This window comes from Miniopterus schreibersii (genome assembly GCF_964146895.1).
Source record: "Miniopterus schreibersii genome assembly, chromosome: 12".
NCBI lineage: Eukaryota > Metazoa > Chordata > Mammalia > Chiroptera > Miniopteridae > Miniopterus > Miniopterus schreibersii.
Window position 1 is genome coordinate 56693511 of NC_138112.1, and position 71084 is coordinate 56764594.

Sequence of the window (71084 nt, forward strand, 5' to 3'; positions counted from 1 at the left end):
GAATAGAATTCTATCTATGTAGCCAATATAAATTCATTGCCATTACTTTTAAGTACACACCTTATTTTAACATACAAGATAAGATGTGAGATGATCTCCATTTTCCTTTCCCTGAAAACAGTTCCTCAGGAATCCAAACCAACAGTAACGGAAACAGAGAAAACAGCAAAAAACACAGGACAATGTTTATATAAAGAACAAAGGTTAACACAGGACTCCAGGTCACTTATTTACTTTGTTGATAGTTTATCTTAGTTAATGAAGAAAATGATTGGTTTGATTCTTTCAACATTTATTTATTCAACAAACCATGGACTCTGGAAATGGATGGACAGGGTCAGAATCCTGGATCTGTCTATTAATAATTGTGTAACCTTGGGCCAGTTATTTATTTAACTTCTCTATGCCTCATTTTCCTAATCTGCAAAATGACAATAATATTAGTATCTATTTTGTAGGATTGTTGGAAGGGTTGACTGAGCAAATGTGCACAAAAAGCTTAGAACAATTCCTGGGACAGAATACCCAATCAATTCTAAGTGTGCAGGAATGCAATACAGAGCAAAATCTAGGGTCTCTGCCCTCACGGAGTTTACACTCTAGTGGCAGTGTGGATGGGGTAGGTAGCAAAAGACATCACACAAATCACAAGCTAATATCTTCACAATTGTAAGTGTGGTGAAAAAAATATAGGGCACAACAGATCAATCTGTAGGCTGCTTTCCCTTTGAACTGCACAGGTTAAAGTTTTATGATTTAGATCAGCGATTTTCAACAGTTGTGCAATTGCACACTGGTGTGCCTCATGAATTTTTAAAATATGTAATACCTGACTAGTCGGGAGCACTGGCCTCTTTTTCCTTAGACTGTCAAATTAAGAAATGACAACCCCCAACACAACAACAGCTGTTTGGTGTGAATCAATCAAAATTATACCTATTTTTTTTTGTCAGACTGGCAAAAAATATTTTTGGTGTGCCTCAGAATTTTAGTAATTAGTCTATGTGTGCTGTGAGATGAAAGAGGTTGAAAATCGCTACTTTGGACACTTGATATCGCACTTTGGTAAAATCAAGAACATCTGAAATTTACAATACCATATATCCACCCATTACATGTAGTATGATGGAAAAAAATCAAACTTAAAAGTTGAGAACTTTTAAAGATGATAGTATATTTATTTATCAAGGTGTTTAAAGATAAATCTTAGCACCTGAGGGGAGAAAAAAAATATTTAAATCCATTGGATTATAATGACAAACGAGTCCATGACTTACTAAATATTTTACTTTTCAACTATATTGTTCTTTAAAGACACAGAATTTTTCAATATTCTTAGAAAGGCAGGATATTATAGTGGTTCAGGTTCCCAGGCTTTGAAATCGGAAGACCAAGGACCCAGGCTCTGACATTTAGTTAGCTTTTAAGCTTTAGGCGATTCCTGCGCCTCTCCTAGGCACCAAATCCTTCATATTTAAAATAGGAATAACAAAGTTTACATCACGAGATTGTTAAAATTGATAGTCTGGCAACCATCTCTCAGCCTCTAGCACGTAGTAGACACTGAAAAAAGGGGAGCTAGCTGCTAATCCAAAGAGGACCCTAAAAGGCTGACCTTTCTCGCTATGGATTTTAGACTATTAAGACCATCAAGAACTTGTCAATGTTTCATTTTTCTGTTTTTCAAAATGGTACGTTTTTCTGCGCATAGTCTGTCTTAAAGAAAAAGTAATGTAGCATTTGAAAGTAAGATTACTAGATGAGCCTTAAACTGCAGAATCAGTTTCGGCATTTATTCCAAATTCCCATCAATCCTTCAATTGCAAATAATGCTAACATTAGGGTAGGTCCAAACCTCCTTGTGCACGGAGGAATTCAACCCAGGATTTCTGACTTTTTAAGAGCTGAGAGCTTATTTACAGAGCTCCACCCAGCAAGGCCTCAGCAGAAGTGGCGAGCCACCCACAGCCGCGTCCCGGGGCAGCCTGCACGGCGCAGATAACCAGAGGCTGAGAGTCAAGTCCCCGCACGCGGGGCCCGCCCAGGGTTTGGAGGTCGGAGGGGCGTGGATCCCCGCCTTTTCACACCGCCCCCCGAGTCTCTCCCAGTCGTGGGGTCGCGCCTCCCTCCAGGAGTCCCCCTTCCTCACCCCTCCACCCCTACTTGGCTTTAATCCCAGCCTGCCTGGCGCTCCAGCGACCAATCAGGAGGCGGTCCTCCCGAGGGGGCGGGGCCAGGGCGGAGCTGACTGGCGTATTCCGCAGTCTCGCAGCTCTGCTCGGGCCGTGTGCGCGGCGGCGTGAGTGAGCAGAGACTATTTGCTTCGTTTTGCTACGCACGTCAGACACCATGGCGGACTCCCGAGACCCAGCCGGCGACCAGATGAAGCATTGGATCCAGCAGCGGGAGGCGCAGGTACATCCTGCGCCCTCCGAGGGCTGGGCGCCCGCGAGTAACGGCCCGGGCTTCCCCAGCGCGGCCTCGTTCGCGGGCTGCACGTCGGGTCGCCGACGGGGCCTGGGGGCGGGGCCGCCTTTGGCTCCCGATGGGGTTAACGATCGCGGGGAGGAGGACAGAGGGGTCCCGCGGGCCTGCGGGGTTTGTCGCGTGTGGTTGGCTGGCTCTGAAGTTTGCACTTTTGCCAGCTGGGACAGAGGTCGCAGTTCCAGGGAGTAATGGAGGCGCCCTGGGAGCTGCAGCTGCAAGAAGGGAAGTGAGGGGAACGGGCTCGGCTTTGACCTTGTTCAGAGAGTTCCTGCCGGCGCTGGCGCTGGCGGCAGCCGTGGGATTAGGGACAGTGTTTTATTATGTCGGTGACTCCAGCGCCGATCATGGCGACTGACTGATAGTACGCACAGCACTGAACGACTAAATAAAAGAATTTTACATCTGTTACTTATTTGGAAGGTCATCGAGCCTAGCATTTTAGAGGCAGAGGCGACTTGAGGGACTAATGAACGCGTTTATTTACGCGAGTCACTTGAGTGCCTGCATGTGCTGGGCAGGCTCCGTGCTGGGAGGAGGCGGCCGAATTCCAGTGAGGCCAGAACTCTGACGTGAGGAGCTCCAAGGCTAGTCTGGTAGACAAGACGAACAGATGAATTACCATGCATTGTGGGAGGGCTCTTCTCTAGGTATCTGGATAAAGGATAAAAGGAGAGATCGGCCTGTGCCCGACCGGCTTCCCAAAGTAGGCGACATCCGAGCGAGGCCTTTAGGATGAGTAGGATTTCAGCCCAGTGGTGCGTGAGGCATTCCTGGCCTGTACCCAGAGTCTTAAGGGGCATCTTTCAGGATGTTGGATTAGATGAGAGCACAACTGGTCTGAGTCATCATTTATCTCGTTGGCCCAGAGAGTCTAAGGGACTTGCCCAGTTCTGGTGGTGGCTGGTTAACGGCAGGGAGAGGACTAGAGTCGAGCTCTTCCTCAACTTGCCTGGTGATCTTTTTCAAAACTGGGTTAATGTTCATGAAATGGGGTATTAATGCTAAGGGCACATAGATTGCTCTACAGTTGGTTCCCCATTTGTGAGAAGCTGCCATTCTTCCCTGAGGGCCTGGAAACTCTCTCATCTTGTCCTTTATTGTATGCTGGTAGGCTAATTCAGTTTTTTATGAGTTTTTAATCCAAGTGAACCACAGAGACTTGGAGTCTTACTCATCAATCACATGCAGCTAGTTGTGGCAGAATAAAAATCAGAACTCAGTTCTCGCCCTGCCGGCGTGGCTCAGTGGTTAAGCGTCGACCCATGAACCTGGAGGTCACAGTTTGATTCCAGGTCAGGGCACATGCCTGGGTTTTGGGCTCAATCCCCAGTAGGGGATGTGCAGGAGGCAGCCCATCATCAATAACTCTCATCATTGATGTTTCTCTCTGTCTCTTCCTCTCTCTGAAATCAATATAAATATATTAAAAAAGAACTCAGCTCTTGGGGACAGGACTTTTTCCGTATCTATTGGTTGCTAAATCTTGGTTCACACAGACGTTTTCATTAGTACTTGGTGAATTGAGAAAAATATGGACCATGTGATGAGTTTTTTGTAAAGCAAAATTTATTCCTTTTTAAAGGACTCCCTTTTATTCTGAGAGTAGCTTGACTCTTTATTGTTTGGGAGAATCACTAACTGTTAAATCATTAAGACCCTGCTGATGGTTTACCCTACATGGCTGCCCTTGTCAGAAGCAGCTGGTCCACAAAGCTGGGGGGACTATATTTGGGGGACTCATGCTTGGAACACTGCTGTCTCCTCTGCCCATGGCATTGTAATGCACTGTGTACATGGTCCTGATTGGCAGTTCCATTAATATCCTATTATTCCTCATGTTTAGCTGCTCTGAGTCAAAACAGCTTAATTTTTTGAAGTGACCTTTCCCCCTAACCCCCAAAAGGAATTTTGCGTATGTCACAAAGCCTGTATAATTTTCCAGTGCTTTATGATAAAAAATTTCTAACATTCAGAAAAGTTGAAAGAATTGTGCAGTGTATCCCCATGTATCCACCATCTAGAGTCTACAATGAACATTTTGCTATATGTTTTATTATATGTATTCTATCTGTCCATCCTTTCATACATTCATTAGCCCATTTTTCGGAGTGCATTTTAGAGTAAGTTGTAAATATCAGTAGACTTTACCCCTAAACACTAAGCATACAAATGAACAGAGTTCAATATTTATGTTTTTAAGATAATAATTATACGCATTGAAATACACAGATATTAAGTGGATCATTCTATGATATACACACGTGTGAATCCTATTCCCTTATCAAGATACAGAAGATTATCACCACCCTAAAAAGTTCCCTCGTGCTGTTTTCCAGTCATTTCCTGCAATTCCTCCCCAGGCAACTAGTGTTGATTTTCTTTTTTAACTATTGATTTATGTACTTTTTGTGTAATGCTCTGTCATTTAGCAAAAAATGCTTGAAAATTAAAAAAAGTTTTCAGATTCATTCATATTGTTGCATGTATCAATTTTTTTTTTAAATATTTTTTTTATTGATTTCAGAGAGAGGAAAGGAGGAGAGAGAGAGATAGAAACATCAATGACGAGAGAGTCACTGATCGGCCGCTTCCTGCATGCCCCCAACTGGGGACCGAGCCTGCAACCCAGGCATGTGCCCTGACCGGGAATTGAATCCCAGTTGCCTGGATCCTAGGTCGTGATGCTCAACCGCTGAGCCACTCCTTGCCGGGCTGTATCAGTCTTTTTATTTATTACCTTTTAAATTTTTTTATTGCTGAATAGCATTGTATTTTTTAAAAAATTTATCTTTATTGTTGAAAGTATTACAGATATCCCTCCTTATTCCCCCCATTGATCCCCTCCACCCTGCATCTACCCCCCCCCCCCAGGTCTTCACCACATATTGTCTGTGTCCATGGGTTATGCATATATGCATATAAGTTCTTTGATTAATCTCTCTCCACCCACTCCCCACCCCCACCCCCCCACTGAGATTCATCAGTCAGTTCCGTGCTTCCATGTCTCCGGACCTATTTTGTTCCTCAGTCTATTTTGTTTATTAGATTCCACATATGAGTGAGATCATGTAAAACTGAATCAGGAAGAATCAGAAAACTTGAATAGGCTAGTAACAACTGATGAAATCCAAGCAGTAATAAAAAAACCTCCCAGCAAACAAAAGCCCTGGTCTGGACAGCTTCACAGGGGGGCTTTCTAATTCTTTAAGTTGTAGGGTTAGTGTTGACTTTTTATCTGGAAGATCTATCCAGTGAAGTCAGTGGGTTGTTAAAGTCCACAACTATGACTGTATTGCTGTTGATCTCTCCCTTAAAGTCCTTCAGGTTATTATTGATAGGTCCTTATTTATTGCCATTTTAATTCTTTATGCCTATGTTTCTCTCTCTATTTCTACTTCTAATTACAGCAGTCCCTTTAACATTTCCTGCAATGCTGGTTTGGTGGTGATAAATTCCTTTAGCCTTTTTTTTTTTTTTGGTCTGGGAAGCTCTTTATTTCACCATCTATTTTGAATGATAGCCTTGCTGGATAGAGTAGTGTTGGTTTCAGGTCCTTGTTTTGCATTACCTTGAATACTTCATGCCATTCCCTTCTGGCCTGTGGACTTTCTGATGAGAAGTCAGCTAACAGCCTTATGGGAGATCCTTTGTAGGTAACATTGCTTTTCTCTTGCTGCCTTTAATATTTTCTCTTTGTCTTGAATTTTTGACATTTTAATTATGATGTGTCTAGGCATGGGCCTCTTTGGATTCTTCTTGCTTGGGACTCACTGTGCCTCCTGAACTTGTGTGACTTTTTCCTTGACCAGGTTAGGGAAGTTTTCTGCCATTATTTCTTCAAACACGTTCTCTAACCCTTGCTTATTTCTGACCTCCTCCTGCATTCCAGTGACGCGAATATTGTTCCATTTCATGTTGTTCCACAGCTCCCTTAGACTGTCCTCCTGTTTTTTAATTGTTTTTTCCTTTTGGATCTCTGATTGAGTAATTTTTTTCTACCCTGTCTTCTAATTCACTGATCCCATCCTCAGCTTCCTCTAACCTGTTTATTCCTTCCAATGTATTCTTTATTTCTGCTATGTCAGTCTTAATTTCCTTCATAGTTTCCATACCTTTTTCATGCTGTTGAGCATCCTTACAATCAGTATTCTGAACTCTATATCTGATAGATTGCTTATCTCCATTTCATTTAGTTCTTTTTCTGGAGACTTCTCTTATTCTTTCTTTTGGGGCTTGTTTTTTGGTCTCCCCATTTTGGCTGCCTCTTTGGGTTTGTTTCTATGTATTAGATAGGCCTGCTAGGACTCTCAGTCTTTTTGGAAGGTCTGTGTTGCAGGCCAATGTCAGACGCTGTTTGTAACCGGCCTTGAGTACCCTCTTTGGAGCTATCAACAGCCCATGGCGTGAGGTCCCCTCTGTTGGGGCTGGGCGTGTTTGGGCATGACCAAGATGCCCACCAAAGTCTGCTTTTCCAAGGCCCGGGTCCAGAAGCAGATCAGGAAGAGACTCAGAGCACTCTGAAGTCTGTCGCTGCCTGCAGGCTGATTAATCTGATTCTCTTAATGAACCTCAGGCTGTAGAAACTCCAAGGGGATTGTGTGAGAGGGTTTCCAGCAGGGTGGGGCAGTTGCTTCCTGCTCAGGCAAAAGCTGCTTGGAAGGTAAATGTCTGCTTCTGTAGTATGGAGGAATGACTCGGCACAGGAGTTGAGAGGGGTGCCCTCTGAGTTCTGTCTTTAGAGCCCACTACCCTAGATTCTCCTCACACAGCTCCAGTCCACTCTGCCCTCTCTCTGCTGGAGCACAAGGTGAATGGCTACACAGGAAACTATGCGTTGGCTCTTTAAGATGGTGCCTGCATTTCCAGTCATCTCTCCTTGGCAGATAGAAATCCGGCTGCTTTTCACAGCCAGAAGTTATGTGGGCACCTTTCTCAGTTCTGGTGTTCTTAGCTGGGAAGCCCAGCCTGGCGTTTAGGCCCCAGAACCCTCAGTGGGAACCCCCACAGCTGAGATCTCCCTCTGGCCCTTCAGCTGCCACCTGTGGGAGTCTAGCCTGGGGTTTAGGCCCCAGAGTCCTCAGTGGGAACCTCCCACAGTTGAGATATCCCTCTGGACCTTCAGCTGCTGCCTGTGGGAGCCCAGCCAGCCCTCTTGTGTCTGTACTTCCTACCAGTCTCTATGCGGTCTCCACTTTTCCTCCTTGGTGATGGTGCTCTCCAGCTCGTCTTCAGTTGCAGTTGATTATTCAGGATTGTTTCTCTGTATTTTAGTTGTAATTCCAGTTTGGTCCTGGGAGGGTGTCAGTGTAGTTTCCACTCAGTCTGCCGCCATCATTTGAATAGTACTCTATTGAATGATATACCACCATTTGTTTATCCTGTTGCTGGATACCTGGGCTATTTCCAGTGTTTGGCTATTATGAATAAAGCTGCTATGAAAAATCATATACAAGTCTTTTTGTGCACATATGCTTTCATTTGTCTAAGGAAATACCTAGGAGTAGAATTGGTGGGTCATAGGGTCTGTGAATGTTTTATGAGAAACTTCTAAGTCTTTTTTCAAAGTGGTTGTATCATCAGTGTATGAGAGTCCTGGTTGCTCTACATCCTGTCAGCTTTTGGTGTTGTCGGTCTTGAATTGGAGCTATTCTGGTGGGTATGAAGTGGTAACTAAATGTGGTTTTAATTTGCATTGCTCTTGATCATCAGTGGTGCTGAGCATCTTTTTATGTGCTTATTGACTTAGCATATGTTCCTTGGAAGTATCTGTTCAAATCTTTTATTCTTTAAAAATTGGGTTTTTTAAAATTATTGATTCATAGTCTATATTTTAAGGTAAATTATGTGCAGGCTAAGTACTGTAATAATAGATCTCAAAATGTATAATGATGTAAACATTTTAGAAATTTCTCTCTTACATGATGAACCAAAGTAGTTTCAGGTTGAAGAGGTGAGTGAGTACTTGCTGCCCACAGTTATTGAGGGCTTCAGGCTGAAGAGTCTCCCCTTCGTCAACACACGACTTTTAAGGTGGCCCTGGGCATCATTGTCTGGCCACAGAAGGTCAAGAGCACAGAGGAGTATGTGTGAGAGGTTTGGGGGCCAGGTTGGAAGTGATGTAGTTAACTTACCTTACGTTGGCTAGAACTCTGTCACATGGCCACAGCTAACCATGAGGGAGGCTGAGAAATGTAGTCTACCTCTGTGTCCAGGTAGCTGACCCTACTGCATTATCCAAACCATACATACATGTTTGGTGAAAATCTATTCAGTCATTTTCTTGTGATAAGGTGAAAGGCAAAAGGACATAATCTCTTTTTAAAGATTATTTCCTATTTACTTTCTGATATTAAAATACTCTTTCTGTTAGAAAATTATGACAGTAGTGGATGATATGTTTTTTAAATTTCTCCTTGCTTGGTAAATGCTTTTATATAAGTAGGCAGCTCTGTATCAGTCTCCTCCCTCTTAATCCCCAAGTTGTTTTTACTTTTACTGAGCTGTGCAAGCTTTGTGTTTCGGAACTACTGTCGGAGGGCACCAGGTCGTCTCCTCTTCCAAGGTGCAGGTGCCAACGCAGAATACCAAGCTGGGTGTATTCTCCTTTGGAGCCAGGTGTCAGCCAATGTGAAGGCAGTTTACTGGGTGTCTTTCCTCGTGGTCAGATTTTGTTGCTGTCCAGTGACCTGGGAGTTTTGTAAACTTTAATAAGTGAGCATTGAATCAAATATGTTCATAGGTATGACTTGAATCTTCTTAAAGATCTTTTTTTCTCTTTCTCTCAAAATACACTGAGGGAAGGGAGGCGATTCTCCAGGTAGTCCCAGTCACTTTGGATGGATTTTAAATGGGAACTTTGTTGCTCGCTGCTTAGAATGCCATGGGCTCTTCCATTGGGGTACTTAGACTTAATTAGTGGCCTCTGCTCCCTTAAAAATTGGAGACTTTGTATATTTCAGGCCTTACCTTTTTAAACAGTTTCATTTTTACCTGGGAGAGAGGTTGGATCTTAGTTCATCCTTTCCTGTCAACGAGCCATAAGATAGTGCCTGGCAGGGACTATGTATTTTTTTTTTTTTTTTTAGGGTAACCGCGTTGATGTAATACTGCCAACATTTGGGATGGAGAAAGGGTGACTGATAATTTAATTCACTGTACACATACGCTTTCATTTCTCTTGGGAACTACCAAGGAATGGAATTTCTAGGTCATAGTGCATATGTGTGTGTGTGGGAGAGAGAGAAAAAACATGGGAGGGAGGCAGGCAGGCAGGCAGGCAGGCAGACACATTATGAATATGGAATAAAAATTTTTAATCTTCTATTTCTGTTTGCCGATATCTAGAACACTTCATATTTTTCTCCAGGTAAGAAAAGAGGCTAATTGCAAAATATAAAACAAGCGCATATTTATTTTTGTTTCTTTTCTCTTCATTTTTGTTCTTTATTTTCTTTCTGAGTATTGTGACTACTGTAGTTTCTGTTACAAGGAGTAAAGGAATATTTTACATTTGTGGATCAGTTGTCCTTCATTTTTTGAGCTTCTCTTTCTTCCTTCCTCTTATTGCCTGCTTTTTTTTTTTTTTTTTTTAAATTGAAGGACCATGCCAGTTCTCAGTGCTCCTAGACTTATTTAATAAGGACAGTTTCAACACAGAGAAAAACTTCTTTTGTGATAGCTATTCTGTGCATTTCAAAGATTTTATTTTTCGTAGGATTATTTTAAATGTTTGCTAATTATTGAAAACCACTAGTAATGTTTTGATCATTTTTTGTTGGCAACTCACCAAGAACAGAGGAAAAAAATATGAGGAACTATAGCAGTTCCCCCTTATCTGCAGGGCATGTTTTCAGATCCACAGTGGATGCCTGAAACCGCAGGTGGTACTGAACCCTATATATACTCTGTTTTTTCTTGTACATGCAAGCATATGATAAAGTTTAATTTATAAATTAGGCACAGTAAGAGATTTACAACAATAATAATAACATAGAACAATTATAGTGTATACTGTAATAAAAGTTATGTGAATGGGGTCTCTCTCAAAATAACAGGAATTTTCCAATTGATATTTTCAGTCTGCAGTTGACTGCTAGTACCTGAAATCACGGAAAGGGAAACTGCGGATAAGGGGTGACTCCTGTATTTGCAAGGTTGGCTCTTGGCTGGCTCTGTAACTTGGATTTTGGAAGGATTCCTACGGCCCTGACTGATAAGAATGGTTTGCTATGCCTAAGCTGTTTGTGCAAACAGTGCAGTTTATTTAATTTGCTTCTGGGAGTCAGAACTTGCCTTCATGATCATTCCCCAGTGCAAACCGTGGGCACTGGGTCTTTAATGGGCTTCCCTGCTAGAGAAAATTTTAGAGATGTTGCTACAACTTGTTGTTGGGGGAATTAAGAGTGTCCTCTGTCATTCTATTGGGAGAGGACTCTTGGAAGCTTGTGCTGGTTTCCTCTGGACTTCACTCCATGTGCCTTTTCTCCTTGGTGATTTTGCTTTGTATAAAAATGCTGTGATAGCCCAGCTGGCGTGGCTCAGTGGATGAGCATCGACCTATGATCCAAGAGATTGAAGTTCAATTCTCGGTCAGGGCACATGCCCGGGTTGTGGGCTTGATCCCCAGCAGAGGGTGTGCAGGAGGCAGCTGATCAATGACTCTCATCATTGATGTTTCTCTCTCTCTCTCCCTCTCCCTTCCTCTCTCTCTGAAATCAGTAAAAATGTATTTTAAAAAAATGCTGTGATAGACATCAGCATTACTACTAAACTACAGAACAACCATTATCCAGAACTGCCTGAAATTAAGCTGAATGGAAGTCCTACAACTAGAGAGTTAAAAAAGAAAAGACATTTAGACTGGTAGGAGGGGCAGAGACCTGGATCAAACTGGTCCCACACCCATGTGTGGGATAAAAATAGGGAGGGATATCTCCACTGCGGAGGTCCCCCTTGAGGAACAAGGGGTTCTAGCCCCACACCAGGGCTCCCAGCCCAGGGTTCCAGTGTTGGGAAGAGAAGTCCCCATAACTCCTGGCTGTAAAAACCAAAGGTTTTGAGGCTGAGGGAGACGGAGGCTTCATTACATTAGCTCTCCATCTCAACAAATATATTGCTTCCTTCTTCTCACCTCCTAATAAATATGTCTTATCTCTAGTCCAGGTCAGCATGCCATATCTAATTTTGCCTTAAACATCTCTGAAGTCGGGGATCTTTTCCTTTCTAGTTTTTGCCCACTGGCCTCCCTTTTGTGTCGCTGATTCTGTTGAATGAAGCTTTTCCTGACCCACTTAATTTTGAAGGCAAATTGCATAAACATTAGTTTGTGTGAGGAAAACTGCTAAAAATTAGGACAATTGATCTATTAGAGCTTGCCAATCCTGCTAAGAAATGAAACGTGGGTTTGTAAGTTACAAGTGGAGCTTTGAGTGTCATTAGGCGAGACCATCTCATGCTTTAGTTGATTGATAGATCAATTGATCAAACTACTCTGCATCTGCCTCTTTTGGACATGGTTTTTATTATTGACCTTAGCACCTTGACCTGGTTGTGAGGAAGGGACATGCGATGTCATCTCACCTTTTTTAGCAGAAGCTCTTTCCCGCATGGGAGATGCAGGGATGTGAGTGACACTGATCTATTTACCTTGCCATGTACTGAGCTTCTTGGTAGCCTCTCTCACACTCTTCCTTTATTGGAATGTCTCCTCTATCTTTTTTAGGTTTACTTTAGCCCTTTGTTTATATGTTGAAAAGAGCACATAAAGAGTGGACAGATGTAGTTTGCTCAGACTCTCTAACTGTGGGTCATCCAGAAGCTTTAGGTCAGTGGTTCTTACTCCCGGCTTCCTTTAGGAATCACCTAGGGGGTTAAACATCTTTATTCCCAGGCGTCACCCAGACTGGTTATGTCACTTATCTCTAAGGGGATGACCCAGGCATCAGTGCACTGTAAAAGCTCCCCAGGTGATTCCAGTGACAGCCAAGGTGGAAAAATTAAGGTTTAGGTTTAAACTAAAGGTGAAATTGTATAATTTCACTCCTTTTCCTCATTCATTTTCCACTTTAAACTTTAAATGGAAGTATACAGTGTCACGTGTATTAGCACACGTGTATCTTCAAGAGAGAGTGGTAGGATTGGTGGTAACTGTTGACTTGACCCTTAAACTTTTGTGTAGTTGGGAGGGTTTGCTGCTGGATGGGGAGGGGGTAGGATGAGAGAGTCTGGATGGATGCCTACACATCTGTCATGGTTTCTAGAAAATAAAACCTAAAATGCTGATCAGGTCAGTTTCTCACAGCCAGTAAAGTGGTAGCCAGTAAAGTTGTAGCATATATGTGCTTAAGTGTGCGGCCTGCATTTTGCATACATGTAGCTCTTTTAATCCATGTTCTGGGAGACAGTAATGTTTTGTCCATTCTGCAGATGAAAAATTGCACTAAAAAATAATAAGTAACCTGCTAGAAGCTACTCATCTGGTAAGTGGCAGAGCTAGAGGTAGGAGCCAGGCTGTGTGAGGCCAGACTCAGGATTTCTCCATGGCGCCACGCTGACCTCTTCCCATTTCCGTGTGAACAGACCAGTGGCTAAGGGAATTACATCAGGGTGTGTGAGAGTCTTTATTAATTTTTCAAATTCCAAGGTTTCTTTTATTCAGTGCATTTCCCCAAACTCATGGTACTTTTATAGTTACTTTTAAGTGACTTCTTCCTATTTTCCCTTCTAGAGAAGAGGCAGGTATTAACTGTATTTTAATATTCAGGACAGATGTGCACTGAGAGTAAAAGTTATATGCTCCACTCCAGGTTGTGGAAGTTCTGAGCATAATGCTTTTAGGGGCACGTGAAGTTGGTACCACTGACTTTCATCAGTAGACATTTTTGAGCTGTCCTCACAGGGTAGAGCTGTTTCAGCTTTGCTTCACCCACATATCTCCCCTGACCTCCCAGTGATGGGGAAGACATTGGAGAGGCAGTCGTCCGGGGTCAGAAGTAGAGCGTGTGATGATGGAACAAGATGAAGCTAAGGGTTGCCCAGGATCACCTGGGGCTTAGAAAATGCTGCTCCCACCCTAGAGAAGGGACAGCCGAAAGGCTTCTGATGTAACTGGAGTTGGAGAATTGAGTGGATTAAAATGAATGCTTTATTACAGTAAAATAACCTATTTCAGAGACATTTTACATTTTTAGAAAGGTAATACTATTATCCATGTTACCAGTAACAGTTTATTTTCAGTGACAATAAAAGCCACTGACTTCTTCTATTTGGGGAATGGAGAAGAAATGTTGCAGGTAGCTGGCATACACTGCTGGAGAGAAATGACTGGGATGGCCCACTTTAACATCTAGAGGGTAAAGCATGTGTGAGTTCTCAGTACCATGCTAGCTAGCACAGCTTCTCCAGAGACCGCCTTCTCACCATTAGTTTGACTGTTCAGTGTTAAGCACATATGATCCCTCTTTGGAGATCCCTGTCTGAGGCAGGAGCCCGATGGTTGTATCTGGAGCAGGAGCTGAGAAGGTTGGCAGGCTATTTATCTTTCTGCTCTTCAGAGCTGATAGATATCTTAGCAGATTGCTGTTGAAATTTATCAAGGATTTCTGAGACCTGATTATAAATTTCAGGTAATGGCATATCTTGTATTTTAGTATTTTGGACACTAAAAATTTAAAGTGTTTGGGTAGAAAGTATGAAAATTGCAAAATGATGTTCCTATAACAGTATAAATTAATGTTTTTGTCATTGTTGTTGTTTGTACTGACTCTCCTGCACTCTTTCCTTTTCATGTTCACTTAGAAACCTGATGTCCTCACCACTGGGGCCGGTAATCCAGTAGGAGACAAACTTAATATTATGACAGTAGGGCCTCAGGGGCCCCTTGTGGTTCAGGATGTGGTTTTCACCGATGAAATGGCTCACTTCGACCGGGAGAGAATTCCTGAGAGAGTTGTGCATGCTAAAGGAGCAGGTGAGCGCCATGCCCATTTGTTGTCAGAGGATTGTTTCAGAACGTCTGGGTTAAAAATGATTTCTCAAGGGGTTGGTGCTCCTGTAATAGAAGTGCCAAACCTCCATTCCTCGGAGAAAGGAAACAATGTCCGTCAAAATAGGAATTAGTTATTAAATGATGCTTATTTCCCTGGATCGAACATTACATATAAAATACTTTATTTTACTGAAAATAAAAGTAATCTTTCTTTTCTTCCATTATGCAGTGTAGTGAAGAAATAAAAATACAGATATACAGACACAGACACACTGTAACTGTAACGAGATTTAGATGGTGTGCTAACTGAATAAATAATGGAATGAACTGTGCAGAATTGAGAATAGTTGTGTTAGGGTGGTGATTTTTCCTTTTTATCTGAAACTTCTATAAAACTTTTACCATGCTTTTATTACAGAAGCAAAAGATGAAGGTGGTGTTTAAAAGAAAGCTAAAAATCCAATAGGAAAAAGAAAGCTTGATAGAAAGGAAGCAGAAGTCTTTCTCTTAGCTGCTTACTTGGGCTCCCAGTTAGGGCTTCCTGATTTCTTTATTTCCTCTTCTTCCATTTCCTTTAGTTTTTTTTTTTTTTTTTTGCATGGCTTTTCCATGGTGACTTTGATGTGCTATTCAGTTTGTTGTTTGGCTCTGTGGTGTCCTTCCTAAGTGCTTATTCTTCCTTCCCCTGTGTTTTCTTTTCCTCCCCTCCCTGTTCTTCTCTCGTAGGTCCTACCTGTACTTCAAGGCCCTCTCAGGCCCTGTGTCCTTGGGGCAACCTCAACCAGTTACTGCCAGCCCTGCTCATCCCCTCCTCCTCTTGGCTCCAGCTGTGTAGCACTCAATCTAGCACTATGACAACAGGGCTTTGAATTTTACTCTCATCTTTCTGTGTTTGGACACCTCCATATTCCCTATCATATTGGAAGCTCCCAGAAGGCCAGTGCTAATCCATCAGTTTCTCTTGTCACCCAGATGTCTGTTGAGGTCTGATAGTCTGAGTGATGGTCTCATGAGAATGTCTGTGTCTTTCTTGTTAGGGGCTTTTGGCTACTTTCAAGTCACGCATGACATTACCAAATACTCCAAGGCAAAAGTGTTCGAGCACATTGGAAAGACGACTCCCATCGCAGTTCGATTCTCCACTGTGGGTAAGTCGGTCTTTTTGCATGACTGGTGTTCCTGTACCTTATTTGGGGTATTTATAACTTAATTTCAAGAAAACCTTATTAGAAGATAGAAAACAAGCACTTCTCCAAATAATAGCCACGTGTTACAGTAGAAAACATATTTTAAAACATGTAGGAGGTTACTTATAATTCTGTTTGTTGCTGTTTTAGGAAATTACACTTATGCAGAGGCTACCTCTGCAATTCTGTGACATTTGGGAAGAACTTGACTACAACTGGTTGCCTCAAAGGGAAGCATGGAATTGGTGCTCTTGTTTAATAATCACAATAACAGCTGCCCATTATTGAGAATTAATTCTATTCCATGCATGTTTTATAGACATTAGCTGTAATCTAATCTGTAGGTTTACTTTGCAGAGTTGCATTATTTCTTTTTCAGAGAGGTTAAGTGATTTTTCTCATGCAACAGAGCTAGTAAGAATTAGATCCATCATGCTCCGTCTTAACACACCACAATGTCGTGATCCTGGTTCTGTTTCAGTCTGTGTTTGTGCATTTTAAAAATTCTTTGGAATGCAAAAATAAATTAACAATAAGAATCTCTATTTTAACTCATTTTCTTAATATTAACCTCGTAATTTTGATAACTCTTTTTTTCTCTTTGTTCACTGCCTTATCTTTGTAATTATTCTTTTCCCTTATTTAAATTTAAATTTCCTGTTTGAACAAAGCTTTTTCATTATGTTAAATGGATAATCTTTTCAGATGTTATTACATATACTGGCATACCTTGGGATATTGTGCTTTCGGTTCCAGACCACCATAGTAAAGCAATTATCACAATAAAGCCAGTCATAATCTTTTTGCTGGTAGAGGGTCTTGCCTTCAATTTATAAAAGATGAAACATCTGTGATATAAAGTGCACTAAAGCAAAGCGCAAAAAAAGGAGGAATGCCTGTATTCTCTTAGTACTTTCAGTTAGTTCTTTTGTTTAATTTGTAGATCAACTTAGCTGATGGGTGGTAGAAATAATAACCTAGGCCCTTAAATATCTAATTTACTTCTAAGAAATGACTTGGAAAGGCCAGATACCAGTGTTTCTTTGTGACTTTAGGCTTCTTGGATGCAAAGTACTCTGCTAATGCTTCATTTCCCCGATTTGAATCTTCTAGCTGGAGAATCAGGCTCCGCTGACACAGTTCGTGACCCTCGTGGGTTTGCAGTGAAATTTTACACAGAGGACGGTAATTGGGATCTTGTTGGGAATAACACCCCCATTTTCTTCATCAGGGATGCCATATTGGTAGGTGATACAGTATTTTGCACTCTACAAATGCTTGTTGATTTAAATTGATTTCAAATACTCTGTATAGATTGGTATTTGAGGGAAAGTCCTGAGGAAGGCAGAAAGAAGAGAATTTGTGTGTTTAATATCTCTTTATAAGATGAAATTGCAATTATCATTGGTTTTGGATTTGGCATTTTAGGATTCACTGACTTAAGGGGAATAGTCCAGTTTTCCTTGTAGTGTGGAATAAAAATAGGCACTTTGCCCTAGAAATAGGGAGAGGGCAAATCTCATTTTAGGGTTTGGCAGTTTAGAATTCTAGGATGATGTTCAGAATTATAAGCCATAAACTTGGTAATAGGCATTGTATAATAGAAGGAAGACACCGTAATTCCTGCACATTTAGTTTTTTTTCCTCTCTTTTTCTCCATTTAGTTTCCCTCCTTCATCCACAGCCAAAAGAGAAACCCTCAAACGCACCTGAAGGACCCAGACATGGTCTGGGACTTCTGGAGCCTGCGTCCTGAGTCTCTGCATCAGGTGGGAAAGCTGCTTTTCCTTAGGTTACAGTATGTCGCTGGGATGGAACTGTAACGATGCCTCTTAATGTGTTTCTTTCTCCATTTCTGACTGTTTTATTGGAATTGGTTTATGACTTTCTTTTTGGGAGACTTCCTCAGATTTCTTGATCTTGAAGAACTTTATAATGACTGATTTTATTAATCTTCCCCCATTCATAGACCTTAAGTGATGCTAGAAAAATTAGCATTTGATATTTTGCAATATTAAGGATTAAAGTCTCTAGTATGAAGTATTAGGGAAATAAGAGGAAAGTAGTACTAAACAAATTTACTATTAAAATAAAATTTGAATAATAAGGTGGGCTAGTTTTCAGATTTACTTTAGCTTTTCTTTATAGAATTTTGAGCCATGAGGTTAATGATTTATCTGTCATTCTGTTTTGAAATTCTTCTTTTTTTGGAATGATAACCCTTCCTGTGGGTACTTGGCTAGTATGTTCCATACTAGGGACTTTCTTAAAAATCTAGGATGTTTTGATTTAAACTGAGAAATTTTAGGCTTTATTTTTCTGTTCCTTAGGTTTCCTTTTTGTTCAGCGATCGGGGGATTCCAGATGGCCACAGGCACATGAATGGATATGGGTCGCATACTTTCAAGCTGGTTAATGCGAAAGGAGAGGCAGTTTATTGCAAATTCCATTATAAGGTACATGTTGCCTTTGGGACAAGGGGTAAAAGGGTCCCACCACCCCCATCTCCTTACTTCTCCTGGGAATTGGGCAAAGATCAAAAAGATCAAGGCCTCTCCAACCTTTCCCTTACTTCCACCCCCAAGGACGAGAAGCATTGATCTATTTGATTAGCACCATGAGTATTTTGTACCACCTGGTCACTTTGCCCAATTACAAGAACTGTGTGTGGTATCCTTTTGGTCTCTCCTTTTCATGTGGCCAGAGGGTAAGACTACGTAGCTGCTGTCCATAGTCAAGCTTTCTTCTCCTTGTGGACCCTGGGAACTCTGCCATACATAGTTGGGAAAATGTTCCTCTTGTGCTCACTTTCTGGTTTAATGTTTCTGATGGTGGCAGGTGCACGTTGAAATTCTTTTCTCCCTGGAGAGGGAAGATCTAAGGTTTTGATTTGAGCTCAAATGTAAGGAGGTAGTATAGACCTAGGTCAAAGGAGATATCTCTGGGGTTTAGCCTCACACTGTAGAGTTCTCTGTTGGAGTTTAGAGTCAAGCCTTAGCAAAGAGTAAAGTATTATGCTCTGCCTTTCCTAGCCCTGAGTCATTGTTCTGAACTTAGATATCTTTTGGCGTCCAGGAGGGGACTATGGCAGAATTGGGGCATTCTGTCAGCAATACCTATCTCACCATTCCTTCCAAAATCTGATGCTATCTTACCAGATACATTTCTCCTAACATTTTAATTCATCCATCCACTTATTTAGCATTTATTGAGGGTATATTTTGAAAGAGGAAAATAAGTAGAATCAATTACAAATGTCAGAAAACAAAAATTCTATTTTTAAAATTTAGTTTTGTACAATCAGATCAAGTCAGTTACCTTTGGGGAAGCTTTTGAGAACCATTTAATTAATTGAAGTGTTCTAAAGGTTCTCTCTTAGTATGGTCTTGGCATTTGTTAGAATAAGCAGTATTCCAAGAGAACTCTAGAAGGTTGTTAGAAAACCTCTGATTGTCTAAGAGCTTGTTTCTAAATACTAATGCTAAAACAAGAGGAGACAGAAGTGGGCTCATGACAAATATAGTCTCTCTTACTGATACCACTAAGACCTGTTTTCTTCTGTCCTGTCTTATTTTTCTGAACAACTTCTGTAGGCATATCAAACAGGAAAACTGTCACCCCTCTTTGTACTTGTGACTTGGATCTATAATCTTTGGCAAAGAATACATTGGCTTGTAACTAGCCCATTGGCTTGTAATTGCCAAAAAGAAGTGTTAGAGCAGGACTCAGTGATTGTATCTGGACGGCTCGCATGGTTGGTGGCTTTGCAATTAGATCAATCTGAACTCAGATCTTCCTTCTAGATAACTGTGTTTTGAGTATGTTATTAAAAGTTCTCTGAGCTCCAGTTTTGTCTATGTAAAATTGGGATAATAATACCAGCTGTCCATGGTCTTGGCAAGAGTGGATTGCTTGTGGGTCTGTTCAGCGGAGGGCTCTGAGGTACCCTGAGATCTGCATAGATTCATGAGTCTGGACTATGCTCACCTAAGAGTATTCTTTTCTAAGCCCACGGGATTTAATTAAAATCAGAAACGCATCACAATATTATGATATAATTTAATGTACTAGCTCCCTGGGTGATCTGCAGATGGTAACCTCCATTTTTTAGTCCTGGCTTTATTTCTGGTCTTACAGTAAGAGGGTTCAGATCTTGCTACTGGCCAGAGAGAGTTGGAATTTCCATGGTTGTAATGGACCAGCCTTTCAGAGTTGGCTTTTGCTAAGGAAGCCTTTCCATGGAGCTTGGCTTGATGGGGATCTTTTAGAATAAGATATAGGTGGGAAAGTTATTGAAGGTAGTATGGTATGAGATAATAGGACCACTTGTGAAAAGGGACTTAACTTCTTTGGGACTTAATAGGTTGTTTGGAAAGTCAGAATACTAATGTCAGAATACTCTGCTCATAGTCAGAGAACTCTTTCGGAGCGGCTGTACTGAATGAAGTTCTTTTCAGTTCTGTTAACTGTGATTCTGTAATTTCTTTTTTTAAAAATAGGAAGGATATGGGGGTGCAGGGATACTAGCTGAGTACAATCTCAATAATTGATTTGAGCTATTATGAAATGAAATTTAAAAATTGCTTCATGCAAAAAAGAAAGTTCTTTAATTATTTGCTCATGTAAAAAATATATTTTGATTATTTTTTCTGATTTGAAAAGTAATATGAGTATAAAAAGTCAAATAGTAACTACTCTGGAAAACAGTTTTGAAGTTCCTCAAGAAATTAAATGTAGAATTACCAGATGATCCAAAACTCCATTTTAAGATATATACTCAGAAATCCACTGAATTAGACACTTTAAAGTGGTTACAATGATAAATTTTTTGCCAAATTGTTTTTTGGCTTGTCTGAAGACATCAGTGTAGCATTCTTTATATGAGAGAAAAATTGAAAATAAATTATATGTCAACAATTTAAAAAAATTCACATAATATAGAATACAAAAAAGGAAAGATAGGACTAATTTTAGATATGAATTGCAGAGATGGATTCTCTAGACATTTAAAAGAACCGGGATAATTAAGTAGAACTTCTTGATGATAAATTCGTAGTTGTGTCAGATTTGAACAGTGGGTTTATTGTTAGAAGGAAAATCCAGTCTTTGAGTAGTGTTACCCATAATCCTGCCAAGAATTACTACTTAGAGTCTGCTAACCATGCCAGTAAGTTTCAGTGTGAACTTGTTTCTTTCATTCTGTAGACTGACCAGGGCATCAAAAACCTTTCGGTTGAAGATGCAGCAAAACTTGCCCAAGAAGATCCTGACTATGGCCTTCGGGATCTTTTTAATGCCATTGCCACAAGCAGCTATCCCTCCTGGACTTTTTACATCCAGGTCATGACATTCAGTCAGGCAGAAACTTGTCCATTTAATCCATTTGATGTTACCAAGGTAAGTCAGTTAACAACTAAATTGTTTTCTTTTTTAAGTCTCTTTGTACCTAATTTTAACAAATTTCCAGTCAAGCATTCATCATGGCAGAGAAGTCATGTACAAAATGCAGTGGGACCACTTCAGAGTTTCCTGGCCTATGAGTGCTCACCAGCATCTCACATCCAGTTCCTGTGTGATAAGGTCATTGGGTTCACCCAGGTGGCTCAATATATTGTTTTTAGCAGGGAACAAATTTTGAAAAGCTGATGTACTTTTTCCCGGGGCAAGTGTCAATATTTTCTTTTCACTATTGTGAAAGACTTAACCAATGCACTTATCTTAAGTTCTTGTCATTTCATTCGATTAATCATTGTTATTTTTACTTACTGTCATTGGCTTCATTATATTTGAAAGCTGGCATTTTTGTGGGTACTTTAATTTCCTTCAGTTGGTTGTCTGGTAATTGTGAATGTCACATTATTTTTAGGTTTGGCCTCATAAGGACTACCCTCTTATCCCAGTTGGTAAACTGGTCTTAAATCGGAATCCAGTCAATTACTTTGCTGAAGTTGAACAGTTGGCCTTTGACCCAAGCAACATGCCGCCTGGCATTGAGCCCAGCCCTGACAAAATGCTTCAGGTAAACCTGGTGGATTGAGAGGTACTGAGGCAGGAGCATGTGCCTAAAACACGCACTCACACACACACTGTGTAATTTGGTACAATCTTTGTATGAAGAATTCACTAGAACATCACGTAAACTTTAATTAAACTGGGACTGACTGAAACATTTTGAGATGGGATTACAGTATAACCCAAATTTCATAGTCAATTCCCTCAATATGTTAAGGCTTTGACATTGAGTCCCTTAATTTAAAAGAAGCTATATTAGAAAATGCCACAAGTATTTGTAGAGTAAAGAAAGCTCTTTGTTCAGTCTGTCACTGAGAGAAGGAAGTATTTTTGATTATAACACCTTGGTTAGCATAAGTTTATTCATTTTTCTCTTCTATGGTGATGCTTGAATTTTTCCTTCTGTAAAAAGAGCCCTGGACATGATTTTTACAAACTAAATTTATGTTGTCAGTGATTAAAAGCAGTGGGTTAATTTAACCGTTTGTCTTGGTAATGTTCATGAGCACTCGGTACTTTTTCTTCTCTCTCCAATATGCTCTCTCCAGTGTACAAAGAGCGAAAATTCTTCTTTGGGCTAGACGTCATAGGAGAATAATTGGCTTAACAATTATTGAGTAAATCAGTCTTTTTTGGTTTTGGACTATGATCATGAAATAGAAGTTGAAGATTATACCCCAGGTGAGACTGCAGTGGCTTCAGGCATCACTCCTCGGAGGCAAGCTGAGAGTTCCCTGTTTTATTTAATAATAACCTTTTTGCTTGGACATTGGGAACATCTGAGACTTTTATAGAAAATAAGTTTTTCACAAGTTTTAGTTATATTATTAACTAATATAAGTTGCATACCTACCTACATGTGTGGTAGACTGTCCTGGCTCCTGTAACAGGTATAAAAACACAAGATAACTAACGTAAGGCGGAATGCCGTGGTGAATCAGGAGAAATCTTGTCTGATGGCAGGAAGATGACAAAGGTCCAAGAATGAGGTAGCATTTGAGATGGCTCTTGAAGAATGGGTAGGATTTCAATTTTCGTAGAGGTGAAATGAGGCAGGAGAATATAGGCACAAAGGCGGGCTGTTGGGTGTTTAAACTATAAATATAGGGTATCCGTCCAAAACGTATGCACTTTGAATACTTATAAAGGCAGGGTTTATTAAAATACATTTCACTTTCAAAATTGAGCTATCAGCTCTTCAAGTGTGCATACATTTTTGTATATAAGGTTGGGTACATTGAGCGTATGGTACAGGGGACCTTAATGCTTGAGTAGAAGTTTGTACAATTGTCCCTTTTAGGAAAAGAAAAGTTTTCTTCATTTTTGAGAAATGTGATCTGGTAGATATCAAGTGGAATCATTCTGGTTGGTGATAAATAGAAGAAGAAGGAACTGGGGGTTGGGAATAGAAAAGGGAAGTCAAGCAGATTACAGAGGGTAAACAAGTGGCCACATTGAAGCTGAGTGTGGAGGAAGCCTACAGTGGGACCCTGGGCCTTGAAACTCTGCTGTCCGGAGGTTGGCGTGGAGCCGGACTGTGTGAAGGGTGGTTAATGGGATTTGCCATGGCACGGAATTGTCCTGAGTAGAGCTAAGACTGCGTAACCCTGATATTGAGGAACAGGCTCAGGAATAAAAGGTTACCCAAAAGCTTTTCACAAGAATCCACGTCACCATGAGTCTCTGGGACTACAGTGAGACCTGGAGGCAGTGAGCAAAACTGAGTCATGCAATTAGAAGAGCTTTGAAGCATTGGATGGAGGCCTAAGCCCAGGGGAAAGGACCACATAGCATGTACATATTCTCCACACCAACAAAAACCAAATGTATAAGGCATCTCATTGAGACTGGGGTGAAGAGAGTCCTGAAAAAGTGTTTGAGAGAGCTTTGTTAGGGTCAGTCAAGACACCAGATCCTAGCCTAGTTTTCCCTACACCCTCTTAGTCATGTAGCTGTGGATTCTCATACCATGAAGTATATTAGGGGTCATGCAGGGAAGGGCTGTTGCACTTGGTTAGCCATTTGGTGACCAGCGAGGAATTGTTTAAGGTTTTTTGAGTAGATAAGTAATGTAATCTGTGTGGGGCCTTGGGAAGATACTTTTGGCAGGAATGTGTAAAGTGATGTTGTTAGAGGAGGGACTGGAAATGGAGAGCCAGTTAGGAGGACTTTGAAAGTACCCTGATGGGAACTAATGAGCACCTGAGGATGGTTATAGTTGTATACTCATGGACAATGTTCTCAGTTACCTTTCAACAAGGTCATGTTAATAAATTTTAAACTTTGTTATCCAACGTGTTAAGCCAGACCATGGTGAAAACACAAAATAGTATAATGTAAATCACTGAGAGACTGTCCCCTGAGTACCTGGTGATGCAGGTACAGGCTTTCATTACTCCCCTGCGCTGCAGTTTGCTAGGTGTGGAGAAGTTGGCCTGATTTCTTGAGTGGGAGGCCTTTGTTCTGCTTTCTGACCCAGTCCAGCAAGGGAGCTCAGGCACGGGGCCTGGGGTGAGGCCTAGATTCAAGCTGATGTCAAGATATAGCCTTGCTGTGCCCATTTCCCAACCTTGGTTCTCCACCTGTAAGTGGAGTAGGTTTGCTCTATAAACACAAGGTGACACAAAACCAGAATTAAATGATAGAAGCCATAATCAGGAGCTATTTATAGCTCAATAGTATCTTTTGTCCTGTTGGTAAATTTAGAGCACAACTTAGTCTATTTTGAGCTAAAGGAGGTGTTCAGCTTCCAAACTATTAATGGATCTCAGTCATAGCTGTATGTTCAGTCATCTAAATATTACCCTAGACAGTGTGCAGTGATTAGGAAAGCAAATTATTGACAGAACAGTGAGATTGGATTAACTGTCCATTGGTATGAGTGATTCAGTACAAAATAACTGCATAAGTTGCCCTGTTCAACTTGGTTTTTATTTTGGCTCATAGAGTTAGGGATATAATAATACTCTTTCTGATTCAAAGTTAATGATAAAGGCAGTGAAAGAAGAGAGCTCACAGAGTAGACCTGTGAATAATGAGAGTGTTTAAATAATTGGATACTAAGATTAATGTAGAGTCAATCAAAGCTTTTTGTTTCAGTACTAACTGAAATAAAATTTAAAATGCTTACCATTCTGCCTTGGTAAGTGTGTAACTCAATTTAACCTTTGGTTCAGGACCTATGGCATTGTAGGGTCATCATTGTTTCATTTATGACTATAGGGCCGCCTTTTCTCCTATCCGGACACTCACCGCCACCGCCTGGGACCCAACTATCTTCAGATACCTGTGAACTGTCCCTTCCGTGCTCGAGTCGCCAACTACCAGCGTGACGGCCCCATGTGCATGGGTGACAACCAAGGTAGGCCTAAGACGCTTGGCTCCTCCTGGGAGGGCAGAGGGCACTGCTGAGCAGAGGGGTGGGACAACAGGCCAGTGGTTTTCAGTCTGGCCCCATGGGACCTCCTGCTCTGGGAAGGTGCTCACACAGGCGCTCCTGCCAACCACATCATTTTTGCCCAGCTGCCTGAGGACTCTCCATACTATTACCTGTTTTATATGTTTTATTGAGAGTTCCACCTCTGATTGCGCTTGCTATCCATCCTATAGTGAGAGGCAGGGAGAAAGAGCTTTCGCACTGACTAGAGTAGAGTAGCATCAAACATAGGGGTCAGGCTTTAAAGACTCTTCACTGGTGGACAGCTCCTTAAATTGTAGGACTTAGAGAGTCTTGGAAGTCCAGAAGCCAAGAATCCATGTCTTTCGTTTCTCTGCACTTCTGCCAGGATTGTGGAAGGAGCAAGTCTAGCTAGAATTTGGAGGGGGATGGGAGAGGTTAGAAAATAGGGGATATAGCGCAAATAAAGAGATTCTCCCCCACCATTTTTTGTTAAGTGAATATAGTTGAATTCATGTAAATGAACTGGTGAGGTAAGACTCTTGCATTTTGTTTTTGGAGCTCATTTATCAAATTTGTGGGTTTTTTCTTTTAACTACATTTTTTGGGTGCCATGTACAAACAGCTTCTATTTCTAATTAATTGTTCTAATAACAGAATGCTTAATTAACATTTTTCCTTTTAATATTCCACAGTTTAGTATAGGTCTTAGTTTCCTTTTTTATTTTCCTATTTAGGACATGTGTTTTAGTAATAGACTGTTTACGTTGACCCTTCCAGAAATTTTAGTATTTGGTTATATTTATGGCCCTAGATATCTGTATTCAGGCAAAGTTAGTTCTTCTATGATAAAAATAATACATGTGCCCTAAAGGAAATTTGGAAACTATAAGGTACAAGAGAAGGGAGAAGAAAACCCATTTATAGTCCCAACACCCACGGACCACAACTGTTATATTTTGCTATATTTTTTTGCCAGTCTTTTCTGTGTGTATTTTTTATACGCTTAAGATTGATTTGTGTATGTAATTTGGCGCCTGCACTGGCTACCATTCTCAGTAAGCCTTTTCCATGTATCTAACAAGTTTCCATGCCCACTAACTGATTATATTAGGTGGTTACCTAGAGGTGTGGAGTGTGTTATTGCTCGCAGTAATTGATACTTCGTGTATCTGCCTTCTGCATTTTTTTCTAAAGTGATTATTTCATTTGTATCCCTTGGGCCTTTTGTTATTGAGACTGGCTGTTACTGAGAACTGTTCGCTTGTGAAGAGCTCATGCATATTTTGGAACTTCATTAATAAGTGCTTGCTTCATGTTTACCATTCTTGTTTGCCGTCACAGTGGTAGACACCTGAAAAACTACTTATGGATGCATTCGATATGCCCTTTGCCTCCTTGTTTTAAAAAGTGAAGCATTTGGGCGGTGCTCTTAAAGTTCAATGTGAAAGTGCTTAATTGTTCCCAGTAGTCAATGACTTGAAGACAGCTCCCATTTTGAGTAAAGGCCAGAGCTTATTTGGAAACAGAATTTAGAAATTACTCAAGTAGGCACGTTTCAAAGAACTAATACTTAATTCAGAACATCACTGTGGTGGCTGGTTATTGGAGCACTTTGCTTTTCACATAGACGTGGCTGACTTAGAATGAGTTTCTTAAGCTAATGATTGGGCTCCATAATAGTACGCTGTGCTCCCTCTTTCAGCATACAGTTGGTACCATGAGAAATGTGGTTAGTAGGTGCCTCTTGATTATGCACCCTGGGTAGTCAGCCTATTCTGGCAGTGTGCTGGGTAAAATTCTAGCCCCAGACTCGTTCGCTCAAACCTCGTTTCTAGGCCACTCCTTTAGGCAGTGTGTGTTCAGGTAGTTTAGGCTTCTGCTAATATTGGCCAAAGCAGAGTGGAGTTAGGAAAATGTGCCAAAATGGAAAAAAAAAGGCTTCATATTTTTTTCTAGAAGTCATAAAAAAAATGTTTTGATTATATTTTTTGCTTTTTTTCTGTAAGTCCAGACGGCTGACAATACTAGATATATCAAAGTTTTTAAAATTCCTTTTTTTACTTATCTGTGGAAGGAGGTCAAAGTGAAGTAGAATTGAATAAAGTCATAACCAATAAAGGAGAGATACCCTGAGGATCTTAAAAACCTTTAACACAAAAGCAGAGTTGTGTCATGGGAATGTGCTGGAATGGAAGAGACAAAAGCTCCAGAGTTCTAATCCCAGATCTACCTTTAATTACCGTGTGACTTTGCAGCAGTGAAGATCTCAGGGCTCAGCCCAGCCAGGCATGACTCAGGGATTGAGCATCGACCTAGGATCTAGGAGATCGAGGTTTTATTCCCAGTCAGGGCACATGCCCGGGTATCGGGCCTGATCCCCAGTCAGGGGCGTGCAGGAGGCAGCTGATCAATGACAACTCTCTCATCATTGATGTTTCTATCTCTCCCTCCCACTCCCTTCCTTTCTCTGAAATCAGTAAAGATATATATTTTTAAAAAAATCTCAGGACTCAGTCATTGAAGGAGTGGAACTAGAACTTTAGAGTTGCTCTCAAGAATTCTGTGATTCAGTGTTTGAATTGAACCCAAGCCCGTATGAAATCCTAAAACTTGAAATGTGTCTTTGGGTCTCATTTACTATGGGGGTCAAATCAAACCTGAATAAATCTATTTGTACTGGCAAGCATCAGCCTTCACAGATTAGATCATTGACATGTTCAAGGGGAATTTGAGATCTCTTCATTAAGACCAGGGTGAGACAGCCCATGTGAGCATTTGGAAGATGGCACTGTTCTTTAAGAATCTGAGTGTTGCCCAGCCGGGCGTGACTCAGCCGTTGAGCATCGACCTAGGATCCAGGAGATTGGGGTTTGATTCCCAGTCAGGACACATGCCCGGGTTGCGGGCTGCAGCCAATCAATGACCTTCTCATCATTGATGTTTCTGTTTCTCTCTCCCTCTCCCTTTCTCTCTGAAATCAATAAAGATATATTAAAAAAAAAAGAAAAGAATCTGGGTGTTGCCTGTAGGTAAATATGGTACATTAAAAATAACACATGCATGACATATATATGTATGTGTGTGTGCAAGTATACATGTATATATAATTGAATTTACTTCATATGACTCTGTAGCCTTCCGTCATTGTTTTGTCTCCCTAAGTGAGCCTGTGTGGTTTGCCTTTAAAGGTGGTGCTCCCAACTACTACCCTAACAGCTTTGGTGCTCCAGAGCAGCAACCACAGCATGCCCTGGAGTATAGCACCCCAGTTGCTGGGGATGTGCGGCGCTACAACTCTGCCAACGATGATAATGTCTCTCAGGTAATGACCTCTCTGCTGCGGGAGTCACTTCCTCACTCTGCCTCTCAGTCTTCCAGTTCCCCTCTCAGAGTATCTAATAAATCTTATATTGAACTCAGGGAATATAGCTCTGATCATAAATCAGTCCCTTTATTAAATGGAGTTGAAGAGTTGTGTTACTCTGCTCTTTCAGTGCAAGGTAGGACTCATTTCAGTTCTCCCAAGTTTTATGGAAGGGGTAAGGTGGGAGCCGTTGGGGAAGAAGCAGTTTCATGGAAATCTAAGAAGTGGGCAAGCTAAGCATAAGTGCAGCCAAACTAAGAATCTGGGCAGGACTGGCAGATATAAGGGACTAGAGCTGGATTCAGAATAGCTCCTCAGTAGCAGGAGTGTAGGTGTTTCCACGGGCTTACCTTTCACTTCACTCTGCTACTCTCCATCCATCTGTTTCTGCTTTCTAATGCTTTTCTCCTTGTGGCCTCGTAGCTTCTGTTTTCACATTGCTGTGGCTTTGCTGTGACCAAGGCCTAACTCTTCTTTCTGGCTTCATTCTCCACATATTACTTTTTTTTTGGACCTCTTTTACTTTTCCCCGTACTTCTATATCAGCTTCTGGAGAGAGGATGTCAGATTGACTAGAATCATCTTTTCATTCTAGGTTGCCTCATTGCCAGCCTATTGTTAACCGCCCTGGGTCAAGTACCCACTCTCTTTCCAATGACCTCTGGCTCCCTAATGGCTGTTCTTTCAGAAGATGCAGTGAAAGAGGCCCTTTGACTCTGAAGGGCAGCCACCTCTTTAAAGTGTTCAGTGCAGCTTATACCCCACACAAGAAAAGAATAAAGTTAAGAAGTATAACTGCCCTAGAGCTGTGCTTGGGTAACTGACATTAAACTTAGTATTTAAATGAGAATAGGACCTATTTCTATTTTCTCACTTTGTAAATGTGGATTCCAAGTAAAATATGCTTATATACAGGAATTGATTCACTGAGAAGATCTCTTTATTTGAAAGGCACTTATGTGTGTGTATATATATATTATATATGTGTGTGTGTGTATATAAAAAAGAAGTGCCCAGCCCTGCCGGGCGTGGCTCAGCGGTTGAGCTTCTACCTAGGATCCAGGAGATTGTGGTTCAATTCCCGGTTGGGCCACATGCCCGGGTTGCGGGCTTGATCCCAGGTCAGGGGCATGTGGGAGGCAGCCGATCAGTGACTCTCTCTTATCATTGACGTTTCTCTCTCTCTCTCCCTCTCCCTTCCATTCTCTGAAATCAATGAAGATATATTAAAAAAAAAAAGTGCCTGCCTGGGTGTGGCTCAGTGGTTGAGCACCGGCCTAGGATCCCGGAGATCGAAGTTCGATTCCCTATCAGGGCACATGTCCAGGGGTGGGCTCAATCCCCAATAGGGGGTGTACAGGAGACAGCCGATCAATGACCACTCTCTCATCGTTGATGTTTATGTCTCTCTCCTATGGTTTGTAGGATATAAACCATATTTAGTTAAAATTAAACATCTCTTGAAAGGACTTTTATAGAAACTGCATTATTCTTGGTATGCAAATGATACCAAGTATATTGCAATACAATCCCTGCCTCTCAAAGAATTTTGCCTAATGAAGTGTACTCTGGTGTTAAACTAGTAAATATAATCTTTGCAGAATTAATTTAGATAATGAGGCTATTGCTTACACATTAAAAATTACCAGATAATCACTTATTTTATTGAGAGATTTTAAGCAGTCATGATACTGCTTATAGGTTTATAGCATAATCCTATAACAGTAAGAGTCACATGGGAAATAAGATCCAGATTTATGCTTTTAAAAACGATTCACTTGGACTTTTACTTCTGGCTTATGGCAGACTAGCTTGTATCAGACCTGTCCTTTCACAGAGGATGTTGGAAAGCTAGATAAAATGCAAAAAGCATCTATTTGAATGCTTTGGAAAGCTAACCAAACAACAAGGATTTGAGGGACAGGATCTTGGACAGAGAAGTGGTGCAGAGATGTGAGCTTGGCATTTGGTATCCTTTCTAATGCATTTATTAATTTGTAAGCATTGGCTAAGATGCTAAGCAGAGTTTACAGCATTTTTATTGGTCTGGAGGGATAAAAATTGGAGTTCAGGGCCTTTTAAGGAGGAGGCCTTTGGTTAATAATCCAGTCTTTCAGTAGAAATCCCTGAGAGGCCATGCCTAAGAATAAAGGGAATACCTGAAATAAACTTACCCTCACAAAAACTAAGACACAGCTTTGCATCAGCTCAATCTCAGACTGGATTAAGATGGTCTCATTTTATCCTGTGTGCCAGAAGCAAACAACTCTTTGGAGGAAAGTAGAGCCTCAAATTTTGTCTACATTTTTTTTAATCAAATGTCCAGCATTCCAGTACTAAGTTACCAGGCATATCCAACACATAAGACCTTATGACTGAAAACCAAGAGGGGAAAAAACAAACCTGATAATAGAAACAAATTTACTCAAGATCCAGAAAATGGAATTGTCAGATATAGGTTTTAAGATAACTGATTAATATGTTCAAGACAGTAGATGACGATGTGGAGAATTTAACAAGAGAACTTTAATCCTTACAGTAAAAATTGAATGAATGGACATACTGAACTGGAAAATGCAACAACTGAAATTAACAACCCAGTAAATGGGCTTAAAAGGAAATTAAACACAACTGAAGAGAGAATTAATACATTAGAACATAGAGCAGTAGGTATTATCTAGACTAACTCATGAAGAGAAAAAGAACTCTATTATGAGACACCATTTAGAGACTGAAAAGGCAAGCCACAGAGTGGGAGAATGTATTTGCCATTCATCTAACAGATGACTCATGTGCAGAATATGTAAAGAACTACAGAGCACTAAGAAAGAGACAGACAAATGAATTGAAAATTTGGCAAAAGACTTGAATGGGCACTTCACAAAAGAGGATATCCAGATAGCTGAAACACATAAGGGAAGGTGGTTTACTTCACTAGGGACATGAAAAATAAAACCACAAAGAAATACCACTAGATGCACACCAGAAGGTCTAGAATTAAAAAGACCGACCATACCAAGTGTTGGTAGGAATGAGGAACAACTCTTACTCTCATATAATGAAAGTATTCCCCAGAGATGATTTCAAGCTACCACTTGATGTCACTGAACCTGTGGCATTGGGAAGTGATGTTCACTATTCCACTGTTATATAGATAGTATTTCTGCCATAGAGATAACAGTAGACACAATATCAAGAATATTGGTAATATGTATTAATTAGGAAGTGCTATGTTTTGAGAGTTTATTACTTTTGTTTATAATATAATTTATTCATTTACTTGTAAGTTTATATAACTTAATTTTAATAATGGCTCTGTTTAACAAGTCACAGAATTCCTAAAAATTTGACAATTTGTTCTCACAAGCAAGCTGGCTGCAGCGCATCACTGGAATTGCAGGATCAAATTTCTTTTAGTTCAAGGTGGTAGATTGAGGTGACATAGGGGACCTTTGTTTGACTTCTCACACATACATGCTAGATTGAAAATTAAAATAAGAATGTAGTTAACAAACAAGAACATTCAATCTCCAGGTTCCAGAAATGAAAAAGAAATCACAGTGTGTGAACATTGAAGGTATATATCTAATGGGGGTTACCTAACCCTGTTTACATCTTATTAAAATTTTATACCTGTAAGGGACTAGGAGTTGAGGCCTCAGGCTTCAGGTGTTGCAGAGAGCTAGAGCTGGGTTCTTGACCTAATGATGAGAACCAGGAACTGGCCTTTCTTTGGGAAAACTACCTACCAGGCTAAAGATGCGTCTAGATGGAAACAGCCCTGAGAAGTTGGGGTCTTTCTCCTGTGCTGTGCTTAGCTGAGGTCCCTGCATTCTTGTCCCACTTTGGGTCATATGGAAGCCTTGAACTGAGAAGCAAGTGAATTAGTGAACCTTGTTAGGCCTCTGCAGATGTGATGAAAAATATTGACCACATGAAGATATCTTCACAACTCAGACACATTTGTAACTTCTGCAGAACCTCTTGTTGAAAATGAGTCACATGGGAAAATTACAATACATACAAGGAAATCCAACCCCTGTGAAGTTGCACATGCAGTAGATGGAAGAATTACACCCATGATAGAATAATGAAAAAGGAGATTTAAAATAAGCATGTATACAGCATTCAAAGAGATACAGAAAGGAATATTATCCATAAGACAAGAATAGGATGTGAGAAAACAAAAACTGGTAATTTGAAAAAGAACTGAATAGAATTTTCTAGAAATAAAAAATACAATCTTTGAAATAGAGATCCAACTGATACAGTGACTTAATGGTTCCATGAACAATATGTTAGATACAGCTGAAGAGCAAATTAGTGAATTGGAGGCAGATCTGAGGAAATCCCCTTACTGCAGCACTTTGATTGTATTATATTAATATAAAAGTCTGATTTTTAAACTTTGTTTCAGATTTAAACTTTGCTTAAATTAAGAAAAACATTGTGTGCTGTTTTATAACTTACTTAGAAAAGCTATGAATATCTTAATGTTTTATAAATTAGATACTTTGGATAATTGGGTATTTTAGGACTTTATAAACATTAATTGAACAATACATAGGACAATGCCTTGTATATTATAGGTACTTGATAAATAAGTATTTGTTGAATGAATGAATGAAATGTTAGAATAAAATTATACCTGTATCCTAGAAATGATGGTTTCAGAAATGAGCAGAGGCTATTAGGACTCATACCTGATACTTAGGTCCTATTTTTTATTTTAATCTGTTGCTATTCATTTTAGAGGTAAACCCAATAATCTAATGAAAATTTCACTGTTAACATTTATCTTTTCCAAGAAATCTTGGCTTTTGAATAGTGGAGGGTGTAATGAATTAGGGCTTTTTCCTCTGTGGTTCTGGGTGAATTGAACAAAGTTGTGCTAACTGTACATTTGACAATCTTTTGCACATCCTGGACTTCTCAGTATTAAGAGTGGTGGGATTTTTTTTTTTTTAAATATGTTTTTATTGATTCTGGAGAAAGGAAGGGAGGGGGAAAGAGATAGAAACATCAATGATAAGAGTCATTGATCCGCTGCCTCCTGCACGCCCCCTACTGGGGATCGAGCCCACAACCTGGGCATGTGCCCTGACCGAGAATTGAACCGTGACCTCCTGGTTCATAGGTCGACGCTCAACCACTGAGACACGCTGGCTAGGCAAGAGTGTGATGGGATTTTTAACTGTAGGCTATATTGCCTTATATTTAAAAGAGATTTATTAGTAGTGACTACAAAGGACATTATTAAATAGCAGTTATAAGCTATTATCAACAACTGAATTCCTCCTATTTTGCTTAAAATAAAAACAAAAAGTGAGGAACTCAACACAGATGACAGTTTCAACTACAATTCAAAATTATTCTTAAATTCTAAAAACTCATTCTTACGCAAATAGCAATTTCACTTTTTCATTTTGAAGGTGGCATATTCGTTGAGTTTTGTGTGATAAAGTGGTTATTCAGTTTTCCCCACTCTGTGCATTTTCATTGCGCAGGTGCGGACGTTCTATACAAGTGTACTGAATGAAGAGGAGAGGAGACGCCTGTGTGAAAACATTGCTGGCCACCTGAAAGATGCCCAGCTTTTCATCCAGAAGAAAGCGGTGAGTGAGACTTTGGAAGCTGACGGGTGACACCTGCTGGTTGGAGAAAAGAGTGCAGCTGTGTGAGAGAACCCTTAAAAGGGAAAGTGCCCTTTCTATTGCACTTGAGCTAAGTGGACTTAAAAACATTGCAACTAAGCCCCAATCAACCTCTGATTACTTTCTCCCCAATGGTTATGGCATATCCATTGATCCTTAGCTCTTTGTCCAATGTGTCATTATTTAGTTGAGTTCAGGGTTAATTCTCTCCTATGCTGTTTAATTTGACTGTGGCCAAGTTCTGTGCAAGAGAACAGTAATCAAAATTACAATGTGAGTCCTTTCACCATTTGCTTTGAATTTAGGTGGTAAAAAGTTCAGATTACATTTTTGTGGCTCCAAGCCTGCCTGATCACTTAACGTCATGACACTGACCCTCCTTCGGAAGCAACGGGAAACTTGCACATTTTCAGGGGTGAGAACTGAGCTGCTTCCAAAAGTCAGGCTGGACTTTTGAGCTAAGTTGCCACGGTATTTCTGATGGCAGCTCATTGTGCTGTGAAGTTTTCTCACTGGTGATTCCCTGGCCTGCCACAGGGGTAGTAAGCTTCTTTAAATGTGGGAAACACCACTGTTTCCTTGTCTCTTGGTTGTCAGTTCTGTGTTCCTAGGGGCAGCTGGGCTAGCAGCTGTCCAGATGTGGTCGAAAGCCTGGAGACAAGTACCAGCAGGCTGAGTGTTTTCTCTGTAGGCAGAATTCTGTGGCTGTAACTATTTTTCATGAGTGTGTGTGTACAAGTATTCCTTTAAACCTTTGTGGCACTGTTTACTTATTGCTTTCTCCAGCCGAGAGCCTGACAGTTGGTCGGTGAGATGGCTGAGGCAGGTCTTATCTTCCTGAGAAGAATGATTAAGACAGCTTGTAAGGAGTGGACTCTTGGCACTCTCCTCACCTGTGCCTAAGCTGTAAGGCTTCCTCTGGATTTATGATGCCCCATCTCTTCCTGCTGTCTGCTTGGGTCAGCCCATGATTGGGAATTCCTACTTGAAGTGTGTGCAGTTGCCCAGCACATGGCGGTGACTTTGTATACTTTAAAGTCAGGCAGTGCCTGGGCCCATTTCTTAATACAGATCATTATAAGTAGCACTACTCTGTACATGCAGTCAGTGCAGTTTGCCTCATGTGCATTTTTCTCACAATAGTCTGTGAGGTAGGCGAATTATCTTACCCATCTTATGGGCGGTGGACATGCGCAGAAGAATGACTCATCTAAGGTTGTTAAGTACATGTCAGGGTTGTCACTGGACCCCCAATCTTACTCTGTGCTGTTGATCACTGTGTGGTTCCACTTCCTGAGACAGCGTCCTTCCTCCCCTGGAGCAAACACCATGAGTAGATAGACACTGGGGCTGGCCTAGTAGGAACTAAGGTAATGTCTACATTTATTTTCAGGTCAAGAACTTCAGCGATGTCCATCCTGACTATGGGGCCCGCATCCAGGCTCTTTTGGACAAATACAACGCTGAGAAGCCTAAGGTGAGCCTGGAGCAGCCTGGCTGGGGCAGAGTGTGTGCCCTGGATTAGACGAGGCATAGTTTAGTTTCCTTCTAGGATGATTCTCCTCAGGTGCAACTATTAGATTTTTTAAGCAGCTGCTCAGAAACTCATTTGAGATCTAAAGAAGCCACCTGCAAAACATGTACTCTTTGTTTTAGCTCTGGACAACATAAGGTAGTTTAAGGTGAATAAGTTCTGAATTGTTACTTTCACTTGAGCACAAATTGAAGCTAAGATAAATACCAGGTTGCTGCTGCTGAGTGACGTAATTAATCTGCTGGCCTTGTTCTTTTAAAACAGAACTCGATCCACACCTTTGTGCAGCATGGGTCTCACTTGGCTGCGAGGGAGAAGGCTAACCTGTGAGGATTGGCGCCCTGGTCGGGTGCGAGTTGTTCTTCGCCTGTGAAGCAAAGCATGGAATTCACACACGTAATCCACTCATCGCTGGTTAGAAGGTTCTCCTGTGCTAGATGTGCAAATGCAAGTCTTTACAATGATAATCTAGGTTCTGTAACAAATAATGTATTAATGGCTTTTAATAAAAATGAAGGGCGGCAGGGCTTAAGAATCATTTAAAAGAAACATGTATTTGCTTTTGACAGTTGGTTGGATTTTCACTTCAAATGAATAGAATGAAAATGTCTAGCAGAAAGAAAACTTTATTTGATAAGAAAAAACCTTAGTGAAATTAGTATGTTTACATATCTCATGGCCTATTATATAAAAATATTGTTGTAATTATATATGGAGAAAAGATAAAAGATAATCCACTCAGAAATTTTAATTTTTCTACGTTCCTTACAGGAAAAACACATTGAATGCCTTAGCGTCTTTTGAAAATAACTTCAGTACCATCATGCTTTAAAGCTTATTTCTGCTTAGAATTGATCAGATTTTAAAACAAACTCAGAATTACATTTATGCTTATACAGCATTGATTTTACAACAGACAAATTTGTAATTATTACACTTTTACAATAAAATAATCTGTGCCTAAGAATAGAAGAATGGTAGTTGATGTCTTTCGGCTCCATATAGAACTTGAAATGTTCCACCGGGCTCTTAATCCGAACATCGTCTGTTATCAGGTGCTTACCCTTAAAACGAAAGTACCAATGTCATGAGGATACTCTGTTATTTGTTTAAACCAGTTGCCTTTAGACTCTGGGGACCAGAACTTTAATTCTATTGTGAAAAAATAGCAAACTGCCCAATTATGAAAATTACCTAGATTTCTTGTCCATTAGCTCACTTCCTTATCTACTTAGGAGTTTTTAAAATAAGGGCTCAGAACCTCAACTTATTTTATTTTATTTTTTTTTAAACCTATGTTAGCTCGAAAATTATGCTTGAGTGGCTGAGTACTAAATGAAGCCTGTTTTTCTTAAAATCTCATTCGCTTCGTCTCAGATCTTCAGCACCAGTTTGTACTTACTCCTCGGAAGGCCTTGCGATCTCAGGCTTCAGGAAACCATCAGACCACTAGTAAATACAAATCCTCAGTCTTTTAGCTCAAACTTCTTTCTTCTTTATTTTTCTGTCAGACTCTTCTGCCTAAATTCCTCCTGTATTTGAGTGTGCTTAGAAACTGTTCTATTTTTATGCATAGAAAGTAAATTTATCCTTTTGTACCCAGTGGTAAATATTTTCAGTAGAGTAACTTCACTATAATTATACCTCTTGATAGTATTAAATATAATATATAAGATAAACTGATAAAAATTAATATAATTTGACAATGGGAAGGAGGTTATTTATTTAAATATTGGTTATAAACAGAATTTTTGAGATAATTTTCTGCTTTGTTCTATTCTGTAGTGTAAAAATAAGTCAGTAGTTAAAGTCACATGTATCTACTATGTTTCTTGTATGTAAAAATCAGGCACATGGAATTGCCTCCAGTTTTATTCTGGAGACCTCTTGTGTAGTTTTCAAAGATAAATACTGATGAGGTTAACTTCCCCACTTAGGTTTTACTGGGAATTACTATCTAATTATATTCCTTTTAAGTGACATTCAGATACATGGGACCCATGGTGATGGCACTAGCCAGCAGTGGTGGCAAACGTGCAAGAATGCAAGAAAAGGAAACCTACCATTTTCCCTGTCTCAGGAAAAGTGACTATAATTGCACAGGTGTGTTTCAAGCCTTTATTTATATCATGCTCACCAATATTGGCCAAAGCAAGTCACACGGCTAAGCCTGAAGTCAAAGGGTGAGGAATGTACTCTACTTATGGAGGTGTCTGTGTGTGTCTGTGTGTCTGTGTATGTGTGTCAACGTATGTGAACAACTTAGCATAGACTTCCCCTCCCATCAGTTCTTCCACACTGCTAGAAACCACACTGGCCATCACCCTCAGCATGCCATTACTTCCCTTCTTACTCTGTTTAGATGTTCTGGTTTAAAGTCATAATTACTGCAGAACCAGCCTTGGTAAACTAGGCTTCTTCCTTAGCTCTTGCGCTGAAATGACTGTGGCTGGAGCAGAACAGCCCTGCTGACCAGGCTTTTACACTTTCGGCCACAAACCTCAAGGGGACCCTTGACACTATGGAAATCTGTCTTTCCTTCCTCAGCAGACTCTCCCATCTGTCCCTCCCTCTCCTTCTCAGCTCGTTTCACCAACGATAATAACTTCCCAAACTTTCCCTCCACCCAAATCCTCCAGATTGCCGGCCTCGACAGCCCTGTGCTCGCCTTTCCTTCCATTGGCAGGGGTGAGCTGCGCTCACACTGAGGGTCAGCCCCGCACACGCACTGGTCCTCCGCCTCCTGCCTTCGCGGGAATGACCCTTGCCCTCTCTTGCGCCACCAGTTCTTCCTTTCTTTCTGTATCGCTCCTCTTAGTGTGCAAACCTGCTGTTACAAGTGTCCTCAAATCTTCCCTTGTTCTCGTAGGCCTTTCCTGCTGTTGCCCCCTTTAGTCTGCTACCCTCTATTGAAAAGTATGTTAAAAGAGTTGCCTTTACTTTGCCCTCTCCATCTTCTGCCTCTCCTAAACCTACTCTAATCAGGCTGCCCTTACCGGGGTCACCAATGACTTCCATGCCGCTAAAATCTAATGGTCCCATCTAGCAATCCCATTTCTGGTTATATACCCGACAGAAGGGAAAGCAGGGACTTGCAGGTCTGTATATACCCCATGTTCATAGCAGCATTATGCACAGTGAGAGTAACTGAAGTTCACCGATGGATGAATGGACAAACAAAACATGGTAGCCAGACACGTGGGATATTGTTCAGCCTTATAAAGGAAGGAAATTCTGACACATACTACAGCGTGACTGAACCTTGAAGACATTATGCTAAGTGAAGTAAGCCAGAGCCAGAAGGACAAATACGGTATGATTCCACTTATGTGAGGGGCCTAGAATAGTCCAAACAGAGACAGAAAGTAGAATAGTGACTGCCAAGGGCTGGGGGAGGGGAGACAGGGAATTACTGATGAATGGGCACAGAGTTTCCGTTTGCGAAGATGAGCAAGTTCTGGAGATGGATGGTGATGATAGTTGCACAACATTGTGATGTACTTCATGCCACTGAACTATATGCTTTATAAATCATTAAAATATAAATTTTATGTATATTTTACCACAATACAAAAAAATGCAATGTTCTGTTCTCATTCCTTGTCTTACGTGGCCTCAGCAGTGTTTGATCATGGGCACCTTTTGCTTTTTTTTTTAATAACAGTTTTTTTGAGATATAATTCATATAAAAATCACCCACTTAAACTGTACAATTCAATGGTGGGTTTTTTTTTAATCATCTGAGGACGCTTAGAGAGAGAGAGAAACAATGATGTGAAAGATATCAATTGGTTGCCTTCCATACATGTCCCAACCAGGGATCGAACCTGCAACTCAGATATGTGCTCTGACTGGGAATCGAACCCATAACCTTTTGGTGCATGGGATGACACTCAACCACTTGAGCTGCTTCAGCTGGGCCAATTCAGTGGTTTTTAGTAGATGTAGTTATGCAATCATCACCACATTTAATCTTAGGATATTTTCCTCAACCCCTCTCCCACCGAAAACACTCTGTTCCCATTAGCAGTCACTCACCATTCCCCCAGCTTAATCCTGCCCCAGCCCTTGGCTGTTAGGAATCTACATCCTGTCTAGCTTTTCCTACTCCGCACATTTGGGTTAAATGGAATCATATAATAGGTGATCTTTTGTGACTGGCTTTCACTCAGCATCCTGTCCTGAAGGTTCTTAGTGCAGCATGTATCTGCGCTTCATTTTCTTTTATTGCCAAATAATACTCCACTGCATGGCTGTGCCAGTTTTACTTACCCACTCTTAGTGCAGAGAGTTTGGGTGGTTTCCACTTTGGGGCTATTATGAATAACGCTGCTGTGAACATTCGTGTACATGTTTCTGTGTGGACACGTGTTTTCATTTCTCACATTCTCATCTTTTTAAAAGACATTTTCTCTTACCTCTTGGCCCACCACTCTAAAAATCGACTCCCGGTGTTTTAAAATCTGTTGTTTGCTCTTCCGAAAGGAGGACTTGGTCTGGGCTTTTAGAAGCACGGTAGTGTCAGAATTTTGGTTGAAAAACAATTCTTTTCTTTACCTGATCAAAGGGCATCACTCTTAATTTGTAATGTCTGCTAAGGAAGTGAGTTTTACGAACTGCTTAGCACTCACTTTTCTGAGAAAAACATCAGGAAAGCTGCTGGGCCATTTCTTTGCATCTAGTTAGTGGTATTACCAAAAAGCAAAGGGCTAGATTCTACTTTAAATAAGACAAACTGAAGGGTTAAAATTCTTATCAGAGGTTTTAAAGATGGGAAGGGTTAGCAGAGGTGAACTAAAAAAGTTCTGATTACTCTTGAATTTTTGAGAATTTTAAACAGTCATTAACATGGAAAGTGTGTTATGGAAAGCTCTATAGTGACCCTTTTTATAAAGGAAATACCCTCCCATTTGACTGTTTGATAAGTGAATTTTGCATTGCCTGTCATATTTATTTGTTTGTTTGGTATTGTTTGCTTAAAGTGTGGTATTTTAAACAGTCCTTTGTATTTTCTGTTCTTGGGAGAATTGTATTATGAGACTATATGTGTAAGTAAAACCCATATTTTAAAGGGCGTAGTGGGCTGACTGATGGCCCCCAAAAGGACATGCCCATGTCCCAACCTCCAGAACCTGTGAAGATGACCTGCTTTGGAAAAATGGTCTTTGCAGGGGTTTCGAGATGATATTATCCTGGATTACGAAGATGGGCCCTAAATCCAATGATAAGTGTCCTTCTCAGTGAGCGAAGGGGAGAAGGTGGGGCTTGTCACATGAAGATGGGGCAGAGATTGGAGGTTTACAGCTACAAGCTAAGGAACGCCTGGAGGCCCCAGGAGCTGTCAGAGGCCAGGAAGGGTTCATCCCTAGAGCCCGTGGAGGGAGCATGGCTCTGCCAACACCTTGGTTTCAGACTTTCAGCTTCCAGAACTGTGAGAGGATAAGTTTCTGTTGTCTTAAGCCACCAAATATGGTGATTTGTCTTGGGCAGCCCTAGGAAACATATACAAAGAGGATGCTGATTTAATGGTTTTAAAAAGGGACAACTTCTCGAGTAGCAGAGGGATTCACTGTTTTGTTCTCTGAGTTGCCTGATGCCACCTCTGGGGGTGGGACAGCATCTCTTAGGTGGTATGTTACTCACCAGTCCTGTTCACTGCTGCCTGCTCTGCCCCCGCCATCCCCCTGAGCTGCGTGGTTCTGCCAAGCTCTTTGCCTGAAAGCTCCCAGTTCCCCTCTTGTTACCTAATTCCCAGTTTCCCGGACACTCTCCTTCAACGGGACTGTGGGCTTTGACCCAGTCCATTAATATGGTACTTACCTATTTAGATGGACAGGGCAGGGGTCCCAAATTCAAAATGTCCAAGCTTTCTGGATGTATGAAACAGACACACAAACAGACCAACCACAGTAGTGCAAGAACAAAGCTGACGCCTGCGTCTGGAAGGTGGCAGGAAGTGGTGCCTAGAGGCTCTGCCCAAAGGGCCAGTTCTACTTAGCTCTGGGCACTAAGAAACGAGTGTTGCCAGACCTGACTTTTAAGAAGCTGGAAAACTGGATTATTCTGTAAATCTGATTTTTAAACAAGGCAATGAATTCATAGTAAGATACAAAACCTCAAAACAACAAGCAAAAGAATGTCTGTTTGTGTGCACCAAACAAAAACATACCAATAGGCCCCACTGGCCTAGGCCTTTCCTTTTTGAGGGACCTCTGTCTTATGATGTAAAGGTGGAGGTAGGATTACTCCATATACTTCTTGCATCTTTTGGGGCGCTTTAAAAATCCCCATCCCATAAAGCTAGGAAATGGAAGTGTCCTCAAAGGTTTAGGTTGTCAGTGCCTTGCTGAATTTAACAAACAGAGACGGTTGAACATGTTAAATATTTTATTCACATTGTTTACAAACTGTATCCACCTGGAAAACACATGAATTCAAAAATAGATTATTTTACAGTAATTCACATTTTTTAAAATAAGTTCCTTTTTATTTTTTAAATCCTCACCTGAGGACATGCTGAGAAACAGGGAGAGAGAGAGAAATATCAATGTGAAAGAGAAACATTAATTGATTGCCTCCCGTACATGCCCCAACTGGGATCCGACCCACAACCCAGGTATGTGCCCTGACTGAGAATCAAACTGGCAACGCTCAACCGACTGAGCTACTCCAGCCTGGCTAAAACAAGTTACTTTTGAAGTTAAACTCTTCAAGCATGGGGGTCCTCAGTGGGTAGTGTGTATGGTGCAGTCCTCGCCACGTGAAGCTTCCCGCTCTGGTGGTGAAATAGAAGTGGCTTACCTACCAGTGACCCGTGAGAATGGCAATGCGGACTTTAACCCGGGAACATTCAGTGGTATAAATTCACCATCACTATTTTTTGTCAAGAAAATGTGTGTTCTAGAGCTGGATTACATATCAGGTAGGGGGACAAAACACAAGAGACTCATACTTTAATTGGCCATTACTGAGTGGTCAGGACATTTCCGGTTCTATAAAGGTTTAATGGCTTGGCCACGGTCAGAATCAGTGAATTACGATTTCATCGTGTTGACAGCTGAGTCGTAGAAACAGCGGTGATTTGGAAGTTGATGTAAGTGTCTTTGCCTGTCTGATGCCCCCCACCGCCAGGAGAAGAGGGGAATACACTCGGCAAGAATAAAGACTGTGCCTAATCTTAGTGTGTTATTTGGGAAGGATGGCCATGGGAGTTTTGCTGAGTGGCCACAAAGATGTTCTGGTTAAGAAACTTCCTGTTAACCTATGTTGAACCCAGTGATGTACCAGTTTGATGGCTGAGCTCTTTCACTAGTTTAGAAGCTTTTCTGTGGAACTTGACTTTAACGATTTAAAATCTACAGTATGTTTGTCTTACCCATGTCTCACCCCCTCCTGTTACATGAAGTACAAATGAATCACTTTTTTCCTTTGTGAGTTGCTGCAGTTAAATGTGTGGGAACTTCTGAGCTTTGGGGATGGGAGCGGTGGGTGAGCCTAAAGGCAGAACTGGATCATTTTCTCTGAGCTGCACTCGTGGCACTGGCGGCTGTGGCTCTGCACCTCTCAAATGGGGAAGCAATGTTTGCTCAAGGTACCAGAAAAGGTCACCCCTCCTCCCCTCGGGGAAAAAAAACACAGAATTTCTTAAGGGTTGCTGCCATCACCCCCAGGTAGACAACACCAACTCTGAATCCAAATGTAAGCTGAGATGTGGAGAAATTTTATCAGCACATTTGCAGGTTTAAAAAAAACAAACAAAAACCAAGACTTTCAAATGTCTATTGCAATCTGATTGTTTTAAGAAATCCATAACAGGAGCCAGATGATGGAGCAGATCATAGCTTGTCTTCCTGCCACCCGTGTGCATTTTTTCCAAATTTGTACACTAACCTTCGGTCGACTCGCTCCAGAATTCCTGTTTTATAGTAGTACCTGAGAAAGACAGCAGAAGGGAAACATGGGGTGGGCCTGCAACCCAGGCAAACAACAGAACATAAACACTCTGTCCCCGTTCTTCTCTGGTGACAAGGCCCGTCTTTGGTTGCCCTAGTATTTTCACACCCTGTTATCGACTTACACTTAAACCTTTCCCAGACAGCTTGAGGACTGAACCTCACCAGAACGTGTTGTGTGTGTGTGTGAGCTGCCTGGTTTCAGAGTGAGCCCCGGGGAACACTGCCAAGAATGAAAGGTCCGGCGTGTCCATTTACAAACCATAATCCCACCTGTAACTAAGAACCTCAGTGCTGTCTCATGACCTTTTGATTATCAAGAAAAAAGCTGCAAAAACAACTTAATGTTCTCTGGCTGGCCATTTTACATAACTGCCCAAAGGCTCATGGCATTTCGTGCTATTAACTTACCTCAGAGCTCTGCTCAACTTTTCATATGTCATTCTGTCATTTTTCTTCCTTTGTCCCCACATCTTTGCCAGGGCTTCTGATTTAACCACCCGAAAAACACCCTGTTCTCTATCTTCCCATTCCAGAATACCGCAGTTTTCTTCAGGAGACAGAAGCAGGTCACGCACGAATTCCCACAGATGAGAACTTTGGAGGCCTTTGGAAGGAAAAAAAGTTACTTTTTTTTTTTAAAATTTTAAGAGAGTTGTACAGCTTCTCATTAACCCATGAGAATCGCTGCTCTGTGGGGTTATTTTCTATAGTTATGATGGAATGCCCTGCTGGGAACCTCACTGAGCTGTGAAATGTCTCTTGTAGTAAAGCAATCACAAGACACAGACACAGACTAACACTGATGAGCAACGCTGCGGCTCATGGACTCTTCCCCACTCTGTGGAACCGCAGAGCAATTCTTAGGGAATTAATGAAATGACCGCCAATAGTTTTTTCATCTTTCTGACAGGCAGTACGGCTGTATTAAGATCCCACACCCACAACTGCCTGGGTGGACCAATCCAGCAATTATATTTTTCACAAAAAGCTGGTATTTCTCTTGTTCCACTCTGTCGTGGCTGAGACTGGTTCTGGAGTCCAGCTGCCTGGGATTGGGTCATAAATCCACCTCTTCCTAGCTCTGTAATTGTAATCTCTCTAGTTACCTGTAAAATGGGGTAATAAGAGTACCTCCTTCATAGCATAGGCTAGAGGGTTATGATTTAATACATGTCAAACGGCCAGAAGCAAGCTCAGCAGACTGATTCTGAGCGGGGTGGACCAGGGCAAACAAACCTTCCTTCAACATGGGTAGAACATTGCTTTATTTCCTCAGTTTAATTCTTATAGTACTATTTCCAAGTGAAAAAGGAAGAAATGTGAGTTTGGTAACATTTATAGAAATCATTGCCAATTTCTTTACTACCTCCTTTGGGAAATAACTGGTCCCACTTAAACATTCAGAGCTCATGAAAGTGGGTTACTTTGTCTCGTGAACGGTTTTGAGAAATTAGAACCGAAAAGGGGTATCTCCACACTTACTTGTTCGACTATGGCTGTGACAGTCTTGACTTTTGATACCACTCGTTTTCAAGCAACTGGAGTCAGTATCTGGAATAGAATGATTCACAGCAGTAGGAAGGAATCAGAGGCCACACTCGGGCCTCAGATTGCACCCAATGAGCAAATGCATTGAACACCTTTGTGGTAGAAGACACCATGCTAGGCACTTTGGGGGTGATCAGTAGGTGGGAGATGCAACGATGCCAGAGACTCAGTATTTGTCTTGAAGGAGAATTTGTATCCGACACTGGGGCGATTCGTTCATTTCATTCATGTTTTACCTTGGCCATTAGTCCTTAAATCCCACATGATCAGAGACTAAGTCTGTCTCATTCACTTTTGTATCTCCAGCACGGAGCCCAGAATCTGGCACAGAGCGAAAGCTCTTGTGAGGGCATTCAGGCTGTGGGGCACGGGGCGCCTGCCTAAGCCCATAGCACATGGTGCACAGACTTGGCTGCCTGCACTAAAACAATTAAAAATCCTCATTAACCAAATCATCTTGGATCCTCAGTTGATTTCTTGGGACTTTAAGGAGAGAGAAGATAAATCATAAGAAACCAGCCGTCTGCCTGCCGCTCAGCTTGCACCTCTCTGGGAGTCACCATGTACCCTGTCTTCGAATGAGCTGAAGTCTGGGAGGAAAGGGGCCTGCCCAGGACCCACACCCTGGTCCCCAGGCCAGAGCCTTTGTGTGGGCTCAGTAACTAATAGCAATCATCATCTTTAAAAATATCAAAGCTACAAAGCTCCCTTTCCTAAACCTTCTCCATCTGCAAAGGCGAAACAGAGAGAGTTAATTTTCAGAATGAACAGGCCATTTGAGGTGCTCCATCACCTTATAATTACATATTCGACCTGCTTAGTGAGCTCAGATTCTTTGCAGACACTATCAACCACAGGCCTCTAATGGTTAGTAATTAGGATTATTATTGCTAACGGATACCAGCTTTTGGAGCATCTAAGCTGCTGGCACGTGCCAGGCACTTCGTATACATTGTTTCTGGAACTCACATACCATGTTTAGATAGGGAAACTGAGTCTGGGGTAGGCTAGGAAATCATATAGACCTGAGCCCAAGCTCTGTCCACTACACTTTTCCTGCTGTCTTCTCTTAGTCTGTGGTGGTTTTAGGCCATCAACCTCTCACTGTGGTCCTAAAAAAATGATCCACATGCCCAACAACAGCCTTAGCAGAACCTTGGGCAGCGCAGACTTGGCTACTTACAGTCTTTGATGGTGGCCTTGGTCTCGTCAGCATCGTTAAAGAAGGAGTGACCTGGGAAAGAGAAAGAAACTCGGATCATGCAGTCCTGGTTTCCCCTGGCCAGGCCTGGAGAGGTGCTAGCAAGAAGGGGCATGACTGGCCCTTCTGGGGGATAGTTTTATTTCACAAGGGATCTTGGAGACCACCTGGCCTTTATAGGGCCACAACCGGAAGGCACTCCTGAGAGGTGACACTCTCTTTGTTTTTAAAGGCCACCTGGAGAGAGCCCCAGGTGTCCCAGTGGCCTCTAAGATTTTCTGAGTGGGCACCGGGGAGTGAGTCCCGGGCTCTGAGCTGGGCTGGGCCGCTGACCCCTGTGAGGCCTTGCCCAGTCACTCAGTCTCCGGGCTCGTGTTCCTCATTCACAACACGTGACAAAAACACCACTGAGCTCCCCTTTGCCTCTACAAGTCTGTGGTCTGTGACTTGGCCTCTAATTCCTTGGGGGTTTGAATGCCTGTTGGGTGCTGGTCAAAGAGGGGAAATGGACATAGGCGGCCACAAAGAATGCAGGCCTCAGTTTGCTTTTCTGAAAAATGGGCGTGCTGGAGGTGAATTAGGAGTTTTAGATCAGGCTTTCATGAAACTGCACAGGCCAAAGGACACCTCCTTTCTGGCTGGGTGCCCACAGTGAGGACTAAGTTGTATTTACTAAGGAGACTGGAACAGGAAAGGCACACCTGCCACTGTTTATTCCCAGTGCCTTTCTCTGGTTCTGGTCGGCCATGCACCTCAGCTCACTCTGCCCAACGGGCTGCCCGAGAACAGGATGGGGACTGGCTGTGGAAGCCCCCCTCTGCTCTCCACCCTGCCTGCTGACCCATGTCGCATGTTTCTGGATCCTTAAATCCTACTGAACCTACCAAGCCAGACAGCATATTGGGCCCTAGGCCTCCCTTTGGCTCCTCTCCCTGTCAAAGCGTATTTGTTTTGTTCCCTTGTCTGCCAGAGCCCTAGTCTACGGAGTAATATAAGGCCTAAACCAGGTAACAACCAGCTCACCCTATGATTTAAAAAAAAAAATTATTGTTGACAGTATTGCAGATGTTTTCCATAGACACTTTCGAGAATGAAAGATAGCGCTAGTAATAAGCATTCCAGGAAATAGGTGAAAACAAGGCACCCTGGGCAGATCGGGCCGCTGTAAACGTTGGTCACCCTGCATGATTTCAACACACTCCCATTGGAGGAACATTGAAGGAGGAACCTGGGAGTGGAGGGGGCGGTGGAGCCGACGGTTCTCCTGCTCGGCGTGATAACTGCCCTGGTCTAACGTGCCTGAAATTCCACCATTCCGGGTGGCTGTGGGAGTGACCCGGCGGGGGGGACGGACGGGGGCACCCGGCCCCACTCTCGGCCCTCCCCAGGCCTGGCCCTGGACGCCGACCTTGTGAGCGGATGTTCTGCAGGATGAAGTACAGGTACTCCCCGCAGAGCCCGGCCGCCTCCACGAACTCCTCCTGCGTCATGCTGCACAGCTGCAGGCCGCTGACGTTGAAGTGGCAGAAGGAGATGCAGTTGGTGTCCAGCTTGTACTGGTCGCAGCAGAACTGCAGCCATTCCCACACGTGGCGCTTGGTCCAGTACTCGGGGTGGACGGACGTCCAGTAGGAGTCGCAGGCTGCACCAGAGGAGAGAGAGGTGAGGTGTGACGCCCCCGAGGAGAGCCTCTGAAGGGCCCCCGTGGGCTGACGGGCTCCAGCCCTGGGTGTCCTGCTGGGGCCCAGGTCACTTCTATTCTGCAGTAAAAACCAGAGGGGACTGGATCCTATGGGTGGACTTTAGGGCAGGAGAGGGAATGAGAGGGGTGAGAAACCCAGGCGTGGCTTGGGAATGTCCAGGCCTAGCTTTGGTGCCTAGAAAGAGGGGAATTAGTGGAGATGGAAAGAAGAGGGCCCCTCCGTGATCCAGTGTCAGACAACATGGTGTCAAGAGCATAGGCTTTGGGGCCTAGCAAGCCTGGGCTCAAATCCAGGTTCTGCCACTTTCCACTTGGGCCTTAGAAATTTAAGCCTCAGTGTCCTCATCTGTAAAATGGGGAGAATGTTCCCAACACACAGGGCTGTTCTGCAGTTTGGGGTTAATGTATATAGGCTGCGTGATTCATAGAAAATTGTCAATCAGCTCAATAGTTATTAAATGCCTACTGTGTGCCAGGCACCCCTGGAAGCAGCTTTGAGTCCCTCTGCGCTTAAGGACAGTTGGCAGCACTGGCTATTGGTTTGTACACTGCCTCTGGCCATCTTGTGCTGAGAGCCGAAGGCTGGTGAGACATTGCCCAGGATCCAACAGACCTTGGATCCCACAGCAGCATCCTCTGGGGGAAGGGGCAGTGGGGAGTGGGTTGCAGTGTTGTTTTTCTATCCTAAGACCAGTGCCGCTTCCCTCCTTCCGAGGAACCCTGTACACACCCAGACAGAGGTGGGCGCCATCCTCTCTGGAAGGGTGGGAGGTGGCCATGTGGGCCTGGGGTGGAGACTGGGTGCTTAACAGCTTCGTCCCAGTGACAGGAGAAACAGAAAGGGTGGCAGACAGGATACAGAAGAGGTGAGGTATCAGGTACTTGGTCAGGCTCTTTGACATAAATAATTCTTGCAATTGCCATGGTATTCATTCACGTGTTCATTCAATAAATGACCTTCAGTTTCCTCACTGGTAAAGTGGGGATATGCTAGCACCTGTATCACAGACTTGTTCTGTGGATTAAATGAGTTAATCTACATAAAAGTACTTAGAACAGAGCCTGGAAGATTTTAATGCTCTTATTAAGATGATCATTGAACACCTACTATATACAAAGCAAGGAACTGTGTGCGAAGGATTCATGGTAAGTAAGAGGCTTGGGCCCTGTTCTCTGGGAGGTCAAAGACGAGGAACCTGAGGGTCGTGGAGGACTTGCCTACGATCCCATAGCCAGTGTGTGGCGGAGCTGGGATTTGAACCCCAGTCTGGACTTGAAAGCCATTACTCTTCCCATTCCATCCCACTGGTCCTCAGGGGCTCGGCACAGAGAAAAGATGAGACTTGGGGAGAGAGGCAGAGGCAGTCGGAGAGCTAGAGAGAGTAAGGCCCGAGGAGAAAGGCCGGGAGCGGAGCTGACGCCGGACGGGCTCAGGCTGTGTGCACACAGAACGGGTCACTCGCGGGTGGTCTGCACAGCCAAGGGCAGCGAGGCTATTCCCACCTCCCCTTTCAATGCTGCGGCTGCTGTCCCTGTCCCCAGGGGAGCTGTGGAGCTTCCAGTCCCAGGCAGGAGCCGGGCTCTCTGCCCTGTCAGGGGTACCCCTCCCCGAGCACCCCCACATCAGCTTCTTAAGTTCCTCAAATCCTCCCAAATAGGCAGGATTGCGCTATTTCAAAAGAAGGAAACTGAAACTCCCTCTAAAACTCAGAGCCCTACCAGAAATTTATTTTCCTCCCCTAGCGTGGATTGAGGGGCAGTCAAACTTCAACAATAGACTTGTTTAAATTTACTTAATAATTTTAATCTGAATTCTGTATGTGTCAGGGCTGAATTCTATATGAGTTCACAGTGGGCCAGGGTGGCTGAGGCCCATGCCATGGCCTCTACCCGGCGGGTGACAGGAGCCAGGGGCTGGTGTGGCTCCCTGGCCGCTGGCTGCAGTTGGCCGACCGGCCAGCGGGGGGCGCCGCGGGGCCAGCAGGGCCTGCTGGGGAACTAGTGCTGCCCTTGCTGAGTCTGAGTCCGCTGTGCGCTTTCCTCTGCTGATTTCCGACTTGAGTAAAACCTAAGAAAGTCCCTTTACTTTCCTGGTCTCTGACGTGACTTTCTTGCACCCTTGGTCCCGGGCTGAGACCTGGCGCAGGTGGCCGTCGGCCCTGCGGGTGGAGGGCACCGCTGCTTTCTCGTCGTGGAAGGTGGCTCCGCGTCGCCACCTCCTCCCCTCTGCGCTTCCACCCCCTCGTGATTTTCTTTGGCATCTGAAGAGGGCAGTGTTGTTTCTGGAAGCCCAGAGGGCCTGAAGGATTCGGAGAAGGGCCCGGTGCGGGGCGGGGTGGGCGCTGACACCGGGAGGCGGTGCTGGCACAGGCCCCCTGCCCCTGGGCTCTCTCTTTGAATCTGGCCCACAGAGCGGGCTTTGTGCGCGGCTCCGGCCCCTGGAGGGAAGCGCTCCCCTCCCCCGACAGGCCTTCCGACGCCTCCCGAGCTGAGAGGAAAACGCCTGTTCTCAGCGCCAGGGGGCGCGTCTGGGCCGTGGTGTGTCTCCGAGGTCCTGACTTGCACTAGTGGGGGCCGCAGGGTGAGGCTGGCAGAGGGGAGAGGCCCCCGCAGCCGGGACTCCCTGGGGACTGCGTCCTGGCTCAGCTCCTTCCCACTCGGCTTCCCTTGCTTAGCAGGAGGGCCCATCTACCTTTCTTCTAATTCCTGCTCATCCTCAAGACCACAGCTCACACCCCACTCTCAGCCAGGCTCCCCCTCCCTGCACAGCCCCCCTCAGGTGCCCTTCTCACCAGGATTCACAGCTGCCCGGGACCCTCTCCAGACCCTGAGCTCCAGGAGGCAAGGCCACCTCTATGCTTTGCTGGCCCAGGACCAGAAGTGCTTGGAGCCTGGCCTAGCCCCCAGTGGGTGCTCAGTGAGGGTCCCTGACTGGCTGAATGACCCACGATTATCATCTCCACCTTAGAGGTGGAGAGGTTGTGTGGCTCCAATAGAGCCGCACAGCTAGTCAGTACAGGAGTTAGGCCCCACCTCAACTCTTAGCCCTTTGGATGTGGGAATTTTGCATCATGTCACTCTGGGTGAGGAAGACCATGCTGGATACACATCTTGAAGACTAAAAAAAATTCGGATGAAGGCAGATATATATATATATGTGTGTATACATATGTACTTATACCTATATATATATAATATAGGTTTGAAAAATCAGAAAAAGTGTGGAGAGAGTAATGATGACAATGTTTGCAACCCTAGTGAAGGACTTTGAAGAAGACCCTTTTGTTACTCCGAAGAGATCAACTCAGGACAAAAGAAAAACAGAAAGGGTAATATACTCACAGAATATGTTATCTTTAATAACTTGTATTGTCTGAAAATATAAAGTGATCTCCTTAATACATCTACCATTCATAAAATAATCTAAATTTTTTGGAGACGCTGAGGTAGGGGGCCCTTCTGCGTACGTCTACCGGTTGGAGGTGGGTAGCATCCAGTGCCTGGTAGGCTTAACCCGAATGGACACAGGCCACCACTGACACAGGCTCGCCAGCTCCTTTGAAGTCAGAAGCGGGTCAGGACAGTTGTTTAGGGGCCAGCTGCTTTGGGAAGAACTAAGGAACTAAAAGGGACAATTCTGGGGGAATTCTGACAAGTGATGTGATAACCTGGGATGCACTTGCATTTAGAAGGAGAACTTGGGGCTTTTAGAGCTGGATTGGCACGCTCAAATCCCATGGAGCCAACAGGTAATGTCCATGCTGGAAGGGGCCCCAGGTGGGGAAGCTGAGAATGGGAAAGTTCAGGCCAAGTGGACAGTTGTTGCCTAACTCCACCTCACCATTGCCATGCGGGAGGGTGGGCCCTGTGTGGCCAGGTCCAGATTGTTATGTGAAATCTCATGATATTTTAAGTGCTGGCAAGTTATTGAATTTTTAAGAAACACTCTGAAGGCTAATTAAAACTCTTTCACAGGCTGTACCCTCCTGGAAGTCACTTTGTGACGGAGAACTTCACATGCTTTTAGATAGGTGTCTCCTTTGAGATTATTGTTTAGAGTGGGCCTGCTAAGAGTTTAAATTTTTTAAGTTAAATAGTGCTTTCTTCTAATTAACACTTATTTGGAAAAAAGCAGCACTGCTTTGCCGGGAGTTGAGGTGAAGGTATGAGATGGCTTCCCCTCTGTAGTTCCACAAGGCAGCTTGAAAAATCCCTGCTCTAGAACGTGAAACCAGGGCTCCTGCTATTTGGGTTACCCCTAAAAGTGGAAAAGGTACGTGGTCTCACACTTAGTGGTCCTGCCTTCTTGGGTTTCATCTGAGAGATAGGAATAACAGGACTTCCTTCACCTGCTCTTGAAAGAATTGAGTGAGTCAAAACATAAAAAGCATTTAGAACAGGGCACGCATGTAGTAAATGCTCATTAAATACCACCCACTTATACTTGTTAATATTGGGGCTACCCATGCCACTACTTTAATTGCATTTCCTCAGATACTTCTAACATGTTTTCTCTCTCTCTCTCTCTCTCTCTCTCTCTCTCTCTCTCTCTCTCTCTCTCTGTGTGTGTTTGTATATGTGTAGGCCAGCACCTTTGTTCCCTTCAGAGCTTCAGGTTCATTTTCTTTATGAAATAAGGATATTACGTTATTATCCGGGATAATTTGTCCATGCACTGCTACCATGAGTAAGGTGGCCAGTGCTGTTCAAAATATGGGGACACAGGTGAGTCTGTGTGACTTTGTAAATGCTTCATGATCAGGAAATCCTCCAGACCCATGCTTCTGACACTGGGGTGGAAGGGCAAGGGCTAAGTCCCCAGGTGGACAGCGGGTGATGGGTGAGAAAGCCACATGGCAATGCCTGTGCATCTTTAGGGAAATGCCAGGGGGTGGTTCCATTAATCTTCCACCTCCACTTTTTGTTATGGACATTTGCTGTCTTCTCAGTTTTATGCAAGTCCCCTCGCCATCTCCTCCAACTGGATTGCTACCCCTACGCTCTTTCTATATAGAAATTTTGGAGCCAACACTGTTCATTTTCTTGGAGCTCACTTGAAGCAAGAATTTTTGGGGAGATTTTGACTCTTGAAAAATTACAACAAAATAGTTACGCAGCAGAATGCAAAATCTGTGGATTGTAAAAGTAGTTTGAGCTTAGAGTTTTGATTTATGTTCCTAGATTCTCTGCAGGAGAGCTTGACCTTTCTCCTCTGCTGATCGGGGAGCATGGATGGGAAAGTTTGTGAAGCTACATGAACCTTCAGGATTTTCGTTCCCATTCTCCATTCTAGGCTTCTAGACCTGGAGAGAAAGGGACCTTCCCACGGGAGTTGTAGGACTGTAGAGTCACTGAGCTTGGGCTGTGGAGATGGACCTTCCTAAGTTGCAATCCTGGCTCTTCAAGTTATTAGCTGTGAAATCCTAACAAGGTGTCCTAACCTCCGTGGACCTCAGCTTCCTTCATTTGTGAAGCGAAGTAATAATAGTGCCTACCTCTTAGAAGTTTGCTGTGGAAAGGAAAAAAATGAAGACTGTAAAGAATTTAGCTCAGTTAATCTGGACGTTAGTAAGCTTTCGGTGTTATTAGTTGTTATTTTGGGACTACATTTATTCTCAGGGGAAGGAGGCCTTTCCTGCTGGGACCTCAGTCTAGGAGGGACAACCAGAACAAGGCGAGCCCAGGGACTGGCGAGGGGGAGACAGGCAGTCTGGATCACAGGAGGCCGAGTTAGACAGCCGGACCGTAATTAGCATGATTTATGAGCACAGGGAGTTGGGGAAGTTTCTTGCCCAGGGCAGCCGGTGAGTGAACTGGGTAACTCGGGCACCATCAATTGCGGCTTTGTCACTGAAAGGAAGGACTTTATGAGGGGAAACCTGAAATGATAAATTGCTTCCAGGTTTCCTCCCAGAGGCGGTCTAGCCCCATCCAATAGCCCTTCTTGGCTTTCCTTCCAAGCCCATGGAATGATTTAGACCAGGAGAGGGGGGAAAAAAAGGAAGAAAAGAAAAGCCTAAGCAGTGTAGAGAAAAGAGGAGAAGAGATGGCTGGGAATCAGCAAAGGGCTGTGGCCGGGGTGTGTGGAGTTAGGCAGGGGTGGAGGGCACCAAGCCTGAGTGGTCCTGGGGCCACGGCTGCTCAGAAGGCTCACACTTGTGCAGGACAGGCAAGCACTGGCAAACGTGAGGCCTCTCCCGGGGGTGTCCTGGGGCATGACCACTGCCACAGGGCTCACCTCAGCCTTCCCAGTGATTTTGTATTTATCTGCTTTTGATTTAGAAATTCTCACTCTTTCTTTTGCATGTGCTCTCACACTTCTATACCCAGCCCACGAATCTTGCTTAGAAAAGCCCACATGGGGCCCAGATGCCTCTTTTCTCTGATGGTCTGGCTGTTAATACCCAAGACCAGTGAGTTTTGCACCTTTTTTCTTCAAATAATCTCTCTCACTGTGTAATAACAGCTAACGTGTTTGTTGAGTGCTTAGCATGTGCCAGTTGCTGCTGCTCTCCGAGTGTTCTCATGCTATCCTCGGTACAATGCTGTGAGGTCCTGCATCATGTTACCCATTCTACAAAGTAGATGAAGGAAGGAAGGCACAGAAGGGTGAAGTCCTTTCTCAAGGTCACACACGAGTAAGAGGCAGAGCTAAGAGTGGGTCACAGAGGTATCTTCCAGCTCCTGCAGCCCTGCCCTGATAACCACTATACTGTACTGTCTTCAGAATTAAACTGTGGGAGCCTTGCTGGAGGGAGAGGAGGTGGCTGGAGGCTGGCCTTCTCCACTGTCCCTCCAGGTTGCCAAGGACCCTCCCAGGAACCCCTGGAGCTGCCCAATCTAGAAACTTCTGCTGCAGAGAATAATCGAGATTCCAAAGCAAAGGGGGCACCACATGTGGGTGTGGTAACCACGGGAGTGTGTGTGTGCATGTGCGTGCGAACATGTGTATATCCGTGTGTGTGCGTGTGAGCGTGTGTATATCCATGTGTGCGTGTGCATGTGCGTGTGAGCGTGTGTATATCCGTGTGTGCATGTGCGTGCGAACGTGTGTATATCCGTGTGTGTGTGTGTGTGTGTGTGTGTGTGTGTAGGTTGAAGATGGAGCTCCAGAAAGTACGGGTGAAGCCAGGATACTTCATGACTCCTTAGATGCTTGGCTGCTCGAACTTGATTGGAGAAATTACCTTTTAAAAATATCATATGCTTATAACATATATGCAGCCCCCCCTTTGATAAATTTTTCCAGTGGTTGTAATTCTTTATTTTAAGAGTTGAAGGGAGGGCCAGGGTGAGTTAGTGAAATCCGAGAGTATTTTGCAAGCTGACTGTCCGGCCCCAGCCTGCAGGGCAGCCAGGCCAGAAGTCCCCCTTCAAAGAGCAGGTCACCTTTGCGGTTAGCGCCCACTCAGCCGCTCCCTGCCGAAGCCTAAAGGTGGTGAAAACAGCTGGGCTTCCTCGCGAGGCTGAGCGCCCCTCCCTGCCCTCGCGGAGACATCACTGGCCTAGTGCGCACTTCATTTCTGTCTCCCTTTCTCTCCATTTGGTCTCAAAGTATCTAAGCTGTCAAAAATTCTAAATTGGAAAGGTTGAGGCCTGTGTCGCTTTTGTTCAATATGAAAAATGAAGAGGGGAGAGAGAAAGCTGTTTTCCCATGAACGGGGAGTCGTCTGCTGTTTCTGGCTACGGTGAGCACCTACCAAGTGCCAGGGGTTCTGCTGCCCACTTGATAGGTGGAATCTGCCATCTGCTGTCCTTCCTCCCAGCTCCAGGAGGCAGGTGAGGTTCCAGCTGGGAAAGTGTGTCCCAGCAATGTTAGACAAGACCTGCCCAAGGCCATGGGGCTGGCCTGGAACAACTCCAAATTCAAGATGGAATTTCCTTCGAGGCAGGAGAAACATCTCAGAGCCTGCTGACCACTGACACGCAAAGTGTGCAGAGCCGTGGCCAGAGGTGAAACTGACCGTCTCCTGACACATCGCTGTCAGTGGGGACTTTTGCAGACACTCAAACTGATGTGTCATCTCTCTGGGTGAGATAAAGGCAGAAGGCACCCCCGAGCCATCCTCTCACAGATGGGGCTCTGAGGAGAGCTGGAACCTAGGAGGCTCACCTAGTCCAGGAACTCTCTGGGACTAGCCAGCCTCGACTTTGGGAGGCCACAGACACTCAACTGAGATCCGGAGAAGCAGGTGGCAAGTCAAAAGCCCGACTCCTCCCTCGGGGGATATTAGGAAGCTGGATCCCTCCATGAGGCCAATTTCCATTGGCCTCATGCCTTGCTGGGGATTTCTATTCTTTCAATGGGTGATGGAGGAAGAAGGCTGCATCTGTGTTACTGTCTGATGCAAGAATCAGAGAAGCTTCTAGAAGGGATCCTAGCAATGACCTGGTTCAACCTCTCATTGCACTGATGGAAATGAAGAGGCCTTGGACAGGAGAAAGCAGTGTCTCTATATCTAAGGCTACTGGACTTAAGCCACATTGGCAATCCTAGTGGCAATCACTTAGATTAACTCTTTTTAAAAAACTATGGTAAAATATTCATAATGTAAAATCTACCATTTTAACACTTTTTAAATGTCCAGTTTAGTGGCATTAAGTACATTCACACTGTTGAACAGCCATCACCACTATTGATCTCTAGAACTTTTTCACCTTCCCCAATCAAAACAAATCCTTCATTTTTAAACACCTATGTGTGCTTATCATGTGCCTGTGGCCCAAACATTTCACTAATCTGTGAGGTGGGCATTATTACTGTCTCCATTTTACAGATGAGAAAACTGAGGCATGAGAGGCTTAGATGGTGTCAAAGCCAGACACCGCATTTACGGTGCCTGGCTCCAAAGTGCAAGCTCTTGAGGACTGCAGAAGCTGCTGGTCCTGGGCCTGCGACATCTCATGGGTCAGCAGTTGAGGCCATTCCCTCCCACTTTCCTCCAATTGCCACCCTGCAGAACAGGCAGGAAGAGGGGGCTCCTGGATGGCAGGTCTGGGATAGGTGTGTGTGGAGAGGACCAGGAGCTGGGCCCGCCATGGTGCCACCCATGGGGAGGGGATGGGGGCATGAAAGCCTTCATTTTCCTCCTTCAAATTTAGCCTCTTAATCAAACACTGAGGGGAGAAAATCAAACACATTTCTCATTGTCTTTCTGGGAAATGAGGTGCTTCTTACACCCAATAGAGAATTGTGATATGTATCTGAATGAACTGAGTTCTAATGCAATTACCTGGACCCTTCAGCCCAGGGTGCAAGATGTGCTGTGTGCACGTGTGTGCATGGGGCAGAGGTGGGAAGTGGGTGCAGGACTGAATTATGTAGGCAAGTGCCTCAAGGCTGTCTGTGCAGCCCTGGCGTCTGGCCTGGAGGCAGGGGCCCCTTGTGGTGGCGGACATTTCACAGCATCCTCGGAGGCCTGGCCTCTCCTGGACTCCTCCCTCAGGGAGTGTTGCCTCCTGACCCTGTCTCCTGGCCCTGAGGCTGGACCTGCCAGGCTGGGGTGCGTGGAGTTAAGGCTCTGTGAGGACTGACGGTTGATTAGCAATTGCATCACCGCCCTCCCGCAGGGTGTGCACCTGCCTTGCTAGCAGTCAGCCAGGTTTGCTGGGATGTGCAGTCACCTAAGCACCTGGGGACAGAGGCCCTTTGAGGGTTTCTGGGGCAAAGCTCAGCTGGCCTCCCTTTGGTGTGGGATTTGCACAAGGCCCTATGCTTGCTTCTTAGGTGGGGAAAACTGGGCCCAGTCAGGAGGAAGGGTGGGAGGACAGCCTGGGGGACAATGGCAGGACTCACATTTGCTGAGCACTTGCTTGTGCCAAGCTATGCATTTTACACATGTTGGCTCCCTTGATCCTTACAGTAGCTCTCACCATCCCTGCTTTAGGGATACAGAGATAGAATCTCAGAGAATAACAATAGTATTAATAGCAACAACCCAGAATTACATCACTGATAAGCTGACCATGTGGGCTAGTTAAAGAGTACAGGTTCTCAAGTCAATGTGCATGAAACTCAACAAACTGTGAGACCTTGGGCAAGTCATTTAACCTCTCTGTGCCTCAGTTTCTTCATCTCTAAAGTGGGAATCATAATTGTTCGTTTCTCATAAGGCTTCTCTAAGCATGAGACTGATGCTTGGGGCAGGGTCTGGCGCATAGCTAGTGTTCTGAAAATGTTAGCTAGAACCATGAGGATGGAGCAATCACAGCGCGCTAGGCTCTGGGTTAAAGGTTTCTTTCTACTACACTGTTTAAATATAACTCCAAGAGACTGGTATTATCATCGCACTTTATCGGATAGCAAATGAGGCTCAGAGAGGTGAGCAGAGCCCCCGAGGCCACAGAGCTAGGCAGGTTGAGGTGAGGTCCCAGTGCTTTCCTCTCTGCAGAAGCTGCCCTTCCTGCCACCCACGCTCCCCTTGGCCATCTGCCCTGGACACTGGTGAGAGCTGGCATTTTCAGGCCCCTAGGGTGGCCTTGTCCCGGGCCCGAGGCCAGCACCACCTCTTGCCCCAGCCCATCCCAGCTCAGGTGTGCGTCTCCAGATGTGCGTACCTGTCTGATGTTCGAAGGCAGGATAATACTCTTCACTGTTGAACAGATCAGTCCACGACATCAGGGGGTCGCAGAAGGACGTGTTGGGCAGGAAGGTGCTGTGTGTCACCGAGTCCAACATCACCCTGCAACGACGAGAGAGGCTGTGAGGATGGTGGTGACCTCTGGAAACCACACTGCAGGACCCCCGGTGGGCCACATCGGTTTCAACAATGACAGAAAACACAAACACAAATGGGGGCAGCTTCCCAGGAGCCAGGCATCCCTCTAAGTGCTTTCCACAGTCCTGTCCCATCCCGTGAGGTTTGTACATCTATCCCCATTTCATAGATGAGGAGACTAAGGCAGAGAGGTTGAGACAGTTGCCCACATAATGTGGCCCGTAAGTGGCAAAATTGGGATTTGAGGGTGGGGCTCTTATAATGCAATACTACCTCTTTTGTTACTTCTATTCATTCACCCCTGACCTCTGAACTCTGGCTTATCATGTCTAACAATATGCTTCTGAAAACAGGGCCAGAGTTGCTACCAGTGAGTTTACCCACAGACCCTTATCTACCATTCCAAAATCCGAGAGCTCTGACACCAAAAGTGTGTGTGCGTGTCTTTGGCGCAAACTAGTTCCTCAGCAAAAAAACAGTTTTGAACTGATGTTATATAGTTTTATATACTGTCATATAAAGGTTACATCTCTCTCTATATATAAACTGTATGCTATACATATACATATACAGATTATGTATACACGATGCACTATACATAAACATATAAACTGTATATATGCTATGCAGTTTGTAACTATCGTTACAGTTTTATTTATTCTACCTGAGTGAATGTTCGTGTGACATTCTGCAGGAACATCAATGCGGTTAAGCAGGACTGGAAGAAACACCCGGCAAGGGGTAGTATTAGTATTCTGCTTATACGCCGCATAACCTTCCTGATACCTGAAGAACTGTGACTTCTGCAGCACACCCAGCGCCAGGGCCTTGGATATGATTGTGACACACACTCAGTTGCTTTGGACTCTGTGCTGAGCGCCTCGGTACTTTATGTTCATTGCTCATGGGCTCCTCAGAGCGAGCGCTCTGAGGCTGGTTCTGGTAGCAGCTCTTTTCCACAGATGAGGAGTGGACACGTTGACATTCCATTGAACACACCCAAGCCACCCAGCTGGCAGGCGATGGAGTCTGGGGACAACTCAGGTTTGCGTGTGTGAAGTCCTGATCCTGGCGGCTGTGCTCTAATCCCTGCTCGAACTGGCAGGTGGGACACTGGGGAGAAGGTGTGTGGTCGAGGCTAGGAAAGGGGCAGAAGAGAGGGGCTAGGGCCCCCACTCTCGGACACTCTTGCCCGTCAGTCTCATCATTCAAGTTTCTCTTTGCTGATTCCCATATTCCCACAATTCAGATAAAAAACAATTCATACGTGGTGTATTAAAAAAATCTGTTTGCCCAACTTCTCTTTTCTTATTATTGAAGTAATGTTGACAAGGTAAGGTGTTTCTACCCCCATTTTGCAAAGGGGACATTGCAGCTCAAGATCACATAGCTGGTAAGTGTCAGAGCAAAGACTGGGTTCTGGGTCTTGGGATATTAAGCACATGGAATTTTAAGACTGTCAGGAGCTTATCAATCATCTAGGCCAGTGTTTCCCGACTTCAGTCATTTGCCTACCATCACGATAATTTACTTAATACATTAAATAAAATCTACTCCCTTTTTGTTTGAACATAAATACATTTATTAAAAAGGAAAACTTTATATCACCTCTATAAATGAAAAGTCAGTATTTCTGGACATATGTAAAAATGAAGACACAAGCACTTAAATAAAAATTGTTCATCCATGTATCACCTGAGTCAGAGGTTAGCAAAATACAACAGGACCAATCCAGTTTACCACCTGTTTTTGAATGGCTTGCAGCTAAAAATGATTTTACATTTTTAAATGGTTACATATTAAATGGTTATGTAGGTACCTACACAATATCCTTGGTTTTGCCTTTTGGCCCACAAATCCTAAAATATTTACTCTCTGACTCTTTAAGTAAGAGTTTGCCTACCCTTGACCAGATTCATCTCATGTAAGTATCGTGAGTGGTGTGAGTACCATGTGTCGGAAAGTGCTGAGTTAGTCCCACCCCTTCCCCGCTCTGTCATTCTAGAATTGAGAAAGTTAAGGCCCAGGGAATTTGTCATAAGGTCACAGAGCCAGCTGGTGGCAATGTTACATTGCATGTAGAAAGTTCTTCAGTTCTCTGACTAGGGGCCCATCAGTGACCCTTTCTAAAAACACAGTCACATTGCCCATAGGTACATCCCAGGCACACTCACGTATTGAGTAGGACCTCAGTACTGAGAGGGGCAGGGATCTTGTGGTTCCAGAACCAAAGACCAATTCTTTGGGGGTGTTTGCAAATCTATCATCATCAAATGTTCACGAGAACCAGGCTCCTGACATAAACAAGTAAGTTCAAATTCTCACATGCAGGCACCCTTTCTGTGCCGTCAACGAAGAGTCACCAGACCCCACGGGGAACCTCCTACCTGATGCCCACAGAGGGTTAATGTTCCGGGCGGATTATCGTGTTCATGGATCTCCCCCTGGGAGCCATATCACACAGAGGTCAAGGCTGCCTGCGTTCGGGCTCTGATTTTCCCATGGATTGGCTGGTTTTATATCCTGAACAGCAGGCAGGATGAAAAGGGATAGGGGTAGGAGGTTATGAGAAAGGAAAGAGCCCCTGGAGCCTCAACCCCTTCCACTTTCTGGAATCCACATCAGGGAAGTTCCCCTAAGTGAGAGCTCAGGGTAAAAAGGCCCCCTGCCCTTCTGGGCCAGAGGCTCAGAAAACCGAGGCAGAGGATGGGGGTCCTCTGACGTGACCTTCCTGGGGGGTTCAGAGAAAGGACAGATGGGTTCCACGTGGAAGAACAGAGGAAACCGTCCCAGGGCTTCAATGTCAGCTAGAAATCCTCCAGACGCAGAACACGACAGCGGGAGTGAGCGCTCCCTCATCTACACCTGACAAACAGCTCTCAGAAGTCGATTGGTAAATTCAATTTGGTCATATAAAAATTAGGAATATTTTTGATCAATAGGATATTTGCTTCCTTTAAGGATTTTTTCCCCCTACACGGGTCCACTCACTTGCTCTGTAATCTCACTAGTTTTGTACACAGGGCTGTATCTGATTCCCTTTGGTAATTCCTTCTATGGCCAACTGTATCCATTACGTTTTCTCTCAGGTGAACACCGTGCTATTTCTCTTTTGTAATCATTTCTTGATTTTTGGGAAAATGTCTTTTATAAAAGCAGCAGAAGTTTTTTTTTTGCTCTGGCAGGAGGAGGGGGTTTTATTAACCCTGGGATCTCCACAAAAGACCTTGGCCACTTAGCCAGCATGCTCTAGGCGTGAGAGTTCAGGAACAATGGCTGCCTTATATCCAATAGCTCAGCTTCCTAGGCCCTCTAGGGTCCTTGCGATGATTGAACATTTTAGCTCTTAAGATTTCTTTTTGTATAATTTTTAAAATCCTCACCTGAGGATACGCTTATTGATTTTAGAGAGAGAGACAGAGAGAGAGAAACATTGATGTGAGAGAGAAACATTGATTTGTTGTCTCCTGTATGTACTCTGACCAGGGGTCGAACCCACAACCTAGGCATGTGCCCTGACTGTGAATTAAACCAGAAGCCTTTTTTTTATGGGTGTGTGTTTGTGTGTGTGTATGGGATGACACTCCAACCAACTGAGCCACCCAGCCAGGGTTCTTAAGATTAATGTAGGTGGAACAGGGTGGGTAAGTAGAAACAGCTGTCTGGAGACCCATTTCTCAGCAAGGAAACTGAGGACCAGCTATAGGTAGGACCAGGCCTGAAGTTAACCCATACATTCCCAAAGGGGGGTGGCATTGACCCAGAGGGGAAAAAATGGCTTCTTGAGGGGTCAAAAAATCTTAGATGGTATTATGTTTCATGACTCTCCAAAGGGCCACAGTTCATTACAGTTTACAGTATTTCTATGGTATTAACATTTCATGGGGGGGAGAGACGATTAAGAAAAAATTATCTAAAAAAGCCCCTTAGTAGGGGCCATAATGAAAAAGTGGCTGAGTAGCATTGGGTTAGGCCTAGAGTCAGCAGCAGGAGAAGAGGGGGATACGTAGGGAGGGTCCTAGGCCTACTGTTCCAGCCACACATTTTTGTTTTTTGAGAGGCTGGCTGGTTTGTCATCTTGGAAAGAGCACTGGGCTGGGAGTCAGGACTCTGCCTCTTGCACCTCTCCAAGCCTTGGTTCCTCATCTACTAAAAGAACACACTGGCGAGGCGGACTCCAAGCTGTGCCCCAGCTCCACGATTTTCTTCAGCACCCACCTGACTGGGTCAACACACCCAAACAAGGGCACACACCCACGTAGGCATAGATGTTGGTTATATTTGGATATTTTGGTCAAGTATGCTCATCAGACCACTACAAACAGAGGTTAAACTTCTTTCCTCTTCTCCCTTTTCTCCTATGCCCACTACTTTCAGCAGTGGACTCTGGATATTCTCGGCCTGGTTAGCCAGGCCCCTTAAGCACTCTGGCTCCTCACTCACTGCCCATCACCAGACCCACAGCTGTTAGATCTGTTTCCCCCGCATGTCACCATTCTAGCTGCCCTGCCCATCACCAGACCCACAGCTGCTAGATCAGTTTCTCCCACGTCATCACCATTCTAGCTGCCTCAAAAGTAGGGCAAGTTCAAGCACAATCCACACAAGAGGGCGGAATCAGGTGGGTTTCCTTTCATGCACGAGAAAGGCTGGCTGAAGGTACCTTTCAAAATGAGACAGCGATGGCATAGAGGCTGAGGTCCCTGCTGACTCCAGGGGCTTCCTCCCCCTTCTGAGAGCCGGCTCACTCACCAAGTGTGCACAGGGAGGGTCCACACAGTCAGAGGGACAGGCCTGTGGGCTTCTCGCCCGGCACGAGTCAGAGGCAGCAGTCACAGGTGTGGTGCCCATGGCCTGCGCAACCAGGCACCTCTGCTCAGCCTCCCAGAGAGAGAGGGGAAGGAGCAAACCACCCAGCCTTGGCCAGTTTGTCCAAGGAGGAAAATTCCTTCCTGACCCTGGCAGAGATCATCAACTCCACTCTGGGCATGTGACCAAAAATTTTACCCAATTAAGCATCAATGCATTGGCTGTTTATGCACCAAAACATCACCAGGCAGAACCAGGCCGTCAGGATATAAGCCAAGGGAAAGGGGGTCGAGAAGGGCCTTCACTGATCTCACCATGTGAGCAGTCTCCTTGGGGAGGAAAATGGTTTTCCTCCTCCGAGGCTTCAGTGACACCAGAACGTACCGGGTCCCAAGCCCTGTGTGCAAGGCACGGTCAATTTCCCACTCCTTGGATGTCCCTAGGAAGGGACACACGAAGGGGAATCCAGTGGACTATTTCAACACTTGCTGTTAAAGGATTGTGGGTTGGGTGCCTGAGTGTTTGTTCTTCTGGGAGAAACCAGAGCAGCTGTGAGAACCGCCTCGCTGACGTCTTGCCAAGTGATTCCTCATTTTCTTTAGCTTGCTCAGGGAGTTTGCTCTTCCGTTTGTTTTTGGTTGTTTTTCTGAAGGTGCAGAAACCCATAGAAGGTATGCCCTATAGTTTACCATGGGCTCCAATGCAAAGCTCCTCGGTCTTGGATTAAACCCATTTAATCCAAAAGAGGGTTCAATCCTACTTCTGTCCCCACAAGGTAAGAAACATAGGACCTATTTCTTACAACTCGGCCTGCCAAAATTATTTTTGTTTCATGCAAGGTGTGGTACATAAAAATCCACAACCCTCTCTGAGCTTACCTCTAAAATGGAGATTTCAATATGGAATCCTCAGGTGTTCCAGAGGACTTAAAATTAGATAAATATGGGCACAGACATATATTCATTTCCAGAAGGAGGAAAATCAGTCATCATCAATGAATCTAAAAGGCTGCGACTCAGGTGACTTTTGAGAAAAGAAGACAACCAAACTGTGCCAACTCCTGCTGAGAACACCTTGAATCACGAGAAACACTGCCACAGAGAACGTGAGGACACAGAATTACGCCTTCACTCAGAGGGGCAAACGACCCCTCTCCCCGGGTCTGTGGACTCAAACATGAGGCTGTCTCTCTCAGCCTAGGCCTCAGTTTACTCATATGTGAAATGGAGAGGTTGTAATTAAGGGTCTCTGACATCCTTTCCAGTTTGTAAAATTCTTAGCACAACCAAAGGTGGGTCCCAGCCTTCAGTTAGAAAAGGGAAACTGTGCCACCGGAGTCTGCCAGCAGGGGGCGAGTGACCAAGAACCCCCACACTGCAGAGTCTGGAAAGGTCTGAGCATACAGTGGAAAAACCCTACCCACGGCTTTTCTGGAAAGATTCTCTATATACTAAGGTGGTGCGAGAGGCCAAAACAGGTTTCTTTTAAGCTACTTCGTACAGATAAATTCTTGAAAAAATGCCCCAAACTGTGACAAGGCAGCTTGTTTTCTCTGTATCCCAAGAAAACTATGAGCAGGCCAGAGGGGAAAGGAGGAGTTTAGCCAGGGGGAGGTGGGCTCTCCTTGAAGCTGAATATTTTTTCAGTGCAAAATCCAGCTTTCCTTATAGTTTTAGGAAGCATAGGGAATTGAGTGCCTGCCCTCACTCCCTCTTGGTTCGCCTTGGTGTAATCAAGAGATCCAGAGGGAGTGGGGGCTGCCGAGGAGGGGGTGGGTGGCTCCTTAGCCTGTGGCCGCAGAAGTGTCCCTTTCAGGCAAGCAGTTAAATCCCAGTCACACAGCCCCCGGGAGGCACCGTGACTGATGGAACCGGCAGGAGGCTCTGGCGACCTGGAGCTGGAGACCAACCAACAGATCCGCGCCCCAGCCGGAGCCTCTAAGCCCTGACACCCCGCACAATTCATCCAAAAGAGCAAAGAAAAGGTGCTTACGTGAGGATAGCGCTGACTAGGTCCAAAGAGGAGGCTTTCAAGGCAAGAGAAGGCAGGCGCTCCCAGCACCGGCGCCCGGTGGAAATAAGGCACCTGTAGCCTTGTGATATAAGTAACACCTACAGACAGGTCCGTTTGGTTTTTCAGGTTTACGCACAGCCCCTTTGATGACATACAGTGTGACACCGCTCCTCGCTCCTTGGAGGGGGGGAATGGTTCTCACGTGCAGAAAGTTTACCTTTATCCTGCTTTTGTGCCCAGCTCACCACCCTCCCTCCTGGCCCAGGGGACTCAGTAAACAAGCCCAGAATTCTTGCCCCTGGGAGCTTTGCAGGATCCCGCGCTGGCCCGGGATTCTCACTCGTGCGACCTGGTGCCTGTCTCTGCGGCCTCCCTCTGGGCTTGGTGGAGTCCGGCACTTTGTGTAGTAGGTCTTCTCCCTTTTCCCCCCTTGTGGCCAGGAGGAAGGGCAGGATGGTGCAGTGGTTAGGGACACAAGCTTTGCAGCCAGATGGCTTTGGATTCAAATTCTAGGTCCAACATTTTCTAGCTGTGTCACCTTGAGGAACTTAATGAGCCTGTCTGAGCTTCATCACTCTGATGCTGCTCTGAGGGTCACATGGGGTAATGCAGGGGACCCACCGAGCGAGCCCTTTGTTAGCTGTTATGATCATAGCCTTTTCCTGGATATAGCACGGGAGCCAGAAACCCCTTTCTCTATCGTTTCCTCCAACCTTATGCCTTCGGATCAGGCTAGGGGAACCAGCTTGTAGAGCCATTGTTGGGCCTTTCTTAGAGTCTTTCAGCATTGGATACATTAACTTATTCAACTTTTAGCATCTTTGTGATGTGATGAGCTATGCGATAGCTTTCTGCCCCCTCTCCCTCCCTTCCCCCACCTTACCGATGGAGAACCAAAGAGATCCAGGGAGCCAGTCAGGCGTCAACGGCTCCGAGGCCAGACCTGTCTTGGATGCCAGCTCTCAGGTGTCTAGCTAAGAACTACCCGCTTTTTGGGACTTCTGTGTCAGAGTAGAAACTTGACCTACTTTAGGCTGTGAAATAGTGTCCCTGGTCATCCATGGGACAGCATTTATGACCCCATGCCTTTTTGCTCTGGGCTCCCAGCTTTCTTGGGCAGCCAAGATGTGTCCAACGTGCAGACGCCAAGCTTTGGACTAAAAGCAGGGACTGGTTTGTTAGGTTTTCTTTGGAACACTGGGCACCGAGACAAACATACAAACACAAAAACATGTATAGTCTGAAGAAACAAAAGGTAGTTCATCAGAGAACTCAGGTGTCATCATGGAAAAATTGTTGGAGGAAGATAGGAGGACCGACCGCCTCGGCTGCTGTATTGCTGTGTAACCTCAGGCAAGTCAAGTAGCTTCTCTGGGCTTCATTTTCCCCAGTGGTAAAAGGAGGGTATTGGGTTAGGATAGTGATTTTCAAACTGTGCTCCAAGGAAGCCTCAGGGGTTCCTCAGAGCCTTCAGGCTGTTGGGGGTGAAAGGACGGGAATGGAGTGGGTTAGGCTCTAGGCCTCTCCTTCCGGCTTCAATAAGAGCATCTCAGCTTTTATACAAATCTTCAGGATAAGATTTCACTCGAACAAAAGAATGGGCACTTATAAAGGATTTGCAAAGAACTAGATTAGGTGGTCTTTGAGATTCCTTGCAGTTGGGAAGTTCTGTGGTCTGCCTCTTCCTCCTCTGTGTCTGGGGGACCTCGATGGTCCTACAACCACGTTAACTGTCGTTGGGCACTTTCCCACCTTGTCGTTGGTTTTTGAAACGCTTCTCACATTTGTACTGCATACTCGCATTCTTCTCAGTAGAGAGGTTTTCAAGGAAAACATTATTCTGCTATTGTTTTTAGACAAGAGTCTTTGGGAGAAATTATACTTTTTTTCTACACTGTCTTGGCTAAAATATTTCAGACTGAAAAGTTTGCTGGCATTAGGTGTGTACAACAAACTCTGTCTCATGGTTCTGAATGTATAATACGACATTTCTGAGGACCTGTATGGGAAATTATAGGCTTCTGGACCAGTGGATAAAAGGGGTGATTAAGATAAAACCAAAATAAAAGAGGAATTTGACTCTAATTAAGTCTAACTATCGCATCAAACCTAAATTTGATTGGAGTGGAGATCTTGGATAATATCAAACACTAAGCTTGTAAAAACTGTATTATGAATGTCAATTGCAGACAAGAAATGGGGGTTGGGGATGGGGAAGAGGCGGGCAGAAGAAATGGAGCATTTTACAATTCCAGCCTATCCTCCTGGTGTCTCAACCACCCGGTAATGACAGGTAACACTAGGCTTATGAGAGCCACTGGTGACTAAGACCAGATTCTGGAGGGAGACTTCTCAAATTTGAATCCCTGCCTTGCCATTGCTGCCTGGGTGAGAATGGGAAGTATATTTAACATCCTTACATTCCAGTTCCCTCTTCTATAAAATGGAGAAAAAGAATACACCTCTTCTAGGGTTGTTAGGTGAAGTAAATTAATTAAAACCTGGGATGTGTCGAGAGCCCTAAGTGTGCACTCTATTATCTCCTGCTGGCCTGTCACATTTGTTACAGTAATTAAACAAGGAGGCTGTCAGACTCTGCTGGTTCTAATGCCTTGGTAGCCTACGCAAGCAAACTGAAACCTAAGCCAGAGTCGATCGTAAATGCACTTGAATCTGAAAAAGTGAAATTTAAAAACAACCAATCACAATTGACTAGGCTTAAAGCGATAGCCAATCAAGCCACTTTCTTGCTTTGCTTCCATGTGTGCTCTATAAAGTCTTTCCCCTAGCTCCTGTTGGTGGAGCACTCCTCACCACTCCTAGTTTGGTGATGCCCAAGTGGAATCAATGTTGGCTCAAATAAACAGTTGAAATTTTTATGCGCCTCAGCTTATCTTTTAATACATTCATTACGGTAAAGTCTCATAATTCTTTGATGAGGAAGTTACTTATTATCCCATTTTACAGATGAGAGAACTGAGGCACAGAGAAGTTAAGTTACCTGCCCCTTGTCACACAGCTAATAAGTGGTTGAGCAAGTAATTTAGTCCAGCCTGCCTGCCCCTAGAGCGTATCCCCTTAACCACCATGCTTACCAGTCTCTGGGTGCTCCTGGGAAGGTTGTGTGGGGACAGGGAGGAGGGGATCACACATGTATAAAGCATCTACTATGTGCCAAACATTGATCTAGAATCACTCATCTGTCTTACCTTGGTTATTTTTCACAATAACCCTGGGAAGTAGCTGTCCCTACCTTCTTTTTAGGATGAAGAAACAGAGGTCCTAGGCTTGTTGGGTGTCACCCAGCTGGGCAGTGGCCAAGCCTGGGTGGAACTCTGGCTTGCCCAATGTTAAAACCACACCATAGACACAGGAGCTTGATCAAGTTGGCCCCTCTCCCTTTACTCTGGCCTGAGCACTGGCCTCAGAAAGGATCCTTCTTCTCTGTTAGTTCAAGATCAGTGGGTCTCATGGTCATCACAGGCAGTCTGTCTTTCGGTGCAGAGTAGAAATTCTCGCACTTCATGGACTCCCTGGTGTCTAGTATGGTTCTTGGGATAAAGAAGACACCCAATCCTTGCATGTACCACAGAGTGAATGAAAAGACAAGTCACCTGATATAAGGCCCGAGGCTCCTACCCAATTCTTTTTATTAGCTATAATGGCTTTCATGTGTTTCCTAGAACCTGCCCCCTTTAAGCTAGGCCAACATTGTTTTAGCCATTTCTTCTCTCCTCCAATCTGCCAACATCACCACCACCCCAGCAGATAGCAGAGACTGAGAACAAAAGTGAGTTAAAAAATACATTTAAGTAAAAACTTCATAAATGTTGTTATTAGCCGGAGAGATTTGCAGGGTAATAGAGAAATGTTTGAGATTTGAATTACGCTTTCTGTCTCTATTATCCTGATACTATTTTTAGAATTACCATTGTTGCTGAAATTACATGTTTCTATGCTTTGTTCATCCAGATATTTAAGAATAAAAGATTTTCTATCAGTGCGTATGTATGACAACAAACTCCTGGCACCTGCCACCTGGAGGACATTAGATGAGGCATCTACTTTTCAGGGTCTCAGTTTCCTCATCTGGAAGTCCTTACTATGATTTCTGGTGCATTGTAAGTTCTCACCACTGGCACTTATTATGGTCTATGGAGAGAATTGCAGATATTGATTGAGATGTTACCCTTCAGCATTACCATAGGAAGCAGGATAATGTTGCCCTTCTACAATAAATAATATTTGCTACCATATATCAGTCATTTAGTAGGTATCAAGCACTCTTTAGGCATGCTACCTGTATTAAGTCATTTAATTCTCACATAATTTCACATAGGTACAATTATTATTATCTAAAATTTACCAATGGAAAACAGGCTCAGGGAGGTTAAGTAACTTGTCCAATATCACACAGCTGATAGAACTCAAAGCAGGATTTGAGCCTAGGCAGCTGGCGCTAGAGTCCTCAAGCTTCATCATTGTGCTATCATTTGGTACCTCTGAAGAGTTAGAATCTAAGTTGAAGAGATATCAATTTTCTTACGCATTTCAGGTTGCTGGCAGGATCCTTGAAAGCAAGGATAAACTATAAAACTACTGTTTCCTAAAACACCTAGCATAATGTTGAGGCACAAATAAGTGCTCAATTCTTGTTGGCTGATTCTGCGTTTGCTTTATTTCCTTTTTGGATATCTTTCCCCAGTCTCCGATATCCAACTCATCATTTAGCTGTTCATGCTGTTTGTTCTCCTATCCAGGAACCCTACCTAATTCAGTATCAGCAACAGTGAGGTGGCTTCCCTGATAATCCCTCTTTGGCTATGAGCCTCATGGAAGTAATGGAACTTTGTGTGATTTCCAACACTAACACATTGTGGTGGTTCTGCATGACAAAGTCAATGGTTGGCAGAAGCATAATGAAAATGAGGATAAGAATACTGATTTTGTCGTTATGAGGTTGAATTATGATAACGTTTATGAAACAGCGGACACAACGACATTACTATTTCTAGTCTCCCTTCTTCCCATTAAGGATACTGGAAGTTAACTTAATTAAAGCTTTTGTGTTTTGAGTCAGCTTGAATAAACCTGAAGCAATATGGCTGCACAAAGGCACAGATCTGAGAGGCTCAAATGGAGGGTTTTGAAGACAGAATTTTCTTTAGGTGTTTTTCCACCAAACATCAGTCCCCTGGCAGGCATGAGGGCCTGCTTTCAGAGAGAGTTGCAGGGAGCGGATATCTGAGGAATGGATGACATTGACTCATGTGGCCAGTCTATGTTGTTGGTTGGAGGATGGCATGGTGCCAATGGTATCGCCATTGAAATCTTGGGTATTGAATAGTCCAGTCCTTCCAGCCATGGCTAATCAGCTTGGTTCATCTGGGAATTGCACTAATGAAGGTTAAGCTATCAGTAGATAATTAATCAGTCAATCATTAAAGACTTAATCTTCCTATAGGTGAGCTGACATTAGATTTGGTGGGTGAGCTTAACTATCCAAACCTCAGT

General features: G+C 43.8%; 2 protein-coding genes across 4 annotated transcripts; one reads left to right on the forward strand and one right to left on the reverse strand.

Moving 5' to 3' along the window:
• The first annotated feature begins 2229 nt into the window (after window positions 1–2229).
• Window positions 2230–36603, forward strand: CAT (catalase). 2 transcript variants are annotated; one of them, XM_081152879.1, is made up of 13 exons: window positions 2230–2415; window positions 14284–14455; window positions 15511–15621; window positions 16774–16904; window positions 17325–17429; window positions 17991–18116; window positions 20866–21057; window positions 21527–21679; window positions 24895–25033; window positions 28261–28394; window positions 33944–34051; window positions 35484–35567; window positions 35889–36603. In XM_081152879.1, exons 1-13 carry the CDS (start codon window positions 2350–2352, stop codon window positions 35952–35954), a joined length of 1587 nt encoding a protein of 528 aa, XP_081009005.1. In that variant the 5' UTR covers window positions 2230–2349; the 3' UTR covers window positions 35955–36603. The 2 variants fall into 2 exon arrangements, with proteins under 2 accessions (XP_081009005.1, XP_081009006.1); XM_081152880.1 differs by lacking the exon at window positions 2230–2415 and adding an exon at window positions 12913–13092 and having other exon boundaries at window positions 35889–36594.
• Window positions 36604–41995: 5392 nt separating this feature from the next.
• Window positions 41996–65632, reverse strand: ELF5 (E74 like ETS transcription factor 5). Of its 2 annotated transcripts, none has more exons than XM_081152882.1 (7): window positions 65550–65632; window positions 58588–58712; window positions 47737–47970; window positions 46311–46361; window positions 45062–45130; window positions 43988–44183; window positions 41996–43556 (listed from the first exon to the last, which is right to left on the reverse strand). In XM_081152882.1, the coding sequence occupies exons 2-7, from the start codon at window positions 58706–58708 to the stop codon at window positions 43460–43462; spliced, it is 768 nt and encodes a 255-aa protein (XP_081009008.1). In that variant the 5' UTR covers window positions 58709–58712; window positions 65550–65632; the 3' UTR covers window positions 41996–43459. The 2 variants fall into 2 exon arrangements, with proteins under 2 accessions (XP_081009008.1, XP_081009007.1); XM_081152881.1 differs by lacking the exon at window positions 65550–65632 and adding an exon at window positions 63501–63641.
• Between the last annotated feature and the right edge of the window lie 5452 nt (window positions 65633–71084).

Excerpts from the sequence above, each read along its gene's own strand:
- CAT (XM_081152879.1), top strand. The coding sequence starts at position 2,350 with ATGGCGGACTCCCGAGACCCAGCCGGCGACCAGATGAAGCATTGGATC. Across the intron at positions 2,416-14,283 it reads TCCAGCAGCGGGAGGCGCAG|AAACCTGATGTCCTCACCAC; the intron begins GTACATCCTGCG and ends ATGTTCACTTAG. Across the intron at positions 25,034-28,260 it reads GTGCATGGGTGACAACCAAG|GTGGTGCTCCCAACTACTAC; the intron begins GTAGGCCTAAGA and ends TTGCCTTTAAAG.
- ELF5 (XM_081152882.1), bottom strand. The coding sequence starts at position 58,708 with ATGTTGGACTCGGTGACACACAGCACCTTCCTGCCCAACACGTCCTTC. Across the intron at positions 47,971-58,587 it reads TGCCTTCGAACATCAGACAG|CCTGCGACTCCTACTGGACG; the intron begins GTACGCACATCT and ends CCTCTGGTGCAG. Across the intron at positions 45,131-46,310 it reads CAAGGCCACCATCAAAGACT|ATACTGACTCCAGTTGCTTG; the intron begins GTAAGTAGCCAA and ends ATTCTATTCCAG.